We start from the raw sequence: 71,922 nt of genomic DNA on the forward strand, positions 1-71,922 counted from the left end.
ACATTAAACTGCTCAATACCTGGAAAGTGCACATTATTTGTGGAATGTTATTTGTTCATCTGATTTTAAGACCACTTCAACATTAAAACTTTTTCCATCTTTATTCACTAATTTATTTCAAAACTGGTTTTTGGAGTAATATTTCCTACCAAAACAAATTTGTGAAATAGCTGAGGACCTCCATGAGCATTTTTAGGGAATTTTCTCCTAGAAAAAAAAAAGTGGAGGCATTAAGGGCCAAGACTCGGGATCTCTTTCCCATTGCTCAACTCTGGCATCACCAGAACCTTAGCCTGGGAGATAGAATCGTCTCTGTGACATATTTTTAAAGCCCCCAGGTGAAAACACGCTAAACTGAAAGTATCTCCATTTTGTTGCTCTCAACCCTCATTCAGTTGACTACTGAAACACACACCTGATCATGGCACATATTTAAGCCGTGAAATATTTACAGCGCAAGGCCTAAGGCAGAGAAAGTACAGTTAATTCATCCTACAGCTCAGTAAATTCTGAATCCAGAGACTCCAACTGATCCTCCCAAGTGATTGTGTCAGTGCAAAAAAGGTCTCCTTAAAAACACACTTCTTCATCTCCAGAATTTGATTTTTATTATGAAAGATGCCCTCCAGGTATGCCTGAGATGACATAAGTAAACCGAGGCTATAGCTCTTTCCTACAGCCATCAAGCACATTCTACCCAGTGACTGACCCATTTCTGAGCAGGTGACTCTTCCTGCTGGTCCTGACACGTTACAGCTGCCACATAAAAGGCTACACCTAGGTACATATTTGCTAAATGGAATAAAGAATCTCAGCTGAATTTCCCAGAGCTCTGACCAACTCCCCACAGCCGTTCTGATGTCTCAGAGAAAGTGCTGGCTACATCAGCAAGTCTGTAATCCTGGGGAACCACGAGCGCCTGGCAGTAGACGTGATTTGAGGTGTGACATGCCAGGAGCCTTTCTTTGGTGGAGACTGAGAAACTGTTTCACCCACTTGTATAGTTTATTCATTTGCTTCTTTAAATCATGTTACCTCTGAAACTTTCCTTTCTCCGGTGATTCTACAACCATCATCTTCCGGGCTCTTTTTCCCCTTTCTCACACTGTACAGTAGTCACTAGAATCAGTTCATGAGCACTCAATAAATATTTGTTGAGTGAACAGAAAGTTATTTGTGACACTTTGTTACTACGTGTGAGGTATTGTGCTAGGTGTTAGAGATGACATCATGAGAACAAATGTGGCCTCTTAGACCATCGAGTCCACAGTCTACTAGAGAAGACAGACCATCAGTCAATCAGTACAAAATAAATGTTGGCTTACAGATGCGATAGATACCATGTAAAACCAGCATGACACCTTCTGCAAAGATCAAGAAAGCACCTCACTCTAGGTAAGGTATGTGAATTATATCTCAAGGAAGCTCCAATTTAAAAAAGTGTCACATATTAGAAATGTGATCAAGTGTGAACCAAAGGCATTCAAGAATTGATCTTTAGTAGGTCAAAATATACCGTTATCATGAAGCCACATTACAAATATAACCTGAGGACTAGCCGTGCGATCTTGCTTCCTCCTGCATGGCAAGTTGGAATCAACAATCCTTGAGAGAAAAGAACAGAGGAGGGTGGTGGAGAGCTGGCAAGATTGTTATTCAGCACTCTGACAGTTTAGGCTCAACCTACCAGTAAAATTTTCTCTGCTGCCACCCTGGTTCTGAACTGTAAATATAGGTTAGTTCATTTCATTTCCTGCTCCGCTGGTTGGAGAAAGTAACAGACACTGCCAACCACACTTTGGTGAAGGGCCAAACTGTGATTCTATTACTCATCTTTGAAAGCCATCCAAATCGAAGGAATGGTTTAAGATTTAATGAGGCTAGTTTTAAAAAGGAACATAGCCATACAGTGGAATAGTCTACAGTCGTTAAAAAGAATTAGATCTATATGCACCAGTATGGAAAAATAACCTAGTTATATTGCCAAATTAAAAAAGCAAATTGCATATTACAGAACGACCCAATTTTTGTACAAGGGATGTATGTCTATATTCTTTTATACTTACACACACTCTGTATGTTACTGAGTACAAAGAAACTGGCAAAAATATACAGCATACATTAAATATAATATATATTTATATATTAAATATATAGCATATACAGGGTGTCCCAAAAATATACATACACACTATAAAGGCAGTGTCTATTAAAATACATTTTATTTTCAAAAAGCAATAGAATCTACAGCTATCAGCTATTAAAGTGTATATACAATTTCTGGGACACCCTATATTTTAAATAATTTATAGTATATAATTAGTGGTTGAGGGTCCATCTTAGGTTGGGTCCTAAAGAAGCACAACCTAAAACAAGGATGTGCATGTAAATAGTTTAGTGGGGGATGGCCCCAGAAACAACAGTGGGCGAAAGAAACGTGAGACACAGAAAGGAAGAAAATAAAGGGTGACCGTAGGGGCAACTAGGACTCAGTCCCAGGGGAAAACCGCAGGAGACAGTGTGCACCACAACGCAGGCATCCCGGCCAAGGGGTGAGGCAGTCGGTTTCCCCACCCCCCAGCCATGACGGTCTGAGGTCGAAGGGACATTAGCCCTGCCGGGCCCGCGGGTCTGCCCCACGTGTGCAAGTCAAGAGAAACCCCGTTGTCTACAAGTAGTAAGACCACGAGAGCTGCGGTGCTACGGGGGAGGCACCCGCCACGTCTAAGAGGCGAGGCGAGGAGCTGACACGAGGCGAGGCTCCGAGTCTGTGAGGCTCCGAGGCTTTTGGACATTATGATTTTTTTGTTATTTTCTGCATACCAATGACATTTTAAAATCAGGGGAAAAAAACCTAATAAAAGTACTCACCAAAATATTAGGTTTTTCTAAAGACAAAGAGGCTTACCATTAAGCCAGGCAATATGCAGGGAGGCCAGGGATCTCACCTCAAAGGGGCCTCCCACCTAGACGCCGCCTGCCCCAGAGGCCACCAGCCCTGGAGATGAGCCCGCCTGACACGCAGGGTGGCCAGTGCCGTGAGGAAAGAGACAGCTGAGACAAAGCACCTGTGGACACTTTATTCACTGGTCATAAATACCATCCCGTGAGCATCAAGGTGATCATGAATAATGTACTAGCACCTGGAACTTGACCGTCGCAAAGCACTCGCTGCTCCCCCATCACCGGCCAGAGAGAACTCACTGCGGCTGCCCAGGGTGTCTCCCCAGGATGCTCGGCCTTGAGGGGACCCTGCCTCTGCTGCAGCATATTTATTCTTGGCTCGTTCTCGACAATTTTTTAAAAAATCATAAAAGATCAAGTGTTTGCAAGAAAATATCAAAGAGGGTAAGAAGATTTTCAGCTCTTCTTAAGAGTCTAAAAGTAAAAAGGGGAGGTAAGAAAGGAGGGGAAGGGGGGAAGGTGTCAGGAGTCTGCCAGGTTTCTTCTTTCTCCAGAGCATTTTACAAAAACAAAAACCAGGAGGTATTAATGTTGTTTGGAGATGGGCTGCGTCTCTCTCATGAGCCACTCGAGAGCTTCCTGGCGGCCCTGTTTCTGCAGCTCCTTCCCAATCACATCCCTGCAGGTCTGGTGGTAGTTGTTGAGCCAGTCGCACTACGTGAGAGAGAAAGACAAACGGATGCAGTGTGTTCACCGTCACCCTTACCGAAGGCTACACAGGCAGACAGTGAAGGGCCCATGCGCTGAGCTCACCCTGCTCATGGACTAGTGACTTCCCTGTGTTCCAGTTCCCTGGAAATAGACGGGACAAGGCCACATCGCTTATGGCAGAAAATGCTCCGGGAATAATCTACTACATGTGGCCTGGCTATGACTACTGAGGGGACCGTAAATACCTAATGGCAGGCCCTGGCTGTAGGCTTCCCTTGAGCACAGAGTAACCCTTAACCAGGTGTTCTCCTTGACAGGACCTTGGAAACCATACCCACAGGCCATTAGGAGGGGGCAGGGAGTCTGTAGCTCCTGCGATGGCCAGAGTCGTCTCATTCCCCTACACCTGAGCCATCTTAGGGTGCTGAGGGGAGAAAGAGGGCCTGAAAACAATCCCTGGACCACTATGAAGACTCCTACTAAGAGATACACCTGAGGCTGGCCTGCCTGCACGCTGAGTTTCTATCCTGTACCCACTGACAAAGCTGAATTAACCAGGATGGGCGTCTTCTGAGTGTGGCCAAGGTCCGTGGGACTGCAGGGGGGGCAGGGAGTGAGCGTCACTGCCAGACTCTCAGCTGAATGCGCCACCACATCAGGAGATACAGGAGCTAAGAAAGGAGGCAGGACTTGGTGCCTGGGGGAGGGCTGAGGCTGGGTCTGAGAGTGTAAGTCCTTCAGCTATAAAAGGGTGAGGTTGCCCCCCTGTGGTGGGTAGGGTTTGGGGGGGATGAAGGCTGGAATGAAGTAAGTTTCCACCTTGAGGACAACCACCTGCTGCTTTCACTGTCCCTGAAGTGGGCCTGACTGGACACCCAGCTGCAGGGAGGCTGGCAAGCTGCCACCACCATGGGTGTGGTTGCTGTAATGAGCCAAATGCCATTTGGGGAGGCAGTGTTGTTACAAAATTATGGGCTTTGAAGACTACAGTCTGGACCAGGTACCGATGCCCAGCTAAGGAGTCAAGGTGGGCACACGAGTCCTCAAGGCACGAGGGCAAACAGATGGGGTGATGATGCCAACTGGCTTTGGCCCACTAGGGCTCTATTCTCCACTGTTAAAGAGCCTACTAGCCCCTGCTGGGAGTTGGGGAAGGGGGTAGAGTCCAAAGGAACCAAGTGCTGTGTCTGCAACAAGGGGCAAGCCAGGCTACAAGGCAGCCTGCTGTCCAAAGCAGCTCAACAGCGAAGGCCACAGCAGGAGCCAACCATGGACCACAGCGGAACTCCCAAGGCCCTGCTGGAGGGGGGAGGGCAAGGAAGAACGTAATCGAGGGCAGACTCAGGGCACCTGAGCAACCTCCCAAAGACCCAGACAGTTTGCAGCTGCTCATGTTCACGTCCAACCAAAGTCCTCTGCTGCCATCTGGTGACAATTGATGAGAATGCTGACCCTACACCCAACCTGCCAAAAGTGACAGCTAAGACTGTCTAGACTGTTTGGGAGATAGTAGATAAAAGGCCACAAGCAGGTATTTTAATAGCCCAGTGAACAGACTCTTGTTGTGGGGTATTACTGTGCCTTCAAACAGAATGAAGTCCCAGATTTACCGAGTGGTAAATGAGAAAGGGACCCTTTTGCTAAAAGAGATCATGTACTCTGCTTGGTATGTTGAATACTGTTGTCTACGGTTATTTGTGGGAAATGCTTATGGTCCCAGGGTAAGCTGATATCTGTCCTATACAAACTAACTGGACAGAAGAACAGTCCAGTGATCTGGATGTTCAAGGTACAGTCATGAACCTGGGTGAGATAGAGCTATCTGGCTGGTCTATGTCCAATGTCATGGGGCAGACTGAGTCACAGGTTAACAAACCCTCCTTCAAGAAAAATGGCCTCATTTAACCTTCCTGGTGCACTGTCTGCCTGGAAGAAGTAGAATGTCACATGGGAGAAATGCCTCCTGATTAGTCACTTCACGTGGATAGCAAACACTGCAGGACCTAGAATTACTTGGTAGGAAGCCACAACCTTGGGCTCCAACAGAACACATGACTTATTCCTGTAGAGTCCCCAGCTGAGACCCTGGAATCTGTGCCTAAGGGTGACTACAAGAGATTGCTTCCTATGGTGCAGAAGCCTCTAAGCAGGGTGGCTCCTGGGACCACTATGTGTTCTTGTCCCCTTTTATCTAAGTCATCCCAATGGGGGCTGGAGAAAAGCCCCTGGACCGTGGCAAGGACTCTTCCAGCTGAAGAGACACAAGTGACCCTGTGCTGCTCACAGGTGGTTTCCTGTTCTGCATCCATCTACAAGCTGAATAAGCCAGCTTCAGCATGGCCTATTTAGGTCCCGTGAGTGGGAATGTTTGGTTGAACCAAGGCACTGATGGTCCAGCAGAGGTGACCAGGCATAGAGGAAGGCTCAGCAAAAAGGGGGTGACCTTCCTCTGTCACCGTCTGTGAGCCACACAAGGCAGAAAGGATCCATGCCACAGGCCTACAGGAGGCCAAGCACCAGGCCCAGGTAGGCCCCGCTGAGGATACGTTCCAACCTCAAGAGGCGCTCCAAGGCCCCTGGGATGAGGCCGGTGGCTACCTCAGGTAACAAAAATGTCTTATTTCTCCAGGAACCACTATGCTTGTCCTGCCTTTGGCTCCTGCCAATCACTTGCTTTTTAACAGCATTTCTGACCACCTGCTTTGTTCTAGAATTTGTGTCCTGGCTTCTGTCTCCCTGGCTTGGGAACTATTTTGTCTGTCCAGCGCTGGGCTGCCCCCGCCCCATCTTTCACCCTTGTCTCCGCTCTGACCTTGATCACCTGCCTGATCCCTCAAGCCTTACTCCAGAGTCCTGGGCCTGCCACCTCCCGGCCTCGTGAGCCTGGGGAGCTAGCCTGGGATTTGAAGGGGTTTCAAGATCTGTGGCACTCTGAGCTTGATAGGTGAGCATCACGGGGTTCCTGCCCTGTGAAGGGCGCCACAGCCCAGAGTGACCAGAAGAGCAGGCATCGCCTCTCTCCGTGTGAACGTTAGGCGTATGATCACAGCTTTGCTTCTCATTTCCTTAACGTTTCATGCAGCACAAGGAAACAACCTGCTGTGTGCAACAGCCAACAGCCCCCCCACTGCCGGGCTTTCTGTAGGGAAGACACATGGCCCACGTCTGCTAAACATGCCTCGTGGCAGCTATGGCTCCTGCCCTCCTGGCCAACGGCACAAGGCTTCCACCCATGAAACCCCACCACCCACAATGGTGGGGGAGGAGGGCTTCTCTACCTAGAGGCCCGACCAGTACAGGAAAAGCACCCCTAGTGCTCAGGAGGCCTAGATGATCAGCCTCAGCTGGCCTAGGCCCCTGGTTAATAAGTGAGACTGCAATAAAGAGCACAGAGCTCTCCACCCCGCCCCCACGTCTGCTCTCCCCCAAGGCTCCCGCATTACCTCTTTGTCTGTAAGAGAATCCACATCTATCATTTTGGTCTGTATCGGTACCAAAGTTAGAGGTTCAAAGGTCAGGCTTCCCCGGTTACTGAAGTTATACTGTGGGGTAAGGAAGGAAACAGAAGTTTTGACTCCTCTAACACAGTGAACCACCATAAGGCCAGTCCCGCCAGCCGCGGCCAGTCCTCCCAGCCAGGTGTAACTGGCTATCAAGGCTGACGAGCTGGTCAGGACCTCTGACAGGCACAGGACACAGCTGAGGTCACTCTCCGGGAGCTGCCCAGAGGAGCAAACAAAGCCTGTTGCATCAGGAAAAGCCAAACAGAGGGTGCTGCGGGGCTCCCAGCAGCAGGGCCACAGACTGTCCACTGTGACAGCAGGGAAGTGGGGGCAGGGGCCTCTCTGGTTTTGGTCCTCAAGACTTCGCTAGAGTATAATTCCCAAAATCACTTTTAAACAGTCAAATATGTGACCAGCCTTGACCTAGCTAGACCCAAGACAACAGGTGTGTCCAACAGCCAGGACACACACAGCACACTGGGTCTCTGACCCCACAGGGTCTTTGAGAGGGAGAAGAGGGGCCACTTTCAAGAACAGTGACTTCCACGTGGAAGCAGAGAGCAGACTCCTGCGGTCAGCCTGACTGGAGGCCCAGGAAGCCACGTCCCTCCATCTGCTCACTCTCTGTACTCACCAATAGAGGGGGAGCCATTGGGTCTTTTAGGTAAAGCTCAGCACCTGAAGCCCATGACCTCTTGGCAATATTGATGGCAAGAAGGTGCAACATCTGTCTTCCAGAGAGCAACACACCTGTCCCACTGCCTGCCGTGAGGCCTGACCCACGTGTGCCTCGGCTCTACCTGAGAAAAATCACCTAGGGCTTTCTTGAAAATAGTTTCCAGGCCTGGAAACATATTCAGGGTCTGAGAAGCAAGCGCGCACACACCCCAGCAGAGGAGACTTCCTGGCAAACGCTGCCTCTAGTAAACTCCAAGCAGGGGCCTGCCTGAGGCTCCACGCATCCCATTCCTGGGTCCCATTTCACTAAGGATTTTCTTCCCAGCTTTGCAGAGGAGAGTGAATCCCAGGAAAGTCCCTCATGTCAGGGAAAGGAAGCTCTATTTGGGCCCCAGAATGGCACAGACTTGACTCCAAACATAAAAGTCTTCATCTTCCCCCATCAAGGAATAAGGAAATTTTAAAAATAAATACATCAATTACTCACCTTGGTCTTCACAGGAACCACCAGGACAACATTCTCAATGCGGATTCCAAAAGCCCCGTCTTCATAGTACCCTGGCTCTAAACAAACCAAAGCCCAGGATGAGCAGCAGTCCCCGGGGAGAGGTACACAGCTTTCCCTCCCAGCGGGGGGGGGGGGGGCAGCCCCGCCCCAAAGAGGGGGCAAAACAGTTGAAGGGCCCACTCAACCCGATGCAAGAGCCTGGAGATGCCCCTTCTCCCATATGGCCACGAAAGGTTCTGAGGTTCCTGAAAACGGGCTGCAGGGTAGGGAGGACAGTAACAGGGACCCACCAAGCAAACAAATCACGATGCGTATCCAAAAGGCATAATGATACAGGTGTTAAAATATATTCACAAAAACTTGGTGATGATATAGGAAAAGGCAATATATTAAGAAAGCAGAATACAGATAATATGTACAATTAAAGAAGATATATACATACCCAAGAGACCAAAAGCTAAATATTAAATCATTTTTCCTTTGGGTAGTTAGATTGCAAATGACTCTTTTCCCCCCATACTATTCCAATGTCTCACTTTTTCTACAATGAACACGTATCACTTTTATAATCATAAAAAGTTGTTTAATTCAAGGTGACAGGAAGGGGAAATTATTCCCAGTTAACTTTAAAATAATTAAAATAGCCCGGCTGGCGTGGCTCAGCAGTTGAGCATCAACCTTTGATCCAGGAGATTGCAGTTCAATTCCTGGTCAGGGCACATGCCCAGGTTGCGGGCTCGATCCCCAGTGGGGGGCGTGCAGGAGGCAGCTGATCAATAAACTCTCTCATCATTGATGTTTCTATCTCCCACTTTCCCTCTCCCTTCCTCTCTCTGAAATCAATAAAAATACATCTTAAAATAATTAAGATATAATAAACAACAAAGCTTTCAAAGAGGACCCATGTATTCCTACTATGTGAGGGCCACCTACCGTCAGTGACAATCATGCCGGCCTCGAGGGGCTCGTCGGAAAACGTTTTATAACTGATACCACAAGGACCTTCATGAACGTTCAAAAAAGACCCAACCCCGTGTCCCGTTCCGTGCAGGTAATCCAGGCCTGAATCCCACAACGCTGAGCGGGCAAAGGAGTCAAGAAGGTGGCCTGGAAGACATATAAAGGACCACTTGATGACATGTGCACAGCACTTTTCAATTCGCAAAGCACTTCAGAGATTAGACGTCTTATGTTTGGCTCCAGACAGTGAAACAGAAACCAGGGGTAAAAGTTACTAGAGGATTCAGATTTCAGCCCAGCACAAGGAAGAGCTTTCTAATAATCAGAGTTCCTGAGGAGGGCAGCTCCCCAGCCAGGCAGCTCAGTCTGAAGCTGGAGGATCATTTGTCGGGACTCTGGTAGGGGGATGGCAGCCTGCAGCAGGTAAGTAAGGGCTACATTAGATAACACGGGCATTCTCTACCCAGCCCTGGGACCCTGAGGTTTCAGAATTACACAGATGAGAGTCTAACCAGACTACAAGCAAGCAGGCAGGCAGGACAGATGAGGAAACTGACACCCAGGGGGCCGAATGCAGGCCCAACAGAAGCAGATTCAAGGCCCAGGTCTCATCCACTCCCCATCCAATGCCCCGCCCACCAGTCCTCAAGCAAGAAAGTATATGTCTGAAGTCAGGGGCCCAGTAAAATAAACCCCAACAAGTGTCCTGAAAGAACGCAATGGCCAGCACTGAAGGGCAGACAGGAGGCTACACTGACGTCCACTGGAACCCTGAAGCCCTCATGTCCTGCTGCCCTCTCCTAGAAGCCACCAGCCAGTGTCACCCAACACCATCCGTGGCCAGGAGTGAGGCACACAGCTGACACCAGGCCAGATACTATGCCTAGCTCCCTGGGAGGCCTCTGAGCTCAATGGGTGGGCCCAGGAGACTCACTCAGTGCAGCACCCACCCTATGCCCTGGCTGGGCCTGAGCGGGCTGGGGGCTGACACAGAGAGGGAAGGACATAGTCTTCCACTCAGACTGACATGTTTGATGCACGGACAATAAAAAGCATGCCATGTGACAGAAGGAGCCACCTACCTTTGGTTCCGGCTGGGAAAACGGCTGCGCTCACAGCTATGTGGCCCTTGAGGACATATGTGAAGCATTCCTGCCAAAGAGAACACAGGGGCATGTTGCAGAACAGCCACAGGACCTTGATCCTGTGGTTTTCTGGTAACTCAGAAAGCCTTGCCTCTGAAGATTTTTCAGCAACACCACACAGAAATCAAAGTAATAATTTAAAAAGCTGGTAGAAAAATGTTGGCCTTGGACCCAATTTTCCAGAAAATCTTGAAATTAAATTCAGTAAAAGAAAACTAGCAGAGAGATGGCCCCAGAGGCCTTTCCCTTACAATGAGAACCCTGACACGCTATGTCATCTGAGCCTTAGGAAGACTAGAAAAGTAATGAGGACACTGGCTAACATCACCAAGCTATTCCTCAGAGTCAGGCAAAATGCTAAACACTGTACATCTCATCCCACACTTCATGACTGCGCACGACTGTCATCCACACTCCACCGAGAAGTGGGGTAGCAGGCTGGGCCATGCAAGTGGCATCATCTGGCCTCAGAGCCAGGCAATCCTGCTTCAACTCTGGGCTCCCTACCACCTGCTATACTCAGGGGTTATCCCAGACAAGAAGAGTGCTGTTTGGGAAGTTAGTGGCTTGCCATTAAGGTGCAGAGTCACGCCTAAACCCCACACTCCTCAATCTGGTCTGGGGCTCTTTCCACAGCACAAAAAGGGTCATACCAAAGGTATCTGGACACAGGGTCAAACTCTTCTAAGGTGCAGGTGCCTACAAAGCGCAAGGGACCAAAACTATGAAATCTGCTCCAGTGCATCACTAAAGCCCTCCTCCCCTAGATGAGCTTTCTGAAGAAGCTCCCCTCCGAGATTCAGACGCTCAGCCAACATTCATTGGGCAGTGACTAACAGGCAACCTGCTGGGCTCATGGAATCTTCCCAAGCAGCCTTGGATGTGGGGCCTTTTATCCCTGTTGTTATGGCCTAAGTGCATCATTCAAGGTCATGGAGCCAACAGACAGCAGAGAAGAGCTGAAGTTCAGTCTCCAGACTCCTAGTAAACCTCTCTCTACCTCACAGCTGTTTACTCCTTTCCTGACAGGCCAGCAACTGAGCAGTGGATATCATTGCAGAGGGTTCCTAGAGAGATGAGGCCATAAATAGAAAGGCTGAACTTGAAAAAAAAATCTAGACACTGTTTATAATAGCATGTATTTCAGTAACCAACTCTCCTCCCCAAAGAGATTTCCTGACTCCAGAGAAGGCCAAAGCTATTTAAACTTGAGTCTGAGCTGCTCTGACCTTAGCAGACAGAATGCTTTTAAAAGTTCTCCAAGAATTAATTAAATGGATGTCATAAAGCAGATAAGCCTGACTCCCCAGTAACGAGCTATTTTACTATCCCACACATAATTTTTACTTATTCATACAGTCCCTTTTCATAAAAACAATGCCCTTCTTAAGAAACTAGAGAGCTCTCGAGTTCTCTGCTCCACCCCTCACCTTCTCATAGGCTGTAGGGGTCCCAAAATGCATGGTCCGGGTCACATCTGTGGTTCCGTCCCTTTCCAAAAAAAAAGGCAAGTTAGTTTTCAGTCAAAACAAGCTTTTGCTCAAGGATGTGGAGAAGTTAGAACCCTCTTATATCACTGGTGAACTTGTAAAATGGTGCAGCCACTAGAGAACAGTTTCCAGCTCTCTGAAAGGTTAAACGTAGAGCTCCCCTATGACCCAGCAACACCACACACGCAAACACCCAAGAGAACTGAAAGCACACGTCCACACATCGCCCTGTACACAAACGTTCACAGCAACACTACTCACAATACCCAAAAGGTAGAAACAACCCAAATGCTCAACTGATAAACAGATAAACAAAATGTGGTGTATCCATACAACAGAATATTATTCAGCAATTAAAAGGAATGAAGTACGGATACATGCTACAACATGGATGAACCTCAAAGACATTATGTTCGGTGATAGAAGCCAGACACAGAAGTCCGTATAATTCCATTTATATGAAATGTCCAGAATATAATATGATCATCCAAGTCCATTTATATGAAATGTCCAGAACAGGCAAATTGATAGAGACAGAAAGCACAGCCATGGTTCCCTGGGGAGGGGGAAATGGGAAGGGACTGGTAATAGGAATAGGGTTTCTTTTGGGGGGTGGTGAAAATGTTCTAAAATTGACCGAGGTGAGGGTCGCACAACTCTGTGAATATACTAAAAACCATGAGTTGTATACTGTAAGTGAGTAAACTGTATGGTGTGTGAATTACATCTCAATAAAGTTGTCACAAAATAAAATGAGACAATGTGTGAATGCAAGGATGGCCCAATGCAGTGGGAGTGAGCTCAGCCCGGCCCCGACTCACACACTCATGTGAGAGTCGATTTACAGGAGACACCGCTGCTGGGATGTGGAAGAAAAGGCAGGAAAACAAAGCAAACAGGAGCCTATTTCTAGCAAAAGAGACCCGAACCCCAATTCCTCCTATCAGGAAAGCAAGGAGTTTACTGGACCCTGAAAACACCCAAATGCATCTCTCTGAACACCCTAATCCACACCCCTGACACAGAAAAGATAACTTCCTGAATCCTGCTAAAATGTAAAAGTGAACCAGGGTTTACACCATGACCCAAGCAAGCCCAATACCCTAAGCTCTGGGCCACTATGAACACTCAGGGCTAAGTTGTGGTCTCCACGTAGCTGGCTGAGCTTATTCAATCATCAGGTTCTCCACCAGCCACAGTCCCAGAAGCAGAGGGCAATGGACCATGAAAAGGCCTCGCCCGTGCTCTCTCAGTGCAGACAACACCTATTTCAGCTCCTTCTCATGGGCTCCACATCAAGACCCAACCAAAGTTTGGGTTCTCTTCTGAGAAACTATTCTAGGAGATGACTATGAAAGCAGCAAGACATGAAGAAGGAAATTCAGAAATTCAGGGGCAACCTTCGTTTCTCATTCATTCATTCAAAGTTATGCCCCTCATTTCATAAGCCCCTGGACCACTGCAAGGCCAGGGAGACAGCAGGCAGCTCATGATCGGGGACAGAAGACTTCCCAATGGTTCTGAAAACTTGCTTTCAGCTATTTATTTAGTATTTAACAACTTCCGGTCAAGGACTTAATGTTTCTGTCAAATAGTCTCCTGTGGGAAAAGAGTCACAACTGGGCTATTTCAACTAGGGGTGAAAAACAGGACAAGACATGGGAATGAATTCATCAATGGGGGGTGCAGAACGGATTCCCAGCTGAGTGCTCTCGGCGGCGGCTGGGCTGGGCTGGTCCCCCTACTCAGCTGCCTTCCCTCCACAGAGTTCGGTTCTACAGTAGCCCCAGTTCACTTACTTGTATTGAGCACCCGAGTCAATGAGATACACCTCATCCAGCGACAAGGTCCTACTCGTCTCAGGGACCGGCCTGCAAAAGTCAATCAAAAATTAATTACTCCACAAATGTAAATGCTTGCTAAGTGCAGGAGGAGGGCACACTTAATATTATTCTTACAACTTATGTAAGTCAGAAATCATACCAAAATAAAAAGTTACCCAGTAAGTTAATTATTCCAACTAATATTAAACTTCCACTCTTTAAAGACCCAGTCAATCTATCTCCCCAACTAACATATTTCTTTATACCCATCTCTATTTGTGTCTGGAACAAAATAGGTATTCATGAGATAATTGTAAAAACTACAAAAACAATTATCAACAGACACAGTAGGACCAAACTAGAGTCTTGAAAACTAGGCAGAGAGCAGCCTGTAGTCACCAGTCTCTGGGTGTGGGGTCCCAAGGCCCTGCCTCAGCCTCCATGACCCTCCCTCAGTCCTGACCCCAGAAGGTGCCTCCCCACTTGCTTCTCAGGCCACCAGACAGGCTGGTAAATGTCTCAATTTGGGATAAAAACTACAAGAGGTTTTTGCTGGGAAAAGGTGTGGATCATGATGCTCTTACGCCAGAGCACTTTTTTCAAATGAACGTGAGGCATTTTTTAAAAGGTGATCACATTTCCCTGTGCCTTTTTCACAATATCAGGGCACTGGGGAATGCTGAAGGGAGGAGAGCGGTCCAAGTCTCCGCCCTGTGGCTGAGAGAGGTGCTCCTCCGTTTCCAGGCACCACCTCCTCCTTCAACAACAAAGGCGTCAGCAGCTACTCCAGGCAGACATGGAACCAGATGCAGGCCCCTGCCCTCAACAGGCTGCCAACAGCCTGCCAGGAAGAAATGCAGGAGAAGCAAATTCTCCCCCTTGCTCTGAAATGTTTTAATTATCTGGAAATTCTAGGATAGTATCCAGCTGGGAAACTCATCACCTAAGTGAAACGCAAGACGAAAGCTGAAGCCCTTCTGACATTTAATGCTGGAACAGAAGCATGAATGGGAGAGAACTGTGCAGTCACACCTGTGACTGTCTCCCACGCGCAGCTTCGGAATTTGCCCCAAGACTGAAGACTCAAAAAGCAAGTATCAAAAAGGGGGTGGGGAACCTGTGCCCAGCTACAGCACAGTGAGACAGACCAAGTGCTTTCATTGACTGTTCATGTCCCAGATGGGGAGCAAGGGGCTCAAAATGCCCAACACAGGACATGGCACAACCATCTGACTGGGGAAAGCAGAAGCTGGAGCCCAAGGGCCAAGGGCCAAGGGCCAAGCGAGTTGTTTCCGACCATCTCCACAGGCAGAGCCACCCGTCCTGAACCTAGCAGCACCCCTCTTGTCTCCCAGGGCGGGGATGCTGGGCTCTTGGTCCATGGGCTCTTGCAGGTCATGGTGGTAAACAATCCCCATAAGCTGGGTGCCAGGCTTCAAGCCCACAGGGAGGGAAGAGAAGGAGCTGGTTAGCCCCCTGCCCGTAACAGGTGTTTCAAAACATAGTAATAAGTTTTTTTAGTATGGAGTTTTTTAGAACTAGTGCATCAAGAAAACTGCTGTTATCGGGGGGAAAAAGCACACTGAAAAATTGTAATCATCAAGATTCAAGGGCTATGAATACAGCTTCTGCAAAGGAGGGTGGAACAACCATCTGACTACATGGTGGAGAACATCAGTGCCATACATCTGAGCCTAAGAGGAGGCCCCCGAAGGCAGAGACTTAGGATTTGGAGAAAATGAGGCGTTAAGGGTCTTATTTTCCACGTTAAGAACAGTGTCAGCAGACACGTGGAGGTGGGCACCGGGCCTCCGGTAAATACTGTGTCCCCGGCTCAGGCTCCTGGCGGAAGCAGCCGCCGAGCCAGGCAGCATGCTCCGGACGGGCCTTACGCATAGTGAATGATGGCACCGTTGGGTCCCGTACTGGAAATCGTCGGAAAGCTCAGGTCCACAAAGTCAGCCTGCTGCCTGAAACAGAAGGACACACAGAACAGAGTGACTTAGCAGTTTTTTGTTGTGCTAAGAATCAGGGCCCTCCCAGCCTCATTTAACTCGCCAAGGAAATGGGTACAGGCTCACGGGACCCCCAGGCAGACCCTTACCTGCGAAACTCCTCAGCTTTGTCAGCAGCTGAGATCTCCGTCACGCCACCTTTGGGCACCTAACAAGGAAGTTGCTTATAAACCATCTGGTGCATAATTCACGTGTCTCCTGCATACCAAAGGGGGTACACTGAAAGCTTATTTTTCCCTCATTCCCCATGTCCCAACTATCCGATGTACAGGACACAGCTTATGTCTCATCGTTAACAAGAAGGGACCTCCCCAGGGCTCTCACCAAAGCTACTGAGGGTGAAGGGTTCCTATCTAGCCCTTCCACTCCCTATTTCATACCTCAGTATAACATCCTGCAACTTTCCAGAACGTCATACATCTAAGTTTAAAAACTCAAAAGCAGCACCCCAAGAAAGTCATCCAAAATAAATAACAAAGACAAATGTGATGATATTATTACAGGGTTACTGACAATAGCAAAAAAATGAAAAACCTAAGAATCTGAGAATAGGAGAAATGGGTAAATAAGTCAGTCTAACCCTTAAATGCAGTCTCCACGTAAATCATTTCTTAAACGCCTCAAAGCACATGGAAAATGCACACACTATGATACCAAGCAAATAAACAAAACAAAATCATATTTGTACACTGACAGACGTGTACAAATGATTCACACAGATGAACAATAGTCAGAGGGGGGAATAGAGTTACACTGGTGGCAGTAAGGGTGCTATTTTCTTTTTCCAATTTAAGCAACTTTTAAAGAGTTGCTTATTTAATATTTAAAGGGAACCTGATATTATGGAATACTTGCACAAAGAAACCACCCCCCTATCAACCACAGGGAGTGAAAGGGCAGGAATTAATATAAAAAAGGTTAATGGCTTAAACTGATGTTCAAAATGTACACAAAGATGTTTTGCTCTTAATACAGTCAGTATACTTATATTATCATGAGAGTCATTCTTCCTTGTAATGAAATTCCACTTAGTTACAAAACAATTTCTTAACCCCAAAAGGATCGATTCTGGTAAGGAATTTCTTTCTTTATCCTTGCTTCTATTTTCTACAATTAAAGAATTTTAAATAGACACAACAAATTTCCAGAAAAAAACACACACAACTATTAAAAGAGAGTACTAAAATCAGATCCAGATGTTAGACACCATGGTCACCAGAACACAGAAGGTGCCTCGGTTAGAACCACACGTATTAATTTCTGGACAATCTGTACCCATATATTAAACAAAGACTAAAGAACCAACCTCTTTCTCCAGCCAGTTAAAGAGTTCACAGAGGGCGACAGCATCTTTAATCTGTGCCAACAATAGAGACATTTTTTAAGTTATTACTGGAAATCAGATGATTAGATTCAGAGCCTAGGCCTAATGTGATACTGAGAGGGCCGCACCTGCAGGGCACAAGCCATCAGCAGTTGGGGCTCAACATGCATTTCCTGGGACAAGTCTGCAGCAATTCCCCATCAGGGACGGGGCTACCCTGCTGTTGAGCAGTTCAGGCACCGTGAGGAAGGGGCCCACCTCAGAGCACATGCAGCTCCCTCAGAAGGCTCACTCCTGACCTACAGGGGCCAGGAAAGACAGGCCATTGTCAAAAGCCGTCTTTGGGCCCCAAATCTTTCTAGACCCTCCGTTGGCTCTGAAACACAATCAGGGCCCTTTAAGAGGCTTCACCTCCATTTTCATCTTCGTCATCATCACCATCATTTATACTATCACCATCAATATCTCTTTTTGTGTTGTATGTTATAGGTCGTCAAGATCTAGCCCATCAAGTACTTTATTTCATTCTCTCATGAACTCCAGAAGGCTCGGAGAGGTTCCAACCTTGTGCCAAGCTCAAGGCCACAGAGCAGATGAGGAGCTGGGCCTTCTGACCACCATGCATCCCCTCTTCTGCACAGGCCGCCTTACTCACATGAGCTCGCCTCATGCCTTCTGATTCGGCAGAATTCTTCACAGCTTTGGCAATGCAGATGGGGGTGTAAGGCATACAGCAGCGATGATCCTAGGGAGAGGGCAACAGGATGGGAAATCGAGGCTGGCTCCCCTCTCCCGAGACCAAGACAACCACCTCTTCACCGGGCACACCACACTTAAGACAAATCACCCAAGCTGGCCGAACCATGGGGCCCGAAGACCCACTTCTTTTGGTTGATGACTCAGCATAACGAAAGGTGCTTGAGCTCATCAAAAAAGATAAAGTACATCAAACAAGGTATTTCTTTTCTATCCCCTACCCCGTTAGTTCTTTGAGACTTCTGGCTGCCAGATCAGCAAAATATTGCTTTACAAGCCTCCAGAGTTGTGGTCAGAGTTCCCTAAGGGATCAACGCTTGACCGAAATAACCCCTTTATTGCTGCACAAAGGATTGGGGGGGTGAGTTATATTCCCCAAATTTCAAGCTTTCTCATAACACCTGCATAGCTCTTACCCTAGTTGTCTATCCCCTAGACTCTTATTTACTTAACACTTTTCTTTAAACTATCTTTAAATCAACTTAGTTTATTATTTTTTATGTTTTTAACATGTTTTTATTGATTTTAGAGAAAGAGGGATAGACAGAAACACCAATGATGAGAGAGTCACTGATCAGCTGTCTCCTGCACGCCCTCTACTGGGGATCAAGCCCACAACCCAGGCATGACCGGAAATCAAACTGTGACCTCCTGGGTCATGGGTCTGACACTCAATCACTGAGTTACACCAGCTTGGCAAATCAACTTAGTTTAACTCAAATTTGCCTTAAGAAATAATTTTTATATCATGGTATCAGATGTTAGTTATATTTTTTCTAGTATATACTAAAACACTTTTAAAACAGAATGTTTAAATAAACCAAAGTATTAATGTGTACCACCCAAGATTGCTTCTCATGCCATACTCTGGAAAACACAGGACTCAATGGGTTCTAAGGACCCAGACTCTCAATAAGGCTCCAGCCAGAAGCACTTATCCAGGGAGACACCTCTGACCTGAGAGCCAGTCCTGGAGGTCTGCCTGCTTCCAAGTCAAAGCTACACAGTGCCAGAACTGGGGGGAGGAGGGGAGGAGGGGGCTGGCAGTGGAGTAGGGCCGGGTTTAGATGGGCTTCAGTGGGGCTACCAACCTTGGGGATGGCCTCGCTCACGGCATAGCTGGCCTTGTCGCTGACCCAAACCTTCTCCTTCGGGGAAAGGTTGGCACACAGACCTTTGAGCTCGCTCAGGATGGACTTGTAAGGAAGCACCTGGATTCTGTATTCAGCTTCCAGGCTCAAGTCAAGAAGCAGGTGCTCCTTCACACTAGGGGCATCTATGCGGTCACCGTCAATGAAGAGCCTGGAGAGGGGCCACAGGTGAGGCCACAGAGAAAGGAGGGCTCATGAGCGAGAGCACAGACCCACACATACAACAGGCTCGATCCTCTGGAAGTCAACACCAGGCAGCGACTCCTTCTTCCCTGCTCCTTTCCCAAATCCTGCTCACAGACTGTGTACACTGTCCCAGTGCATACCGTGACCATCCACCCAATTCCCCAAGTCAGGACCTTGGCACTGTCCTCCCTGACGCCCCTCCTTCCCTCCTTAAGATCTGCAGACCAACAGCCTAAATGTCTATCCAATCTGCCCAGCTTTAGCTACAGCCTGGTCAGCCGGTCACTGCCCTAGTCAGGTCACTGCATCTCTCAGCCTCCTACCTGGCCTCCCTGCTTCCAGCCTTCCCTGCCCATCCTGTTTTCATAGCCAGAATGCCCTATGATTTGCAAGGCTGATGTGGTTCCCTGTGAAAAACTCATTCAATAGCTCCCTAGTGTCCTCAGGGTAAGAGTCAAAGCTCCTGAATGTGGCTCACAAGGCCTCGATGTGGCCTCTGCTCACCTTTTGGCCTCGACTGTTATGTTCGAACCATACTGACCCAATGCGGGTCCTCCACACGCACTGTGCTCTCTCCTGCCCAGAGCCTCTGAAATGCTGTTCCCTATGCTTAGATCACCATTCCCCTCACCCACCCACCCCTCACCTAGCCAACTCACATGTACCCTTAATCTCTGCTTCAGTACTGTTTTCCCCAAGAGTCTCCTCTGACCCCAAGTCTAGCTCAGGCCCCTCCTGTACCCGCCTGTACCCACCCCACTGACTAGTTGGTGCCCACTTATGCACCCGAATCCCCCAAGGAGACACTCATCTCCCCAACTCTAACCTGGAACCCTGTCTGTTCCATTCACCCCAGCACCCACTAGAGACCCTGGCACATAACAGGCACTCAATAAATCTGTTGCCTGAATGCAAAAAGCACTCCAAATAGAAGAACAATGGCAGAAAGGCCACAGACAACACCCTAAAAGATAAACTATGATTTGACAAGGTGTGACTCAGGGGGTCTTCCTGTGTCATTCTGACCTTCCAAGTGACTGGGTTTATTTGCACTGTGAACCCAGCATTGGGTAACTGAGCCTATACACCCCCTGGCACTGGTTGCTAGAAAACCTACAATCAAATGTGTGGCCTCAACGAGACTTTGCACTAGCCTCACTTGGTTTTGTCCTGATGTCCTTGCCTACTTAATCTTTTACCCCACAGTACTATAGAGACTTTCAGATTTCAAATCATTTGGGATAGAGGCAGGATATAAAAAAACACCTGCTGTTAACCAGAGAGGAAGGGAGAGGGAAAAGAAGGCAGGAAGGGGAGAAGCGGGAGAAAACGGCGCATCGGCAGAATATCGGGCAGTGACTGGGAGGCCGAGACCAGAGCGGAGACACTGGGGCTCTGAGGTGCTGTGGGGCAGGACTTTCAGGGGTGGGGCCAACTCACTTGATTGTCTCTAGTCCTAGGATTGCGTAGGAGAAAAATACCGGATTGTGCTCCACATCTGATCCTCGGAGATTGAACAGCCCTAAAAAATAAAAAATAGAGTCCCTGTCACCTGCCTGGCTTGAGATCTGAAGGGGTGGCTTGCAGGGGAGGTGAGAGCTTCGCTGGCTGTGGAAGGAGGAGTGGCACCTCAGAAAGGCCGGCACCTCGCTTCCTGCTTCCACCCGAGCTGCAGTTGCCTACGGCCGCCAAACGAGGGCACCAGAACGGTTTCTCAGGCCGCCACCTCGCCGGCCCAAGAAGGGACTGGAAGAGTTATTAGCCAGAAAACACAAGAAATGCCCTTCAAACAAAGAGTTGAACTGGCCCGCCCGGTGGTGACCTGCCAGGCCTCGCTGCAGAAAGACCTCTGGCACTCCCAGTAAAGGGGACGGAGCCAAGCACTGTCTCCCTTGTCAGGCGAGGCAAACAACTGAGGGCAGAAAAACTGAGACCCACCCAGGACAGGCCACAAGAGGCCCTCCCTGGAGGGGCCCAGGAGCCCCGCGGGGGCGGAGCTTCCCGGCAGAGGAACAAAAGCAGTGAGTCAGAGGGGCCCAGATGCAACCCGACCCGCGGCCCACCCAGGGGTTAGCACAGCCGGCCTAGAGGACCCGCCCACGGCCAGCGTCAGGGGGTCTGGTGAGGTCACTGCCTGTCTGAGAAACCAGAGGGACCAGCGAGGGCACAGCTCTGGCCACGGGCTTCCAGTTGCCTAATGCTCTCTCTCTCCTAAGGCTCAGAGTCCCTAAAAGACCCTAAAGTAAAAAGTACTGCCTCTATTTTTAAATAATGGCCTCTCAAAGTAAAGCAATGAGGCAACATTTCTTGCCCATCAGGCTAAACTAGTACTTAAAAAAAAAAAAGATAGTACCTGAGACAGGGAAGGCTGTGGCACGAGGGGCCCATTCGCACACCCCTGCACAACCTTTCTGGCAGGTAGATGGCAAGATAGGTCAAAACCCAACCACACAAAAATTCTCTAACCTGTAATACCATCACTAAAAGCCAATGGAAACAGGAAGAAAATCATCAGAAACTAAGACACAAATTGTGATGCACCAAGCCTCTGATGGCATCATAATAAAATCGTGGGAATATTGGAAATAACCAAAGGTCATCCTTAGAGGAATGGTTAAGTAAATTATGGTATAACCGTATGACAGGATATCTAATAATCACTTAAAATCGTGCTTTTGCATGCTTAGAGTATACTGATCATTGAAAAAATCAAGCTACAAAATTATATACGCACAGAATGTTAAAAGTGATTACACCTCTGGGTAAACAAGACTATTGGTGGGTTTTTCTTCTTCCTACTTCCACTGCATTTTCTAGGTTTTCCACAGTGGGCATGTGTTTTTGTAGTAACCAAGGGGAGAAATCAGCTTTATCTGTTACTTTCTCAGGTGCTGAGGTTATTAAGTTAATTAGGGATGTGAATCGCTGACAAAGTCTGGGGCTGGGGACTGGAGAGATAGGACACTATCGGGTCTTTCACTAGTGAGAAAATAGAAAGCGCCTCTTCTCAGTTACCCTGTGTCCAATCTAGTCAGAAAGTTGCAGACAGAAGGCTCGACCAGATCCCTTCAGTTCTAGAAGACAACAAGGCACTGAATAATTACATGCAGCTCATTTAAAAGTTGGGAAACTGCTGTTGTATCAAAAGGCTTCACAAAGAAGTTTCTGTTCCTAAGCTTTCTCAGGTAGAAGTATTTCTATAATAGTCTCACTGTAAAGAACTTAGGGAACCCCAGGAAAAGTATATAAAGAAAAAAATGTTTCCTATGACAGCACTTGTTTACCTATAGACAGACACAAATGCGGACAAGTACAGGATGTTGGGAGAAAATGTCCTTCCTCACAGGTGTCACAGTCCTGAAGAGACTGGCCAGAGGCAGACACCACCACAGATTCGACATCAGCCTCGGCTGTGACCCTGCGCGGGGCCAGGCTAACCACCCCCCACTCTGGGTAACTCCTTCATCCTACTTGGCATACATGTAACCGTTTGGTGACACGGTGTCTCCAGTATAGGCAGAGATGTGGTAAAATGCCCAAACAGTGGAACCCAAGCACTCACACGCAATCTCGTCCAGGGCGGTGACCACAAACCATACGACGTTCCTCTCGGCCATTTTCAACCGCAGATCCGCAACCTTGTCCTTCCAGGAGATGCCTGCAAAAAACAAACGTGCTTGCAACCCCCACCCTGGTCCAGGGACCTGGGTCCCAAACATTCTTAACTCACGCTGCATCCTAGGGAACGTGCCACGTGAGCCGATGGAAACCTGCCATCGAACCCTACTCGAGAGGTGTGACTGTCCCAGCCAGTTGACTGTCGAGAGCCCTGATGACCTCACCAGCAAAATGGATTCATTTGTTCACCCAGCAAATGTCTACGGAGCACCTAGACCTCCCAGGCACAGACAGTGCTTAGACCTGCGGGGCACTGTGCTGCTGGGCACTGCCGTTACAGCTCTGAGCTCTACCCAGTCCCTGCCCTTGTGGGGCTAACAAATCTAGAAGGGAAGACAAGATATTAAACCAGCAATTAGTTACTCTGTTGTGTAAAAATTAATGCAACGGAGGAAGCACGGGGAGCTTGAAAACACACTACCCTGTAGAGAGAACTCATCCAATCTTAAAGGTCAGGGGAGCATCACCCACCAGTTTACATTCCTGGAGCAGCAAGACTTGCTTTTCAGTGCTAAGACCATGGGAATTCCCTGTGGTCTGACTCACTGTGATTATCACTTCCAATCACACTTGCCCCCCTGCTGCTCCCCAGGATGAAATTGTGGCCCTAAAGGAGCTCACCCCACCACCACCTGCCATCAAGCAGCATTTGTAACTGGTTACAGCCACCTGTAAACAGAGCAGGCGTCTTTCCTATTCCACCCAGCACCTCACACAGTATCCTGAACTCAAATGTTTGCTGAACATTTGATCTCTCCTCTCCTACAAGCAATAGGTAAGAGCCTCTGCTTCAGTTTTTTAAAAAAATTCAAAACACACTGATGGAAAATGTTTAGCTGACCTAGGCGACTCAGCGGACCCATCCCCCCGCGATCTGTGATACCCTCGGCAAGGGTGTCACAAGGAGAGTGAGCTAGGGCTGCCCCCACGACCAAACACTGCTTTGAAGCTCAGCACAGGAATGCTATTTAAAACTTGGCTGAGAGTCTGGGCTGTAATGCTTTCTTCCCAGGACCCCTCTGGGCAATCTGCCTACATTCCAGACATCCCCCATCCACCTCTCCCCTTTTGTGTCTACAGCAAGGCTCCCTCCCCTGCAGCCCCACCTCCCAGGCCTTTCCCCCTGCACCCCTCACTGTCCCATAAATCCACACTTTCATCTCCCACAAACTGTTCACAGAACCTGCTCCTCCCCACCACTATTACACAGGCCAAAGAAACCTACCCCACTCCAAAACCTCCGAAAGCAGAAGGTACAAGAAGGCAGGGGGCCCGGGAAAGTGAGCCCACAAAATGCCAGCAGAAGAAAAGAAAATGGCAACTAGAAGCCTCTAGGCTCTGTTTCCAATCAGGCACCTTAAGAGGCAGTGAGCAACTGAATGGAAAATTGTGTGTGTGCGTGTGCCTGTGTATGTGCATGCGTGCGTGAGTGTGCATGCATGTGTGTGTGTGTGTGTGTGTATCACAGCAGCACCCAAAGTCTGCCCAGAGAGCTTTGCAAAAATAAACTCCTGCAAAGTTAAGGGGCATGTAGGTAGCAACAGTGAAAACAAATAAAGCTCCTGCTTTCATCAAATGCCCCCCTGGCCCAGGGTGGGGTCAAAAAACTCCCATCAGCTCAAGCTTGACTTCGATTCGGAGGACCAGAATGGAACAACGGTGACAGGTGGAGGGGACAGTGGCGGGAGGCCCTGTTGGGTACAGCTGCAGTTCTGACCTGTGTAATCCAGGCCCAGAGTAAGGAGGGGCTTGCATGGGCGCTCAGGACGGTCTGTCCAGATCTTGTCCACCAGGTTCTCTTTGACAGGAACGAGGTGATGGCCAGCGCTTCTCAGAACCTTGGCCATCTTCTTCCAGTAATCTGAGGAGAAACACACGTGGTCTGGCCATGAACTGATGCCCGGAACAGGCAGCAGGGCCTTGAGAGCCTGGCACCTTCTGAAAGGTGGTCCTTCCGTGGCCCAGCGCTGGGTGTGTGGGAAGATAAATGGTAAAAGGACATCTTCACCACCAATGGCCTTCCTTGGCCTCTATGCCAGAATTCACCTCCTCATCTTGCCCTGTACTGTGGTATCGAGCCATGCTGAGCCCACAAATGTTCCGCAACCCACATGCAAACACGGAGGGTGGCGAGGCACCTAGAACCCACTTCCTCACCCAGGCTGCAAGGGCCCCAGCTCACGTACCTGTGGGAATGATCAGTGGGTCCACACCAACCCTGGATCCTTCAGGAAGCACACTCACCAGCCAGTCTTCCTGAGTTGGTGTGTCCTTCAGACCTACAGAGGGAAGAACTGATGAGAAACAATTCCATTGCCCAGAGGATGCAATTCACCAACAGCATGAGAGCAGGGTCGTCACTGAGCACCTTCTTAAGGTGGACTAGCGGGATCTGGAAAATGTGACCCTCCCTTAGCTCTGGAAGGCTGCAGGAGGTGGAAGGTGGTAGGTAAGGGAAGCATAAGATAAAGGTGAGAGAGAAAGCAAAAAGCAGGATCTTCATCAGAGCCCTGGTAAAAATGGCCTCCTGGGAATCACCGCATCACAGGTGCATTGTGTCATCGTGACGATCATCTCATCAGCCTTTGGTCACTTGGTGATAATGTGGGTGGTGATACGGTGAAGGCTGGGAGCTGGGAGCTCCCCTTACATCCCACACCAGGTAAGCGGAGCACATGCCCCAGGGCCCCCCGTCATCTGAAGGCAGCATGGAAGAGAGAAGACCCCTGGCCCACAACCAGGCCTGGCCAGAGGGCTAAGCACAAGTCTCGGCAGCAAAAAAATCTTTCCTAGAGATTCCAAGAGGGGACACACAAGGCTCCATCACCATCTTTAACATGGCTCCCTGGGCTTCCCAAGTCCAAGAGAAAGCAGCCCTTTCTCTTTCTAAGGGACTAGACATAGGACGCCAAACAAGCTTCAAGAAAGGAACTGAAGTTATTTTTGATATTCCAGTTTTTCTTTAATCCAAGTCATCTATGTTTGGGATGTATAGTTTTTCAATCAGATTTCTGCTAAACAATTAACATCTTCGTGAAATACACACAATCTGGAGTGAAAGTTCACATATTCTAAAACAGTACTTATCTTTACGATTTTCTCTCCTAAGTACTGATAACCTCATAGCCACAGAAGGGAAGTTCAAAGGTTTAAAAGGAAATGAGCTCATGAATCTCAGTTTTAAAAAACTGCCTCGAAGCTGGAACTGAGCTATTATTTTGCTGTTCGAGTCCTTCCTATTTTTTTCCAAACCGCTAAACAAGCCACTTGTTAATGAAGTTTCTTTAATGTCCCCAATATAACTTTCACAGGATGAAGTCATGTCACCTCCTAGCAGACAGATATCTGGCAAAGACCAGGGATGAAACACTCACCAACCAAACCCACCAGAATCTCCCGACATGGGAGGGCCGCCTGAGGAAAGGCGGGCTTGGGGAAGGGAAGTCTCAGAGAAGAAACTAGAGAGGGGCTTGTAGGAGCAAGGACTCATCCCTCGGGGCCACCACCCCCCCGTTAAGCAGCAGGCAGGCAGTATCACTCCTGACACCTGGCCCTGACCACACTGGCACCCTGACCTCAGACTTCCAGCCTCCAGACTGAGAAAATAAATTTCTGCTGTTGAAGCCACCCAGTCTATGGCATTTTGTACGGCAGCCCAGACAGACTAACACACCTTGGATTCTAAAAAGGGTCCGTGACCCCATCAAAGGGTTAAGACCCACGAGGCCTGGGGAGCTCTCGGGTCCCTTCCCAGAGCTGGCCAACTAAGGCTGGGATTGCCATGCCTCTACGCACCCATTTTCATGAGCGTCCAGTTGCTGTCCATCTGCTTGGCCGCCTGGAGAAAGTAGCGCCCATCGGTCCACATAGCTGCATGGTCTTCTGTGACGATGGCTGTGCCTGGAGCAAGGGTGCAAAGAAATGACAAAGGCTCCTGACAGCCACCCATAAAGCTGCACAAAATAAGAGCAGATGGGCATGCCCGGTGAGAGCACCAGCCCCTGTGAGGCCCAGCCACCCTCTACCACTCTGGTGGTGCAGCCGGCCTCTGACTCCAGGGCAGCCTCCAGGTAAGAGAAGGCAAAGCCCTGAGAACCAGCTGTGGGCCAGGCTCTGAAGGAAACAGTCCTGAGGCAGCCCAGGCTGCCTGGACACTGGTCCCTGAACAGAAAGGAGCCAACCTCTGAAGCATGAGTCAAAGCCAACAGAACAGAGACTGTGGACCTAAGGCCAAAATGGCCTCATAACCCACAAGCGAGACGTAGAAAGGGTTCCTGCCCAGTGATCACAGCGATCTGCTCCACCAGACACCCAAAGGAGTGTGTCACCTTTCCTGAGAGAGACCAACCGGCGGCCCCTGTGAGAGCTCGTGATGCCTCAGTGGGAGTTTGTGCCTCTTGCCTCTACCTGCCCTCAGTTCCCACAGACCTGGCAGAGCTCAGGGCTTTCAGGAGAGGTGCCAGCCAAAACCAATCCTAAGTGCCAACCAACACAAGCACTTACATCAAAGGAAGCATCAGGCTGACTATGAGGAGAGAGGGGCTCTCGCCAAATCCAGGTAGCTTAAGGGATGCAAGTCTCAAGTGGGAAACATACCCTAAAACTCAAGGGCACATCAGCTTTGGGAAAGTGAGGGCAGGGCACCCATGTAGCTCAACATTAACCTTTGTCATTTAAGCTGAAAGTGAAAAGAGAGAAACCAAGAGCCAACCACTTGCAGAATTAGGCAAGACCAGCAGTAAGCTAAGGTGGGGGTGCTGGGAGATATTAGAGTCCCATTAGTTACCTGCAGTGCTAGTTGCACAGGTATATTCAGTTTAATTGATATGAATCTCCATATTTGTTATATTCAACAGAAAGTTAGAAAGTTCAAAAACACTTTTTAAATAAAGAACTTTTTAAAACTTTAAAAGCCAAGGGATAGAGAAAGGGGTCACTCAAAGGGGACCTTGGGAGCTGGAGGATGCTGGGAATTCACTCTTCTGCAGGGGCTCGACGGGGAACGTCTGGTTTGCATTTTCTTTTTGGTGCTTTATCGCAGGCTGAAACTCGGTCCAGTTATTTTTGGGAGGCGAACAAAAGTACAGAAAGAACAGAGAGAATTCAGCAACTCACCCGCAGAGCCATCGAATCCGGAGACGAAGGCCCGCCGACAGTCACACGGAGCTATGTACTCGCTCTGGACAACGAAAGGAAGAGGAATTGGACCCGAGTCAGTCACATGCTGGTGCCGCCGTGCTCAGCCCTGTGCGGCATCCAGCAGAGACGACACAGGCTGGCGAATCCTTGGCACCTGCCTTCAGGGGACAGACAGTCTAGCTTAAAAGGCCAGCTGAACATTAAGCGAACAATGGGAAGACCCTAATTTATTAAGGGCTCAAAGAGCTTTTCCTTCTAGCCTTTTTTCCCCATCGGGAGAACAAAACAAGTCGAGAGAAATGATCAAAACTGCTCTTTCCTCACTGAGATCTTACTCAAAAAACAAACCAACAGCCTCCCCTCTCCCCTGCCCCTCGCCACCGACATTTAGGCATCTGTTATTTTTCTGAAAAGTAAGGCTGAATTCTGCTTTAAGTGCCGATAATTCACTAACTTAAATCTCTCTAGGTATTTGCTTGTGTCTGAACTTCCCTTTTCCCAGGTAGTATCACCACTCGCCCCCTCGCTGACAGACCCTGTCCCTTCCTATTAGGGAAAGAGGGAAAACGCTTCCTGCAGCCCAGGAGGCTTCAGCAAAATAAAATGTCACGTCGGAATCCAGGTCCTTCCCAGATGACAATCCCCCTGCCTCTGAATGGAGGGGGGTCAGGGACTGAAAAAAGTAAAAGGTTCTCATTCCTGGGCGGAGAGTACGAAGTCACAGTGTGCCACTTCTGGGAACAATCAATGAGGCACAGGGAGTTACGAAGTCACGCAGCCAGTAAGTAGCAGAGGCAGGATCTGAATCTGGGCTGTCAGTTCCAGAACCTGGACTCTGTAGCCTTCTGCCACGCTGCCCCATATGACACATCATCTCATCTTCATAACAACTCTCCAGGATAAGACCAACAACTAACGAGAAGATGGAGGCTCAGACAGGGAATCTTCAAGCAACTTGCCCACTGCCAAGCCAGCAACAGGGCCCCGACCCGCTGCAGACCAGAGCCGCCGCTCCTTTTCCCACTAGCAGTTTCTCCCGAGCTAAAGTACCTGGCAGGGTTAAGAATGGTAAGGATAGAAAATGGGGCTTCTGGCTGCACCCCAAGGCATTTTAGGGGTCCACGTGATGTAGGGGGGGAAGGTACCAGTGTTCCACTCCTGTTGTGTGGGTGAGAACTTCCTTTTTCACCAAGGCAGCTACAATCCCATCCTCAGACCAGCCACAAGACCACTACCCATGGAGATGCTAGGAAAGCCAGCAGAGAGAATCGTAATGACAGGATAAGGGGCTCCGAGCCACCCTGCTCCCTACTGGCCCAGCTATGTGGTCTGCAATGAGTCTCACCACCTCTCAGCCTCAGTTCCTCATTTCTAAAATGGTCACTTCAGATTGCCAAGTGCAACAACAGGCACAGGTTTTATCCCCAAAACATAAAGTAACATTTCATAGACAGCACTAAGGACACAGAAAGAAATAGTGCTCACAGTATGAACTGTACAATCCTCATTTCTTTATTAGCCCAGTAATCATTGGTGCAAGACTAAAAAAAAAGCAAAAATGGGTGGAGAGAAGGGTCGCACCCTTCTCCTAGGACTGTTGTGAGGAACAGTAAGTTAATGTTTAAAACAACACACCTGAAACCTGAGAGGGCTGTATATTTGCAGTGGGAGAGGTATTATTAGTTTCTGCTTCCTAGATGGTGAAAAGGCATCTAAAAGGCTGGGCAAACTACGTTAACAAAAATAACTTACACTAGAAATCACAGTGTACAATGCAGAAGACACAGAGAGGACACTCTCGACCTGGCTTGGGGCTCTTCCACCTGAGACACTCAGTGAGGACACTGACGAAAGTCAGTGAAGGTACTGCTGACCTTGGCCCAGCTGGACTCTTCCACACAGGGGCACAGTTCTGGAGGATGCCCTCCCCTCTCTGGGCCAGCCTCAGAGGAGGCACAGGGCACCCATAGGGTTTACCTAGAGGTGCCCATCTGAAAAGGCAGGAGGAAGGTTTCTCCAAAGGAAGGTGATATAGTCACAGCAGGTGGACACGTTTGATTTGGGATCAAGATGAGGTCTGGGGCAAGAACGTCTAGACATGACCTAAGTGGTCGACCCGCCAGAAAGACGTCGCTTACCAAAGCTGTCACCTCCACACCAACAGGCTAGAGGCCAGACAAGCACTGGGCCCAGGCCTCCTACTCTTCCCCCAGCCACAAAGCTGGCAAAGCCCAGGAACATTCTCCCCTGAGGGCAGCAAAAGGTCTAAAATAAGCCAAAGTCGTAGCACGCAAGGAGAAAGGCACAGCAGCACAGCCGTTGGCTTCTCCTCCAAACCATCCAGTTCTCTCCATCTCTAATGTCAGTACTCAGTCCAGGCCTCCATCACCTCTGCGGGGACCACTGCCCCTACCACCCACCCATCACGCACACTGGGAGTGAGCTTTTCAAAGTGCTGACCCACTTCTGACTCCAGACCTCCAGGTTAGATTGTGAATGGAGACAAGGGCTACCTGTCCCCAAATACTAAGGTAACTTCCAGTCTTTGGCGTTTTCTCCCTTAAATGAAACCAAGTCAAAGTATGCGGGAAAAACAACTGCCCAGGTTCATGCCCTTTCCTTAGTGTACAATTGCTAAAAGGAGGCTTCCCATCCAGGACTTCATGTCCCAGGGCCCCCTGCATTTGGAGGGGGGGGTCACATGACTAGTTCTCACCAATGAAATGTGGGTGGAAGTGATGTCAGGGCAGAGAAAATGGGTGTGTCTTCACCATATTCTTTCCCCTTCCGCCAGCTAGGATGGTGGTGTCATAGGATGAAAAGAGCCTAGATCCCTAAGTCACTCTTCTTCCTGGTGGAAGAAAGTCGCCCACCAACCAGGAACAGCCACTCTGGACTGGACTGCCACATACACAAGAAATAAGGCTCCACAGAACCAGGCCACTGACACTTCAAGATGTGTCACCACAGCTGGCATTGCTCTAATCAACAGAGTGGATAACATCACGCTGGGATAAAACTCGCCACCCCCACCCCAGGAGAGAGTCTGTTTAAAAAATACAAAATAAAACAGGAAGCCAACTCCAGGAGGAATGGGGCTAGGATCCAAGGAGCTAAGGAAAATCTGATTCATGTCTTCCAGAAGGAGGAACCAAAAACACAGCCAAAAACTCAGCTGGCAGAGGCGCCCCTGACAGAACGTGACCCTCTGACTAAGCTGATCCCAAGAGGAGACAATGGGGCCTTACGGATGGGGGGGGGATGAAGAATTCGGGTTTCTAAAAAGCATGCTGGCACACCTCCAGCCCCAACCAACGCTTCTCCTGGTCTGGGGCCAGTGGTGCCCACCCATCTCAACGTTTGACTTAGATGGTCCATGAAAGCATTTGGATTACCAGAGAGAAGGAACAATCCCTCACTATAAAAGTCCCCCTGGGCCCAAATGCTTTAATACCACACCCTTGTTCAGAGTTTACACAGAAAAAAAAACCCTTCAAGATGCAGAGAAGCAGGCCCCTGGAGTGCCAAGTCCTTGCGTAATTATGCAGTTGGGGTACATTTTCTGTCTAACACAGAACAGTGTGTGGGTGTCTGTATTTGTGTTTTGGAAAATACACAAAAGACAGAATTCAAGATTCCCCTTCATTCTCCAACACCCTCCCTTCCCCACCCATAGGAGAAATCCCATCAACCCCGAACCCAGCCTGAAACAATACAATGAGAACAAGAGCCACAAAGAACAGCAGCCTCCCTATTACTGAGGCTGCTGTGGCAGGTCACATACAAGCCAACCCTTCCTACTTGTCCTCACAGTCCTGACAGGGGCCCAGAATCCCACTTAACAGTCACCCCCCTATGCCCACCTCTCCACAGAAACCAAAACAAGGAACTCAGGACTTCTCATTTCTTTCTGTGGATGGCACAAGAAACACTGGGCTTCCAAACTTCCCAAAGCCCTCTTCCATCTGCCTGTAAGGACCACACTCAATCTCTGTTCTCCTTCTCCAAACCCTTCCCCTCTTCTCTGGTCCTAAAGCCAGCACCCAAGTTCAAGCCCTCTGTACCCCACCTCTGGGTACAATAGCGTCCTAACAGGTTTCTTAGTTCCCAGTGTTTCCCTTCTCCAGTCCACACTAAACACTGCTCTCTCTCATAGATTATGTCACTCCCTTGTTCAAAGACCATCAATGGGTCCCTACTATCTAGCAAAAACCTAAACTCCTGACTCTGGCGGTCAAGGACACCCATGACCAGTCATGGGTGGCTCATGAGTGGCCTTGACCAGGCCCTTATTTTTCTTCCTTTTTCAAGGTTATCATTATTCATGTTCTCCTACTTCCATGGATTTGCTCATGGTATTTCTCGTATATACCTATCTCCAAGCAATTCTACTTCTTCACATTGCAATTAAATGTGCTTTCTTCATGAAGCCTTCCTTGATCTTGCCAGCTTAACATCTTCCCCCTCAGCTATGAATTCAGTCCACACTTTATCTAAATCTGTGCTGTATCCAGGACCAAGAATATCAAGATAAATTTGCCTTGACTACAAGAACCTCCCCTACTAGTAAGCATAACTCCTTGCACATAAGCAAAAGCTATAAAAAATATATAAGTAGCACTGGTGTGAATCACTCTTTGAGTATCAACCTATGAACCAGGAGGTCACAGTTTGATTCCTGGTCAGGGCACATGCCCAGGTTGCTGGATAAATCCCCAGTGGGGGTGTGCAGGAGACAGCCAATCAATGACTCTCATCATTGATGTTTCTATCTCTTTCTCCCTCTCCCTTCCTCTCTGAAATCAATAAAGGCATATTAAAACATATATATGTGTGTGTGTGTGTGTGTAGATGACTCTATGGAAGAACAGCACTTTGTATATTGTCTTATCTCTCTACTAAAATGTAAGCACAGTGAGGGCAGTAATTCAATCTTAAATTCATCTTTGTAACCCTATAGTAGTACCATGACCACAAAAAGGCATCAAACATTTGCTGACTCAATGACCTAAAGGAGTAGATCCAAGAACCCTTTCATCCTTCTGCCTTTCAGCCCCATAACATGAGGTCCCCACCTCTCCAAACCCAACTCTCCACACTTAAATCATTAGTGCTGTCAGAGGTAAAGGGCAGTTATTGAGCTGCTTTCATTAAAGACGGAGGTTGGAGGAAAGGAAGGGGTGACATTCAGAATCATCCCTAAAACATGCTGGGTGGAGATCAATAACGACTTTATAGATGCTCTTCTGGCTGTGCCAGAGGATGGGACAATCTGGATGGAGAGAAAGGAGGAAGGACAGACAATTCTGCTAGACACAGAGTGTAGCAAAGGAGATGGGGTAAAGTGTGTCAGCAACAGAAAGGTCCAGACTTCTGCCCCTTTGTTTGTCCACTGATTTTCCCGCCATTTATTGAAAGCTGGCTATATTCAATGGAAACAGGGATGCCAGAACCAAGTCAACAGGAATTCAGTGGAACCCTACTGGACACAGGTCCCCACGCCAAGCCCTGGAGGACATACTTAGTTGTGGGCTGACAACTAGAATCTGATCTGGGATGGGGATCTGGTCTGGTCCAGCACCACCAGCCCATCTCCACACAGTACCTGGTGGGCATCTCCCGACGGGATGATGTAGGCCTGGATCGGTTCTGTCACATACTCCAAGTTCCTCATGGCTTGTCTCAGCTGCCGAAGCAGCTCGGAAGTCACCTTTGGAGGCATCCTGCAGTCTGCAACAACAGGAGAGTTTTTCAACACCAGCCTGCCCCGTGCAACTCAATGGCTACTCAAGCGGAGCCCTAGAGAAGCACCCGCTGTGTTCTGCCCCACTCCCAGATAGTCTCAAACTGACCACCCCACCATTACACCGAAACCAAAGCTGCCCAAAACTCTACAGTTTACAGTTCTTAAATACCACTTTCAAACAGCCATTTGCAGCAAGAAAACCTGAGCTACTAATACTGATTTGCAAACTGATTAGTTACCCCTTTCATTTCTAGGATTTTATGCTAAGGAGACAATTAAACAAGTACACAAAGGCGTAGGTGTTTATCTTTGTTTACAGTTGTAAAAATATGGAAGGAAAATACATGATTGGTTAAATAAATTACCACATGTACAACAATACACAATGAAACAATGAAAAATTACATAGTTTTAGTCATTGTGAATAAAGCTACCATAAATATCCACATGTAGGTTTTTGTATGGACATAAGTCTTCAACTCCTCTGGGTAAGTGCCAAGGAGCATGGTTGCTGTAAAGAGTATATTTGGTTTTAGTTTTATAAGAAGCTATCAAACTGTCTTCCAACAGGGCTGTACCATTTTGCATTCCCACCATTAATAAATAAAAATTCCTGCTGCTCCACATCCTTGCCAGTATTTGGTTCTGTCAAAGTTTTGGATTTTTCCAACCCATTTTTTTAACAAACAAACAACGTTTTACTCAACTAAAAATGTCTGTTGCACAATACTCCAAATAAAGGGGTTACATTGAGGCAACTATACTACAGGTCATCCTGACTCGCTGTGGCTTGTACCCTGCTAGGTATGGATCCTATTTTGGTTCTTTAACTTTTCCATCTGCTTCTTTCTCTTTCAGCGCCAGTACCTTGGGCTTCCATGTATCAGTAGATGTGATTTTCTCTCCTATGTGGTACCAGATTGATCTTGGGACTCATTGAAAAAGTGCCCCATTCGTCATCTGCAGCAAGCGCAGCTTCAGCCACAGGCCTCAGGGCTCCACCTCAGGAGTCTCCGAAGGACAACCGTACTCAGAGTCACCTGCAACCGTCCTGTTCACAATTCAATGTTCCTTGCATTACAGCTGCTTCTGAATGCTTTCAGAGGGGCATCCTTTCCTTGTATCTGATGTACAGAGCCTATAATGTCTCACCTATCTGAAAAAAAGGGAGCAGAAGTATCTGGGCAAAACCTCCCCTGAGTTCAAAATGAAGCCTGTTGCGACCTCATAAGCTTGCCAACACCTGAAAAGTTTATTATGACACCTTTCAGGAGCTTCCAAATAGACTTAACGTGTTTCCTAGCCATATGTCTGAGTAACTTAATTCTTAGACTCAAGAAAAAATGTAGACTTCCTTTGGAACAGTACTTCAATCTTGACTGCGTATTAGATCTACCTGGGGAACTCCGGACTTAATTAGTCTGGAGTACAGCCTGGGCATCTGGAATTTTAAAAAGCAAATATATGACAGAAGCCAACACCTTTTCTTTCAAGACCATTAATTTTTTTATAAAATCTGGCTTCTATCTGGGCACATTCTGACTTAAGGACTTTGATGGCACTCACTGGGTGTTCATAGCATTGACTGTAGTATGCGTCAACATGATCAGCCACTAATCTCATCAATAAAGTCAACAGAACCAATGGCAAGCACAAAATCCTCAATTACAAACTGCAAACCATCAAAGGCAAAATGGAGCCAGTCAGAGGCACCCCCTGCTTTCCGGTGCCACAGCCCATCTCCTCACCACCTCCTGACCCTCACCACCACCTCCTGCCTCATTACCATCCTCCCCAAGTTGACTGGCCTCGTCAAAATCATCAGTACTAGTGGCATTTTCACACTTCCCTCCACGATGCCACCTGCCCCCATCACCACTCGTAACGCTTCCCCTGCTCCTTCTCCCCATCCTCACGTCCTTCACATCTGCCTGGTGTCCTTGGCGAGATACGGCCGCTTCTTTATCACCTATCTCAGGCACAATGGAACACCTCCCAATACTGCAGCCAACAGTCAGGATGCAGCAGCAACAGCAGCATGCGGTGCGGGGCAGTGCGCCGGGGCACTGGGAGCAGCTACCGCTCAGGCGGATGCAACGAGCAAGGCGTTGAGACAGCTGTGGCCACAAGGACAACAGGCCCTGGAAATAACTGAGTGGATGAGCAGCCACAGCTAGGGAGAAGACAAAGCTGGTACCATTGTAAGACCAAGCCACTGAGGGGGCGGCAGGTAAAAAGGCACTCAAGGTGGAGGTGATGAAAGGCATGGCTGGCGATCCTCACAGGGTAGTTTTTATAGGGATTAAATGGGTTACTATACATAAAACACTTAGAAACAGTGCCTGGCCTATGATAAACGTCATGTGCTTGCAATTTTTAGAGTTAAATGCACAATTAACTGTGACAGCAATGTGATAAATGGTGCAAGAGGTGTACCTTCTGCTTCTCCTAGAGGCAGGGGCCATGTCATCTTCATCTCCGAATCCATTATCTAGCCCAGCACCTGACCCACACACGTGTGTGTGTGTGTGTGTGTGTGTGTGTGTGTGTGTGTGTGTATGCTCACTCAAAGGTGGCTGAATGTATATCACAAGCTTATATCTATAATCTCAATGTAATAAACGGTAATGAACCTTCAGTGAAAGAAAGCTAGGATCTTAGAAGATGCCGTCTTATAGCATCTGTTCATTCCACATCCCGTTACTTTTCAGAAATGTCAGAAGCAGCCAAGAGCTAATCAGGGTGTGCAGGGAAGTAGAAAGCCAAGAGCAACAAACCTAGTCCATGATGTAACATTAGTCCATACTCTGCCAGGTATTTTTAAATCATGCTTTAAAATTAATGACTCATTTAAAAGTCTCTTGCGTATGTGGGTCTGCTTTTAGAAATAAGTTCCTAAACCTTTAGTCTTTATCACAAATAAGACTTTTCACTCCTTGGAAATACATGAAAAGCACACCACATTTCCCTAGTTGGGTGGTTAGAAGAATTCAACATGACAACATGTGGGAAAGCAACATGCACAGCATATGGTACCATTGTAGAACCTCAAGAAATATGATTTGAATCTGGGTCTGAATCACCAGCTGAGATTCCTACATGCTTGTTATGAGAATAGAAGGGGATGCTCACTTGCTCTCCCTCCCAGGAGCATGCCCAAGCCTTTCCCTGCCCCCTCTTCTTCCCCCACGGCGTGCATCTCCTAAACTCCACGAGACTTGCAACCAGGGGAGCAATGGGTGGCAGCAGCTCGTCCTAGGTTAACCCCCTGAACCTGTCTTCTCTGACTTTCCAGTAAGCCAAAGCAGCCCCACCTAGGCTCATTTTTTTCCTATAATATTTCTAGAGAGCCAAAGCAGCCCCGCCTAGGCTCTCTCCTGTTTTTCTCCTATCCTAAGCCCTTCCTTGTTTCACTGTCCCCAGCTTTAATAAACACACTCTCAAAATAAAAAATAAAAAAGAATAGAAGGGGCTGGTTTTCTCCAATTTCAGCTTCTAAACACGTGCACAGATGCAAAGCTGCCCTTCCAGCATCAATAGCTTCAAAAGTGGTGGTTTGTTTCTGTCCCACTGCTGAGCAAAGGCCAAGGGCTTTACATACACTAGTGATTCATTCTCACAGTAATCCTCCAAGGGAGGTTTCACTATGCCCATTTTTCAGATAAAGATACAGGAGTTAAATACCTGCCCAAGTCAACTGGATCATCATGAACCAGGACCCAGGTCTATCTAATTCCCAAGTCCACGTTCTATTACACCATATCATCTAGGGGACTATTTGAGAGGCTCTCTCAAATACACATTCTAAGACCAATGGCATCAAAACAAGCGGCTTCCAGTTTCCAACTGGGATCTGCGTCCTCAGACTACTGACCTCCCTGAACTTCTAATTCTTCATATATAATAAAAATTAAGAGTTCTCTTCAACCTCTAAAATTGATGGTTCTATCGCTTTTTCCCTTTCTTTACTTCCCTTTTCCCATTCCTTCCTTCTTCTTCCTCTCCTCCCTCCCAACATGGCCCAAAATGTGTTGCATACATCTATACTTTTAAAGAAAAGGGGTCAGTGCAATTAGAGCACTGATCTTCCAAAGAGAGATTAGTCATGGTATCTTGCGTGCTTTAAGGATCAATTTTTCACTCAGCTAAAAGGAAACACTGTGGTTCTCCTGGGTAGTCCGCAGAAAAGCACTGGCTTACATGGGCTAAAAATGCAGAAACGCATCACTTTGCAGAGCTCAGGTTTCTGGCAACGGAACAACACAACTAACCAGTTCTGGGGAGAAGGTATAGTTCCAGAAATTTTTCCCAAAAAGATTTTCCTGAATGCACATTCAATTTATAAAGCACAATTATGTGCATATTACAGACTTTTCTCAGTTCATAATCATCTGATGAAAACTGAAGGGTAACCTCTAAGACAGTCAATACAGGATTATACTAGAGATTAGAAAAACTAGACTAGGACTTTTTCTATAGTAACCTATCACCACAACAATGACCCCCCGGAATGGGAAATGCCATAACTTTAGTTCTCTAACTTACTACCCTAAGAAAAGTAGCAAATACTTAGAAACTGTAACCAACTAACCAGGAAGGGGAGAAACAAAATGGTTTTTAATTTCCAGATAGCTGTCCTCCCACCCCCAGCCGCGATCAATTATTAACCCCTTACCTTCTCTTTTCTCCCACCTTGGGGCTGAGGCAGGGGTACCTAAAAATCCTTTTGAGATGGTCCATCTAATAATAGGCAAAATTATTACCTGTTACCATACCTGGGTCTCCTGAGTGGATCACCTCGTAAGGTTCAATGATTCTTAAGTTTTTCAGCTGAAAATCCCGGTGGCTCGCCCTTAAGAAGAGAAAGAACAGGAATGTTGCAGACTTTGACCGCAGTAAACGTGGCAAGGCTTAGTCAGAAAGGCCATCATCTTGACTGAGCAATTTTCCTTCGTGAGTCCAAAGAACTCTTACCCCAGTATCAGTGGCGAAATAAATTAAAACCTCAGATGAAACATCACCATGACAGGTAAGCCTTCTCAGGCCTAGCTTACAGTTCATGAATTCTCTTCAGCTGTGTCTAACCTCTTGTTTAACTAGGATAAAAAGACTTTATTTGCAATGACTTCGTCACATGGACAAGCTCTTGGTTCTTTTCAATTTGCCTGTTCTTTCTTCATGGTGTCCTATTTTTTTATATATATCCTTACCCAAGGATATGTTTATTAATTTAAGAGAGAGAGAGAGGTGAGAGAGAAACATTAATCAGTTGCCTCTAGCACTCACAGGGGATCAAACCCACAACCTAGGTATGTGCCCGGACTGGGAATCGAACCCATACACCATGCTCCAACCAACTGAGCCTGCCAGCCAGGGCCATGGTGCCCTATTCTTTCACTATGGTTTCTATTCCCTCTCTTAGCTTTAATTATTTGGGGTCCTTACTTTACAGTAATTCATTTCAGACTTTCCACTAGAAGGTCTGGGGATAGTAATCCTCAAGTTTGCTGTGTCTACTGGCTCCCCGCTGGTGGGTCATTCCTTGTGGGCTTTAGGAATGAGCCTTTAGGAAGAGCTTATCTTCAGTAGAGACTATTTTATCTATGAGAACGAGATGTGTCCTGATGGTACAAGCATTACTGTCTCTGTCATTTGCTTCTGAGACTAATTTTCATTTTAACTTCTTGGCTAGGAGATTTGCACACAAGTCTCCTGCCCCATATGAGGGTAGTCTGACACCCTGGACTCCTGGTATGAAACCTGGTCTGATAACCTCCCCAAGACTCAGCTTACCAGCTAAATTCCTCAAAAATTCTGGCTTCAAGTTCCACTAAACTTCTGGTACCTAAGGATTTCTCTTTCGAGCCCATTCTGTCAACAAATATTTACTGAGCATCTTCTATAATCTGGACACAACAGTGTGTCAAAACACAGAAATCTCTGACCTCAAGAGGTTTACATGGGGGGGGGGGATTACTGGGAGGGATGGATAGGAGAGGCAAGGCAACAGACACAAAACAGTAATACAGTATGTCAGGTAGTGAGTATGTGTTCTATGAAACAAAGTAAAGTGGAGCAAGGAGAACAGACGGTCAGAGAGGTAAGGGGAAAGGTTGTTTGAAATGGGGTTGCCTAAGATCAGAAACAAGACAGACGTGTCCACTCTTGCCCCTTCTAGTCAACACTGTACTAGAGATTCTATCCAGGGGAGTCAGGCAAGAAACTGAAATAAAAGGCACTCATAATAGGCCCAGCCAGGCGTGGCTCAGCGGTTGAGCATCGACCTAGGATCCAGGAGATCGCGGTTCAAGTCCCGGTCAGGGCACATGCCTGGGTTGCGGGCTCAATCCCCAGTCGTGGGCTTGCAGGAGGCAGCCGATCAATGACTCCCTCATCATTGATGTTTCTCTCTCTCTCTCCCCCTCTCTCTGAAGTCAATAAAGATATATTTAAAAAAAAAAAAAAAAAGCACTCATATAAGAATGAAAACTATCGCTTTGCAAATGGCATTATCTTGAATATAGAAAGTCCTAAAGAATCCACACACAAAATTAGAGTTAATAAGCTCATGAAGAATGCAGGCTACAAAACCAATATATAAAAATCAATTGTATTTATAAATATTTGAAATAAACAATGCAAAAATGAAATTAACAATAATTCATTTACAGTAGAATCAAAACAATAAATACCTAGGAATAAATTTAACAAAAGATGTGCAAAACTTAAACTCCGAAAACTACAACACAATGTTGAAAGAAATTAAAGAAGACCTAAATAAATGAAAAGCCATTGTATGATCATGGATGTGCAGATTGGAAGACTTAACGTTGTTAAAACGGAAATACTCCACAAAATAATCTCCACAAAATGAAGGCAATGCAATACCATCAATTCCAGCTTGCTTCTATGCAAAAATTGACAAGTAGACCCTAAAATTCATATGGAAATACAAGGAACCCAGGATAGCCAAAACAATCTTGAAAAAGAACAAATGTGGAGGAGTCACCCTTCCTGATTTCAAAGCTAATAAAACTACAGTAATCAAGAAAGTGTGGTACTAACATAGACTTCTAGAGCAATGAAGCGGAATTCAGAGTTCAGATATAAACCCTCACATTTACTGTCAATTAATTTTCAACAAGGGTGCCAAAACCATTCAATGAAGAAAAACAGTCCTTTCAACAAGTGATGCTGGACAACTGGACATCCACATGCAAAAAAATAAAGCTTAACCTCTACCCTCACACCTATGCAAATGTTAACTCAAAACAGATCATAGACATAAATGTTTTTTTAGAAGAAAACAGTCATAAACTTGCCTGACCTTGGATTAAGCAGTAATTTCTTAGATATGACATCAAAAGTACAAGCAATAAAAGAAAACAGATATGCTGGGCATCATTTAATGAAAGACTTCTGTGTGTCAAAAGATACCATCAAGAAAGTGAAAAGACAATCCATAAAATGAGAAAAAGATATCTGCAACTCATATATCTGGTAAGAGTCTAGTATACAGTGTCTATAAAGAACTATTATAACTCGACAAAAAAAAAGACAAATACCCAATTTTTAAATGGTTGAAGGGTCTAAATAGACATTTAAGTGTCTAAGATATATGAATGGTCAAAAAGCACATGAAGATTTTCAACATCATTTGGAAAATGCAAATCAAAACCACAATGGGATACCACTTCACATCCACTAGGAAGATTATAATTTAAAAAACAAACAGGCAATATCAAGTAAGGGCAAGGATTCGAAAAACCTGGAGCCCCCAGACACTGCTGGTGGGAATGTGGCTTTGGAAAACAGCCCAGAGTTCCTCAAACAGTTAAATATAGAGTCACCCTATGACCCAGCAAGTCCACTCTTAGGTGTAGAAATTGAAAACATAAGTCCACATAAAAACTTGTTCACAACTATTCGTAACAATAGTGTTCATAACATCCAAAATGTAGATCAAACAACTTGCTCAAGGCCTCGCAGCTATTTGGTGACAGAGATAGTCTGGACTTAAGAGTCCAGGGCTCCCAACTGGGCTCAGTGCTCTTCCCCTTCCCAGGGCTCCTTCAGCCTACACCTTCTCAGCATCATGAAATGCCACGGGGTGGGTAAGGGAAAAGAAGCGTGCGGAGAACTTCCTGTTCAATCTTTGCATAAGACAGTTACAGCGCGTTTTTCTCCCTCTCTCTTTTTAACGAAATCCCAGCAAGGTTCTTGTTACCTTCCCTCCTCCCCCAGCCCATGATGAGACTCTATCGCTCAGCATGGGACAAAACAAGGACCACCAAGATCCTCAATCATACCTTGTGAGGTGAGGCAAGGGTAGAATGGAACAAGCTCAAGGGTGGAGATGTGGGTAATGTTGTCTTAGCCTACCCAGGATCCATCTCTTCTTGTTTTGATGACAGCACCTAGGTTTCCCTTTTGAGAAGGTCTTTTCTCAGTTTCAGTCCACAGATGAGTCCACCCACCAAGTTCTGGGACCCAGGTCTGGACAATCCATCCCTCCAGCCACAATGACTGGTTCAGGGGTGATCAAAAGGATCAAATCAGCCCAGGGAGACTCAGATCTGAGATTTCTGCTCCAACCATTAAGAAAGGAGGTTCTATTTCTGCTGGGGCTGTCAGCCTAGAACTCTCAATACCTGGCCTATCAATGAATCCAACTGGAAGAATCAGAGCCAAGAGATGTGAAAGAGAGGGAAGCCTGATGCCTGTGGTGGTCTACTGGAATCAGCTGCACTAGAAGCCAGCTCAACCCCTTTTTACCCCAGCCAATTTGAGTTCAATTTCCATTCCGTAAACTGAGTCATTTTTACACTGAGTGGCACTCAAATTCTGCCTAGGGGAGGTGCCTAGGGCAAATGGTCTCCCTTCTCTCAGCCCCTCGGTGACCTCTTGTATAAGGTAAAGGGGTTCTATCAGCTGGAGCTGAAGGGCCCTTCCGCCCCTAAAATGTTATAATTCTATGAACCCAGCAAAAATCCACCTTGGTCCTCAAAGGTTCTCCACCTAGGACCTAACCCATCCTTAGGAGCTTGCCTGAGCCGGTTTTCAGCATTACGATGCAGGCAGCTCCTCCCACGTGCAGGGTTGCCTCACCTCACCTCACCCTTCCACAGGGCAGGCATGCTTCTCCCCCCTAACATACAGGGCCAAGGCCACGCCAAGGGCGGCTTGTGATGGGGCCACTAACACACACAAGCACAAGCCATGGTATGTGCTCAGCAAGTGAGCCCGGCCAAGCTGTCCAGCCTGTTCATTCAAATTTCACCTGGTGGGAGGATGGCCGACCCCATGCGGTTCTCCAAGGAGTTGGGCATCTGGGCCTTGGGAACACTGAACATCTCTCCAAGTCTCCTGCTCTGTCAGCAGCTGAGATAAGCCCGCCCTGGCTTGGGCGGGAGGGGTTGTGAACAGGCCGACGTGTATTTAATGTGAGACGGGGGCTGTCCCTGGCACAGCTGAACCCGGGGGCAGGGGGGCAGAGGGGCAGGTTCCTGAGAGCACTGCCCCGCACAGCCTTCTGCAACGCTTTGGGCAGGGAGGGCCCGCGTCTGCCCGTCTTTGTCCTGGTGACAGGTCGGAAGGTGAACTGCAGAGTCAGTGTCCTCGGGGCTGTAACTGGAGGATAAGCGCCCCCGGGTCCAGGCGCAGGGGCGGGGACTGGCCAGAGGAGCCAGGGGGCGTCAACTTCCAGCCCCGGGGGCCTTCCTGCTCGGCCGGGACCGCGAGAGTCACCGCCTCCTCCGGCCAAACGCGCAGCTCGGCGACACACTCCTCCGGGGACCGGGCTCGCGCAGCCCGGGGTGCCCGCGGCCCCGCCGGGCACAAGCCGGAACTTGCCCGCCGCGCGGCGCCCTCCCCCAGCTCTCGCTCCGGGGGCTCCGGCCGGCGCGGGCCTCCGCCCGACCGCAGCGGGCCCGGGGCCGGCCCGCCGCCCGCCGCCCGCCCGGCCCGGTCTCGGGGCCGCCACGCGCGCACCGGGGCCCGGGGAGCCGCGCGCCCCGCGGACGCCGGCTCCCGGGCAGGCTGCTCACCTGACTCGCGGTGCCTTTCTGCAGGCTGCCATCCGGCGGTGACGTGCCCCAATCCACGGAAGGGGTGCACGGACCAGCTGATGCGCCGCGGAGCGGGCGGAGCGAGGGGGGCCGGCGGCTGCGCCAGGGGCCGGGCGCGCGCGCGCCGGCCGGCCACGCCCCCGGCTGTGGCGCACCCGGGCGCCGCGGCCCCGCCCCTGGCCCCGCCCCTGGCCCCGCCCCCCGCCAGGTCGGGGCCGCGTGGTTTCCGCGCCCGTCTTCCTCGCCCGCCGCGCGTTAGAGCGCTCGGGCCGCGCCGCCGCGGGGCGTTTCCGTTCGTTTTTCTCGCCAGGCCCCGAAGGGGAAGAGACGGGCGCTGTTGGCTGAAACGACGGTGGCACCAAGAAGAGGAGGGACGCATGGCCAGTTCTGGAGGTATCTCAGCGGGGTCTCACTTCCTGAGGCTTTAGAGTGGCCCCCAAGTCACTCCTCTAGATAGCCTCCCAGTCCAGCTGCCCGCTCCCCTTGGATAGCTCCTGGGCGCCCCAAACGTAACATCTCTGAGTGGCGCTCCTGGCCCCGCGCACCGAATCCAAAAGGGGCGCCGCCAAGCAGCCTTCGCCATCTCCGCAGTGGCTACTCCATTCTTAGGGGGCTCAAGCCAAAACCTTAGCGCCGTCCCTACCTCCTCTTGCGCAGCCCACGTCAAGTCCGTCGGAAACTCGTGCTGGCCGCGTCTGCAGAGCGGATCCCTAACCCCACCCCTGCCCACCACCCCCGCTGCACCGCCTCCTCGGGGCTGTGTCCTCGCAGCCTCGCCCGGTGACTGCCGACTGTGGCCTCCCTGCGCCCGCGGGCACCTGCAGTGCAGCCTGCGCGGCAGCCGGGTCGGTCCTCTGCGGCCCGGGTCGGCCCTCTGCGGCCCGGGTCAGCCCTCTGCAGCCCGAGAGCAAGTCCCTACGCTGCTCGGCGCTTACCGAGGGTTCCCCATTTCACTGGGGCTAAAAGCTCTGCTTGATCTGCCCCTAGCTTCCGTCCTCACCGTGTTCACTCTGCTCCAGCTAACCCCGCCGACTTGCTTGTCCTTGAAAAGGCTGGGCACACACATGCCACAGGGCCTTTGGACTTCTCTTCCCCCAAATACCTGGGCTCCCTTCCTCACCAAGTCTTCGCTCAAGTATCACCTTTTCAACCAGACCTACCCTGACCACCCTATTTAAAATTGCAAAACCCTCCCCAACGTTCCTAATCCCATTACTCTGCTCTATTTTTTTCATAGCACTTACTGCCTTTTTACCTGATAAAAACATTTATTTATATGTATTGTATTCTGTCCTACCTTGAGCGTGCGCAGACACACACACACACACCATAACTTTCAGTGCAGGAATCGTTTGTTTTGTTTAATGATGGGCAATAACTGATATGCAGCAAGTTCTCATATATTTTCCATATGAATGAATGTCCCCAGGACATGAAGTCCTCAAGGGTAGGGACAGTAGCTCTCTTGTTCATTGCAATGGCCCTGGTGCTTAGAACAGCACCTGGCACAGAGTCAGCACGTAAGAAATATTTGCTAAATGAAAGTGATCACGTTTTTTGCTTTGACCTTGGTGAAGGCCTGTAATCAAATATGTTCTGCTGCCTTCAAGAGCTCGAAGTTCTAATTGTTATTCAACAAGCATCTCCACGAGCTAAATTCAGCCCCTGTAGACAAAGTATGAAAAAAAAACACAAAAAAAACCTATGTGGTGCCTTGGAAAGCAGCAGACGTCTGTTCCATTTCCTCAAATTTATGGAGCCAAAAAGAGAGAGCTTGTAAATAAAATGACTGGTTCCAGCCCACAGCTGAGAGATGGTGGGAAAGATCAAGTTGTACTAGGAAAAAGGAGACAGCAGAGAGATAGATAACCGGGACCTAAAGGGAACAGGTATTTCATAATCACGTTGCCTAGACAAGTCAGCTCAGAATTTATAGCATCTGGCTTTAGGGGAGAAAAAGAGAAATACTTTGTGTTCTCTGAAACATATTTGTGGTCCTGTTTGCAGGATAACAAAGCATCCTCCCCCTGACCCCGAACTTCTTTCAGCAGAACTTTCGGGAGATATTGAGCCGAAGTATCACTAAAGGCTGAGACCCCTAGGCTCTTCTCGTGGCTCTGCAGTCCCCACATGTCTGAAGAGGTGGAACAGTCGCACTAACATTTACTGAGTTGCTCTGTGCCTGGGCCGCAATGAACCAATGAGCAAAGGACTGGGATCCTCATTTACTGGTTGAGGAGACAGGTTTTTAGAGATTGTCATTTGCCCAGAGTCTGAAAGCTCGTATGTGATGGGGCTGTGGTGTTCCTTCAGCAGTGGGATGGATTCCTAGCCCCTAAACACTCAATCACTAAATTGTATGGAAGGAAGACTAGAGGTCACATCACCCAACCTAGCCCACACAGTGGAAGGAGGGAGGTAACCCGATCCACCCTTCATCACTCAAACTCAGGCTGGATGGATTTTCAATGTGGCCAGAAACATTAAGTGTGTGGATGCATGGGTTGAATTGCATCTTCCCAAATTCAATAAGTTCATATGCTGCAGCCCAGGCTCCCAGTACCTCAAAATGCGATCTTGTTTGGCTATAGGCTCGTTTCAGATGGAATTAGTTAAGATAGCGATCTTCATTTTTCATCTCCTGGCACGCATAAACTAATTACTAAAATTCTGCAGCACACCAAAAATTTTATTACATTTTTTGCCCATCTGTCAAAAACATAGATATAATTTTGATTCATTCCCACCCACTGGCGATTGTTGTGTTGGCTGTTGTCACTTTTTTATTTGACAGTCTGAGGGAAAAGAGGTCAGTGCCCCTGACTAAATAGTCAGGTATTGCATGTTTTAAATTTTTTGTGGCACCATGGTTGAAAGTCACTGAGTTAAGATGAGGTCATACTAGAGTATTACCTTCACGCAGTATGACTGGTGTCCTTACTCTGTGTCCAAATTTCCCCTTCTTAAGAACACCAAGTAAAGATGAAAGCAAAAGTCAGGGTGATGCATCTACAAGCCAAGGAACACCAAACATTGCCCACAAACCGCTAGGAAGCTAGGAGAGAAGCGTGGAAACAGTTTCTTCCGTGGCCCTCAGAAAGAACCAACCCTGTGGATGCCTTGATCTTGGACTTCCAGCCTCCAGAACTGCAAGACAGTAAATTTCTGTTTAAACCACCCAATCGATGGTACTTCGTTCCGAAAGTTCTAAGAAACAATACAAAATTAGTTTTCAAAGCCCAAGTGTATGAGCTGTGAGACTGTTATTTTGGCCACGCAGCATTCGTCCCTTATCCTTCTGGTTACCATCCTGTTTCCCTCTGAGGATCCATCCTTTCCTCCCTCCCTCCCTCATTCTCAGTCTGTGTTCTCTTATCAAAACACTTGGATTCCACGAGTCCATTGTGACCCAGTGATAAGCCGCAGGGACGGGCCTAGAGATTGCAGCGGTCCCCGGGCAATGGAATGTCCCTGGTGAGTGCTGGAGCAGAGCCTTGCTCTCCTCTTCCAGGCAGGAACCTGGATGCTTACATCTGAAACTCTTGCCTCCACGAGCAGGATGGGAATAGCACCAAAGCAGCCGAGGGCAGAGCAGGGAGGAAGAGCAGAAGCCTCGTTACATTGTTTGAGCCCCGAATCCTGCCATGCGTGAGACTAGATCTCCCACTGGACTTTTCAGATGTCAGCCAAAAATTTCCTTTTGTGTTTATGTCAGTGTGGCATGGATTTTTCTGTTACTTGCAATAAAAAGAGTCCTCATTGAATCGTTTTAACTATGTTTCATCTGTAAAACTGAATCTTATACATGAAGGAGATACAATGTTTTTAATATCGATCATTAGCTATGAACTTAAAAATGGAAAAAGTAATTATAAAACAATGCAACATCCCATTTTATAATTATATATGTAGTTTATAATTTTATAAATATGAGGATAAGGTACGGTTTTAGAATAAAAGGAAAATTATCCACAAAAATATTAACAGTGCTTTTCTTGGGTTGGCAGATTTGGGGGTCATCTTAATTTTGCTATGCTTTTATTGGGTTGGGATTTTTTGAGATTTTTTTTCTTTAATTTAAAGAAACTCGAAGTACTAATCATCTCTCTGACTGTTTCTTCTTTGAAGACGGAATGAGGACCTGTAACATTCTTCAAATCTGAGCACCACCAGCAATAATAGTCCCCTAGTGTTCAATCTGATAACCTGCTGATGGCCTGACCATTGACTGAAGAAGGGAGCAGCATCTCTTTTGATAAACGCCCAGATGAAAGGACTGAAAAGTAGAAATTCTTATAGGATAGCAAACAAAATTACACTGCAGAGGAGGGTTTTAACCTTTTCAAACATTTCAATTTGTTTCAATAAACTTAATAGTTACAGGAACAGTGACGAGTGAGGCTCTCCTAAATTGTTATAACATGGCCTTACTTTTTTTTATAACGTTTACTGAAAGATAGGCTTGTGGTTACACCCTAGAAAGGAATGGGAGAAAAAAGGCCAAGTTTCGGGATTGTAGAATCTGCCAGAACAATGTACTGTAAATTAAGGGTGAGAGAATGCATTTGGCTCAGTTCAGAACTCACTCACCCTTCGCATTCAGTGAAAACTGAACTCAGACCTTTTGATATCTGAGTTCCATTTACTCTTGGCAAAGTTCACTTCTCTGGTTCACATTTTAAAAAATGGCCTGGAGGGTTTCTTGGACAACGAGTGGTTCTTGCACAAACAACATGTTGATGAGCTAAGTGTAAATGAATCAGAAACATACAGAGTAAGTGACTCGAACACACAGAAACCTCCCCCCCCACAGGAAAAAGGAGCTCAGGGAAGCACTGCCTGCCTCCCCCTTTAAGGAACATTCCTTCCTTTCTTCTGTTCTTCATTCCTTTCTCAGGAAGTCTCTGAGAGACCTTTGTAAAATGTGGGAAAGGGACTTCTCGCAATCCCTTCCTAGCTATGCCTTAAGAGCTGGGCCTCCGATAGAGGCGGCATGGCCTGGAGGTTAAGGTCAAGAGGCAAGTTCTGGCCCTGGCCCTGCCACTAAACAGGCCTGCGACTTTGGAAGCAGCAGATCACCCTCTTCTTAGGAAATCACCCTCTCCTGATTTCCTAAGAATGCATGTTTGACCAGCCCCTTCCAGGCCTGCTATGCATTTAATCAAGTCCTAATCAGAGGACTAGAAGGTGACAGCCTGGCATAAATGTTTTATGTGACCCTCACTGTATTCTTTATTTAGTTTTTTTGTAACAACTTTATATAATTCACATACGGTACAATCCATCCATTTAAAGCAGCGATTTTCAGCCAGTGTGCTGCAACAATTTTTAAAACATGCAATACCTGACTTGTCAGGGGCACTGACTTCTATTCCCATAGATTGTCAAATAAAAATTTTAAAAAATGACAACAGCCAATACAACAATATCCAGCAGGTGTAAATGAACCAAAATTATACCTATTTTTTTTTGGTCAGATTAGCAAAAAATATATTTTTTGGTGTGCCGCAGAATTTTAGTAATTAGTTTATGTGTGCCATGAGATGAAAAAGGTTGAAAATAGCTCATTTAAAGTATGCAGTTCAGCCCTGGCTGAGTAGCTCAGTTAGTTGGAGCATTGTCCCGATATGCCAAGGTTGCAGGTTCGACCCCCAGTTAGGGCACATATAAGAATCAACCAATGAGTGCATAAATAAGTGGAACAACAAATTGATATTTATCTCTCTCCCTCTCAAAATCAGTAAATAAAAAGTTTTAAAAGTATGCAGGCCGGCCAGGTGTAGCTCAGCGGTTGAGCGTCGACCTAGGACCCAGGAGATCGGAGTTCGATTCCCAGTCAGGGCTGCAGGCTCGGTCCCCAGTCGGGGCGTGCAGGAGGCAGCCGATAAATGACTCTCTCATCATTGATGTTTCTATCTCTACCCCTCCCTTCCTCTCTCTGAAATCAATAAAGATATGAAAACATAAATAAATAAAGTATGCAATTCAACATTTTTTCGTATACTCACAGAGCTGTGCAACCATCACCACAATTAATCTTAGAGCATTTTCATCACACCAGAAAGAAACCTGCACCCTTTAGCAGTGGCTGCATTTCCCTCCACCCTTCCCTCTCTAATCTGATATCTCTACAGATTTGCCTTTTCTGGACATGCCATGTCAATGGGCTCTTATGTGGTCTTGTGTGACTGGCCTCTTTCACTTACCATTGTTTTCCAGGTTTATCCAGGCCGTAGCATGTATCAGTACTTGATTTATTTTTATTGCCAAATAATATTCACATAATGTTTATCCATTCCTGACTTGATGGACATTTGGGTTGTCTCCTCTTTTTGAATATCGTGAATAATGCCGCTATAAACATTTGTGTAGACATGTTTTCTCTTCACTTGAGTATATATATACCTACATATGGAAATGTTGAGTCATATGGTCACGCTATGCTTAACCTTTCGAGGAACTGCTGAAGTGTTTTCCAAAGTGGCTGCACCATTTCACATTCCCACCAGCAGGTAGGAGGGTTCCAATGTCTCCAAGCCCTCACCAACACTTCTCTTTCTTTTTGATTCTAGCCATCCTAGTGGATATAAAACAGCATCTCACTGTGGTTTTGATTTGCATTTCCCTGATAGCGAATGATGTTGAGCTTCATTTTATGTGCTTGTTGGCTATATGTATGTCTTCATTGGAGAAATGTCTATTCAGATTCTTTGCCTATTTTAAAAATTTTTATTATTGAGTTATATTCTTTAAATATTCTAGATGCAAGTCCCTCATCAGATATGTAATTTATAAATATTTTCTCCCATTCTGCATTTAAAAAAAAAAAAAAGTTATTGATTTTTAGACCCAAGGATCGAACCCACAACCTAGGCATGTGCCCTGACCAAGAATCGAGCCCGCCACCGTTTGGTATATGGGAGGACGCTCCAATCAACTGAGCCACACTGGCTAGGGCTCCCATTATGCAACATTTAAAAAGAAAAGGTTTGCTATTTTTAAAATCCGTATCTTCAGCTTCTTTTGGAAAATCAGAAGGTTGGTTTGGCAACACTGGTCCTTCCTTCTATGCAGCAACAAGCAGCATGACCAGAGCATGGGCTGCTCCCTTGAAACGGGCCAGGGCGCCCTCCATCTGACCACGTAGCGCTTCTGTTTTACCTGGCAGGCGCTTGTAGGCATCCCGGCCTGTGACTCCCTCTAGAGAATTTGACAAAGCATGGCCTGGATTTCAACTCCACTGAAACTGCCCTTGCAGTTGAGTTAAATCAACTACTTCTTGCCAAAATCTTTTCACCTTTGGCACTTACACACAGAGTCCCCCAGACTTAGCACCGTGAACTATCAAGTCCCCCACTCTTCCTGTTTTGCGATTTGTATTTTGCGATTTGTATTTTGCAAGGGGGTCATTCACTGGGGCTTGGCAAGGCCTCCAGAATTTTGGCAGCCTTGTGGGTACTGATGTCACGAGTGTCCCTTGCCATGATGCATCTTTATTGCTAACTCAAATCAGCCAAACTCGAACAAATGGAGTTTGAAAAAAATAAAACAGTAACAGGCTGCCTGAGCTTCAAAACACTACATAAAAATACCAGAAAAACAATTTCATGTTTAGGACCATAACCAAGGGTGAAAATCATAATTTCCGATCGTTAATCATCCTTTGCTCTAACTGTAATTTGCCTGCTAAGCTTCTCATGATAAAATGAGGATCTCTGAAAAGACATTAGTAACTTAACCTAGTCACATAACATTCTTTTCACCTGTTTCTCTTTAATTTTTGTATAACTTTCATTCACCTCTTTATTTAAATACTTTTTATTCTTTTTTGTTTTTTAATCCTCACGAGACAGGCTTAGAGAAAGGAAGGGAGGGGGGAAAGAAGGGAGAGAGAGAGAGAGAGAAAGAGAGAGAGAGAGAAACATCGATCGGTTGCTTTCTGTACATGCCCCAAGTGGATCTCGAACCCGAAACCCAAGTATGTGCCCAGACCAGGAATCCAACTGGCAACCTTTGGGCTCACAGGACGACACTCAGCCAACTGACCATAAATACTTTTTTTTCTTACTATTCTTTTTTAAATAGTTCTATTGAGATATAATTAACATACTATACAACTCATCCATTTTAAAGTGTACAACTAATGGTTTTTAGTATATTCACAGAGAATTGTACAATCCAATTTCAGAGCATTTTAATCACCCAAAGAGTAACCTCATGTCTTTTAGCACCGCTCCCCATTTCCCCCATCATTCCCAGCCCTAGGAAACCTCTAATCTGTTTTATGTCTCTGTAGAGTTGCCTCTTCTGAGCATTTCATAGAAATAAAATCATCATCAACTTTGTGTATGGCTTTTTTCATTTAGCACAATGTTTTTAAGGTTTATTCATATTGTAGCATGTATCAGTGCTTTATTCCTTTTGATTGAAGAATATTCCATTGTACGGATATACCACATTTTACTCATCCATTAAAGTGGACATTTGGGATATATTAAAAAAAGTAATAGCAAAATAATAATAATAATAATCACCTAATTACAAAATGGACAAAGGACCTGAATAGAGATTTTTCCAAAGAAGATATACAAATGGCAAGCAGGTGTAAGAAAAGGTACTTGGCATCACTAATCATCAGGGAAGTACTAAACGACTATAATAAGAGGTCACCTCACACCTGTTAAGATGGACATTAAAACCATGCTAATAATGTCTAAAAGAAGGGAAGATAACAAGTGTTGGCAAAGATGTGGAGAAAGGGAACCCTTTTGCACTCATGGTGGGAATGTACATTGGCACAGCCACTTTGAAAATAATATGGAAGCTCTTCAAAAATTAAAAATACAACTACCGTATGATCCAGCAATCCCGCTTCTGGGTATATATCCAAAGGAAATAAAATCACCATCTTGAGAGACTGTCTTCTGCACTCCCATGTTTATTACAACCTAAGTGCCTACCGATGGATGAATGGATAAAGTGTGGTATATGTACACAATGGAATATCATTCGGCCTTAAAAAAAAAGGAAAGACAATCCTCCCATTTCAGACAACATGGATGAACCTGAAGGACATCGTGCTAAGTAAAATAAGCCCAACACAGAAAGACAATTGTTACATGATCTCACTTATATGTGGACTCTCAAAAAAAAAAAAAAAAAAGTCAAATCATAACAACAAAGTAGAATGATGGTTACCAGAGGCTGGGGTAGGGAGGAAAGAAGAGCTGTTGATCAAAGAGTACAGACTTCTAGTTGTAAGTCGAATGGGTTCTGGAGGCCTAATGTGCAGCCTGGTGACTACAGCAAGTAATAATGTATCATGTACTTGAAACTTATGTTCTTACCACACAAAAAAGCAACTGTAGGAGGTGATGGTTTGTTAATTTGATTATGGTAATCATTTCACAATGTATCCCTGTATCAAAACATCACATTGCATACCTTAAATATATACACTTTTATTTGTTATAAGGAAATAAACAAAATTTAAGTAAACTAAAGTTACTATGAATATTCATGTATAAATTTTTTGTAGGTATGTGTTTTCATTTCTCTTGAACATATAACTAGAAGTGGAATTGGTGGGTCATATGGTCACTTTGTGATTGATATTTTGAGGAACTTCCAAACTGTTTTCTAAAATGACTGTATTATTTTATATGCCCACCCGCAACGAGCAAAGGTTCCAGTTTCTGCACATTCTTGTCTGTTCTTACCATTCTTTAGCAATATATTTGTTCTTTCTCCATCAGCTCTCCTCAGACTTTAAATGAAATTCCTAGTGACTTTTTCCACTGGAGAAGTGAGGTGGCACTTCATTTTAGAGTGAACCCCTTACTTAGCCTCTCTTTTTATGGAAGCCACTGGAAAAAAATATACTTCAAAGGTCCCTCTTACTCTAGTAAATCAGATTTGTTTCCTTAATGCAGCGTTAGCCTGAGTCTCTAAGCACCTAGTCTGGATATTTTAGATACAAGCAAAAGAAAGTAATTCAGTCACTTAAATTAAAGCCAGAGATTTATGGAATTTTGAAACTGGAAGGGCCCTAAGGATCCCTTCACCAAAGCTTTCACTTTATCAGTGCAGATGCTCAGACCAAGAGATTCACGTGAGCAAGGCCACACAGCTGGTTTATTGCAGAATAGGACTAGAACCCAGGTCTTCTGATTCCCTCTATCACTGTGTCAGTTCACCCCAGTCTCGGTCAGCTGTGCAAACCAGCTTAGCAAACACTGGGGCACTTACAGTTGCAGGAGCAAAGGCTCCATCCATACACACCCCCAACAAAGTGAAGAATTAGATGATCCCCAGGATAATTCCTACCACAAGCCCATTCAAGTGAAAAGTCAATCAAAGGTTGTGAATTGGGTGCCCGAGGCTTATCCTACATGGTATTTTAAGATGTTTTCTAAAGTTACCAACTCATAAAAATGAAGTGATTTCACCCCCAAAAATCTATTAACATTGGACCTGTGGTTCCTGATTAAACTTTCCAGCAAGCAGGCTGGGGCTGAGCGGCACCACCCAGTGCCCACCCAGCGCCCACCCAGCGCCCACCTAGTGGGTCCCACTCATCATGCTACCTGCCTAGTTCTTGAAAGTATTTGAAAAGGACTCTTACCCAGATCATAGAGAATTAGAAGATGTGTTGATGCATTTATCGTCTACAGGTGTACATGCCCTGGTTAAAAGAGAGAAAGATGGAGAAGAAGAGACATCTGTAATATTCTGAACAAAAATTTAAAAATTTTAAAAAGAGAGAGAGACAGCAGACAGACAGACAAATCCTGGTAAGCAACTGAGATCTTTGCAGGCTTGGAGGGCTTGGGGTGGGGAGGGGAGGGGATCAAAACAGCAGAGTGCTGCGAGGAGGAGCCCAGCGAGGAGGCTGTGGGGCCTCCTTTTGGCCTAAGTTCACAAAATGAGCAGCAGATGCTGCGAGGCCCCTGCAGGTTTCAAAGAGAAATAAAGACAGTGTGATGCCTCGGAGCACAAGTCCCCGCAAAGAAAGTCAGAACAGCATGCAGTGCCGTGAGCAGCGGCCCTTCGCCTCCCCTGGTGCGAGGAGCTGGGCTTGTTTCCAGAAAGTGCCACCTAGTTTGCTCTGCTGTGCGGCACACCACGCTCTTCTAATCAATGGCTAATTGGAGATCCGGGGGAGGAAAAAGGCACCTGATTTTACGGGCTGTTCTGAAGACTAAACAAAAGGACACAAGGAAAGCACTTTCCACCGTGCCTGGAGCCCAGAAAGGACCCAAGAAGTGTTGGCTCTGTTATTACTGTTGAGCTCCCGCCGTGCGTTTTTAAAATCTGATATCTATGCATCTTCATGAAAGCAGGACTGTCAAAACCGGAGGAGTCCTTGGAGAGCATCGAGTTCACTAAACTTATGAGAAAAGCAGTTTTCTCCTGCCGAAGATGAGGTGGTGGCCTTGACCAGTGTGTGGTCCCGTCCGTCTAGGGTTTTGTCAATGCCCTTATTGTGTCGAGCAAGGCACACCTGTAGACACCAGGGTCAATCTGCCCATGGGGAGGCCTTGCTGCTAAGGGGAAGAGTCACCTTTCCCCGCAGCTTTGGCTCACTACCTAATAGTCAGAACCTAAGAGGCCCCTGGTGAGGCTCGAGACAAACGAGCTGGGGACCGCCGGGGGGGGGGGGGAGGGGGGGGGGGGGGCGGCATGATTTACATCCCTTCCCTCCCTGGAGCTGCCCGAGCCTGCGGGCTACGAGGAGTGGCACGGAAGGCGCTCTCTTGGGTCGGAGTTCAGCACAGCTGTGCAAACAGCCTGTCCCCATGGCTCTCCCCAGCTCTTTGGCACAAAGAAGCAGTGGGGTGGCTGAAGGAGGTCAGAGCAAAGGAAGAACTGCTTCTAAATGCAGAGAGAGTAAAAACAAAGCAGTAGTCTATATTGTATGACCTCATCACCAAACAGGTCTCTCTTCCTTTCTTTGAAGTTAGGTGGAGTTGGAATCATGTGGGTGTTAAGTAATAAATTTTTTTTTTTAAGTAATAGATTCAAATCACTAAAGAAGATTTTGTGGTATGCCACGATTACCAGCTCCCAGGGCTTGTCAACTGCAAAGGCCTTTGTCCAACCTTCCCCCTCATTATTTCTTTGTGCCTCAGGACCTTTGCATGTTGTAAATGCCCTAAGGGGCTGCAGGTTTCCCAGAACAGCAACGATGCTCCCAAGTTGGGAGTAGAAGGATCACAGAGCATAAAGCAAAGGGGATCCAAACTGGAAAGAGAAGGGGTCCTGGCTCTTAGGAGACCCGGGTCTGCCTAGTGCTGAGCTGTGTGGTTTGACCCCAGGGAGCACTGTCCCCACCTGGCCGCAATCCCCTTATCTGTCATACAGAAGCCTGGATGTGCTTCAAGGCCTGCTCTTGCTCTAGCATTTGGTGACTCTAACATTAAGTAAAAAATGGCAAAGATATTTCTCTCCTAGGTCTGCGTACCCAACATACACACATACATACGTTCACCAAAAGGCACGTACATTGCAGCACCATTCATTGCAGCCCCAAATCCGAAAGCACTCAAATGTCCATGGACGGGAGAGTGGATACACTGTGGTATGTCCATGTAACTGAAGAGTGTAGAGCCACGAGACTGAGCAAACACACAACCTAAATGACTCTCACAAACAAGGCCCCGACACCTAAGCGTACATGCTGCACATCCTTGAATGTCCTTACCATTCTTTATCGATATAGTTATTATCCTTCCCCCATCAACTCTCCCCAGACTTGAAATGAAATATTACAAGTTAGGTTAGTGGTTACACGATCAAAGTTCTTGGACCCGCACACTTATAACTTAAGCACTTTCTTGTAAGTATGTTAGATTTCAGTTACAGTCAGAACTCTCTCCCCCCCCATGGGGTAATAAGTGTGCGGATGGGATATGGGATTGGGAACTGAGAAGAGGAAGGGCTTCTCCCTCTCTTCTTTTTTTAAAATTTTTATTGATTTCAGAGAGAGGAATGGACTCCTACTAAAATCAACTGTTGCTCAGGATGGGCAGAGACAGACTGCAGGCTTGGAGCACTTGGAAGCCGAAGTAGCTGATGCTCCAGTATGGAAGGGAGGTGATAGGTGGGGCGTGATTCTGGGGAAGAGGCTAATAGCTCCCCCGATAAAGATGCCAGCGCTTAGTGTGCCCAGATGAAGGCAGCTTTAGCCCTGGCCGAGTGCTTCCACCCCTCTCAGGCCTCCTGCATTTCCTGGAATCCTCCTCTTGCGCCTCAGAAGTGGCGCCCACTTCCAGTAAACGCCCAGGTCTGGGGCAGAGTGCAGAGATGATTGCATGCAGCAGGCTGGAAGGAGCAGAGTGCCCCTGGATGCTAATTAGAGGCATTATCTGTAGCTTTGCTGTGAAGCCCGGTCCCTCCCTTCCCTTCTCCAGCCTCAGAAACACCCTCATGGAGATTTTCTTTCTGAAGTGCTGACTGATCAGCAGAGGCTGAAAGAGAAGCTGGGCTGGGGGCACCTTGGCACAGGCCCAGTCTCCACGGCTTGTCCTTAGGCTCTGCCCACCCGTCTAGGGTGTTTTCCATGGGGACAGGAAGAAAGCCAGCTGGGGCACTCTCAGCAATAGACAGAAAGGAGAAGGGCTGTGAGTCATTGGGCAGGAAGATGAAAGACACAAAGGGGTTAAAGCCTAATAAAAAATGTTCATCGGATCCTCCCAAGGCACAGACACTCCCACGGGTCAAACAGGGATTTTGAAACAAAAACAGATGAAGGTTGTGCTGCAAGATGAAGACAGGAGTGAAAGGGGAAGGATTTGGGGAGCCTGGACGTTGGGGCGAGTAGTCTACACATTAGGGATTCTGGGAGGTCCTTGTATGGAGTTTGAGGGGTCCTCATACCTTCCTTTGGGGTGAGGTGGGAGGTCGAGAGGAGGAGAGATACTGAGTTTCACTCAAGATGCCCGAGCAACCAAAGGAAGATGCCCCTGGGCTAGCCTGGGGCAGGAGGGGGTGGAGAGCAGGAAGGTACCTGTGTACCTGAGCACAGCCCTGGGGTGATACTAGTTTTTACCTAGGCTAGGAGGAACTCTTTGGGCCTATATGCTCTGGTCCACCCTCTGCAGTAGACCTGAGCCCTCACCTCCTGTGCCCACACCTGCCCTCCCTGTCCAGAGAGAGGAATACCAATAGGTTAAATGACCTGATACGAAAAGTATTTAACCTCTTTCAGATCCCATCAGGAAAAAGATACTCTGTCTCTCTTCCCTTGACGTTCAGAGACAGGCTCTGCAAGGTGAGGTCCCCTGTCACTTCCTCCATGACTCTCCTCGACCCATCACGTCCCTGTGCGGGGGCCACCCATGACCTCCCAGATGCCAAACCGAACAGACACTGCTGAGGCCTGACTTGGCCTGAACAGGCACCACCTTGGCCTCTGAGATGACCCCTCCCTCCTTCAGGCACTATTCCTCCCCCAAGCCTTCTCAATAGGGCGTTTCCCTCACTTTCTCCAGCCCCCTGGGTCGCCCTTTTCCCACCCTTGTAGGTGTCAGGACTCCTCCTCACGCCGGCCCTGCGCTGCCCCTGGGTGCCTGGCCTCCACCGTCACATCTGTTAAGTATCACGCCCACATCTCCAGCCCAAACCTGGTTTTCTGACTAGTGGGTCCTTAGTCCTAACTTTCTACTCAACTGTATTGCCCAAATACTCTGCAGGCACTCGAAACTCAGTGTGTCTAGAATTAAAATTATCTTCTCTCCTTGATATTTGACTCTTTCACTGTGTTTACAGACATTCAATACCATCCTACTCATTCATTTAAAAGCCAGCACTGAATGAGATGCCTATTTGCCATTATTCCCTTTCCTTCTGTTGACAGAACGTGGGTTTTCTTTAACTCAGACACGACTGCTGGCCCTCTCCCCTCCCCACCCCCAGCCTAGGTGCACCTGGGAAAGATGCTGCAGGCATAGTCCTTCTTTACCAGCGTATCCCATCCTTCTGGCCACAAAGTACCGTTTAGGAATAGGCAATACATGGTCCAGTTGGAACTAGTGAGATGTGAGGAGATATCCTCGGGGCACGGGGGGATGCTTCACTCCATAAACTCCTTGGACAACTGCTTTTCTCCCGATGGATGTAAATAAGGAAGCAGGTAGATCTCAGAACATTCTGGCAGCCATCCTGTTATCATAAGGCAGCCCCTGAAGCAGATAGCCTGGAAGTCTCAGAAGAAAGAGAGGAGAAACTGGGACTTTGGTGAACTTCTGGATCAAGCTTCCCCTGAAGGCCACCTTACCACTGGGCTAGTTAATAAATTCCTTTTATATTTTAAGACTGTTGGAACCAGATTTTCTATTACTTGCAACCAAAAGCACCCTGAGAGATACAACTAGTACTAAATCTTCAATAACTATTGGTTGAATTAAATTGACCCCTAAAATTGCATTAATTATGCTTTGGCCTCCAAGCAATGTAATGCATTGATTCAGTTAAACTACACACATCTCATTAAGAAAGCACTTTAATAGACACTTCTCCAAAGAGGACATACAGGTGGCCAATAGGCATCTGAAAAGATGTTCAATGTCACTAGTCATCAGAGAAATGCTAATTAAAACCACAGTGAGATATCACCTCACACCTATCAGAATGACTGCCATCAATAAGTCCACAAATGACAAGTGTTGGTGAGGGTGTGGAGAAAAGGAACCTTCACGCACTGTTGGTGGGAATGCAGATTGGTGCAGCCACTATGGGAAACAGTACGGAGTTTCCTCAAAAAACTAAAAATAGAGCTGGCTTATGACCCTGAAATTCCACTTCTGGGGATTTATCCTAAGAACTCCCCAAAAACACTAATTTGAAAGAATATATGCACACTTATGCTCATTGCAGGGTTGTTTACAATAGCAAAGAGAAGCAACCCATGTGCCCATCAATAGATGACTGGATAAAAAAAAGCTGTGGTACATTTATACAATGGAATATTACTCAGCCATAAAAAAGAAGGAAATTTCACCATTTGCAACAGCATGGATGGACCTAGAGGATATTATGCTCAGTGAAATAACTCAGTTAGAGAAAAACAAATACCATATGATTTCACTTATATGTGGAATCTAAAGAAAAAAATAAATGAGCAAACAAAACTGAAACAGACTCATAGACACAGAGAGTAGACTGGTGGTTGCCAGACAGGAGAGGGTTTGAGGGACTGGGTAAAAGAGGTGAAGGGATTAAGAAGTACAGATTGGGCCTGGTTGGCATGGCTCAGCGGTTGAGCATCCACCTACCATCCAGGAGACTGAGGTTCAATTCCTGGTCAGGGCACATGCCCGGGTTTTGGGCTTGATCCCCCGTGGGGGGCGTGCAGGAGGCAGCTAATCAATGACTCTCTCCTCACTGATGTTTCTATCTCTCTCTCCCTCTCCCTTCCTCTCTCTAAAATCAATAAAGACATTTAAAAAAATAAAAACATATAAAATTAAAAAAAGAAGTACAAATTGGTAATTATAAAATAGTCAAGGGAATGTAAAGTACAGCATAGGGAATATAGTTAATAATATTGTCATAACTATGTAGGGTGCGAGGTGAGTACTGGAAATAGTCAACCTTTTGACATGCTTCAAGTCATACCACGGTGGTATTGAGCCTGGTTTTCTCTATTTCAGTTTCCTTGTCTCTAAATCCAGGTGATAAAACTCTACTTCCTTCTACTGCCATTGGGTCATGAAAAAAGTTGGGAAACCAGAGGTATTAAATTCTGTAAGGTGTTTTGTTTTTCCCCACAGCAAGGAGTATGGATGCTCCCTGTATAAAATAGGCCGTAGTAATCTCTTCCTCCCTTTTGGAGGGGCAGTTTCTTTCTTGGAAAACTCAGGAGAAGACCCCTTAGGTTGGCTCCTTACACTGAGAAAACCTCTAATGAGGTATCAAAATCACAAACAAAAACTTCACTCATTATTCCCAAAATTAAACTTATCAAACTCCAAGAAAATCTGGAAAATGACAGAATTAATTAGGTCAGAGGTTTTCAATAACCCTGCTCTCACACACTGGTAAATCACAACCCATTTGTAATGTGTCTGTAAGTCATTTCTTACCAATACTGGCCTAAGTATCATGTTTACTGTAGTGAACATCTGTTGGGTTTGCCCATCCAGCTCCTGCTCTCCTAGTTTCTGGTAATCTCCCCTCAATTTTCTTTGGGGAATACCCCACACCCAGTGTTAGTCTATATGTTTCTATAGACTATGCCCTATGCCCATATAGGAGAGAGAGAAAGAGACAGAGAGACAAAGAGACAGAGAAACAGAGAGGGAGAACACATTTCTATCCAATCAGCAGATCCCATGACCTGAGACCAGTGGCCAATGCAAGGACAGGGGATAGTGTTTCCAAGTCAGACCAATAAATCTTAATTTTAGGACTTACACTGAAACTATTGGGGGGCAAGGGGAAGCTCTTTTTTCACGGAGGGTGCTGAGCTTTGAGGATACAAGCCTAAGGCTTCCAGTAGCCATTTACCACTCATGAAGAGACTCTGACCAAGTCAATGCAAAGAAGAGCAGAACCTAGACATGGATAAATAGCTGAAGTCCTGATGAATCCACTGAGCCCCTGGGTCCAGCCATGACTGAAGCGTCTACTCCTGGGTAATTTTTTATTATACAAGTCAATAAATTTGACCTTTTGCTTAAGTCAGTTTGGGTCAGGGTTCTGTCACATATGAGAATCCTGAGTTTGCATTTTTGGAAACTAGACTGAATAAAAATAACTTGTGGGAAATCAAGGTTACCCTCATAGTAACAGCTCCCCTTTGCATTCCACTGTGTTTTCTTGAGTGCGAGAGCAGGGGGTGAAGAATGGCCATGGCATTCGGCCTGCAGTTGAGGTGTCTCTTGAAGTGAGACACCAAAGTACTGTGTCCTGGGCATGACCACAACTCATCTGTGGTCTTCACAAGATGAAGGTTGAAAACCTCTTTACTATGTTAATTCTTAAATTTATTTCTCAGGTTCCTTCCAGAGTGTGTACATGACTTATCATCACAGCGCATTTCTGTCTATAGTTTTTTGGATTTCCCCGCTCAACTCCCAGGCACACTGGCACGTATACACCCCTAAGCTCCCTACAGCAATCACGATACCACTTTACAGATGGAGACACTGAACCTGAGAAAGGTGGAGCCACTTGCCCAGCCCCACAGCAGGAGAAACTCAGGTTTGCTCATCCTAACCAGCTCCCTTTCCTCCTCCCGTGAAGGCAAATGAGATCATAAGTAGGAAAGCACTTTGGAAAGAAAGAAACTCTATTGATGCCAGATGTATTATTATAAAGCCAAACCTAAGTACAGAATGACCTTGTTATCACCCCTGGAGTGGGGGTGCTTACAGATCAGGCCTGTTTAATCTCCTGGTACCCTGGAGAGAGCAGCTGGGGCTTTCTCCAGCAGGTCAAGCCTTGCATGTTCCTGACATCACTTTCCCCAGGGGGGAACCAACAGTAAGAAAAGAGTGACATCCCCCTTCATTTCTTAAAAAACACCGCCCCCCTCCCCCCAATTATGCCCAGCTCAGGCCAATCCAAACGTCAGAGGGTAATAGTGCAAATGTCAGGATTCAGTTTATAGATGGTGTGGACGTGTGTGATAGTTTGTTTGGAGAAATGGATTTGTCATGTTCAAGATATATGGCACCAGATAAAACATCCTGACATGCTTGGGGTGGGGGTACATGAGCAAATTATTTTGAAAGCCCGCTGTTATGACATTTTAAAAATTCCAGAGTGAATGCTGAGCAGATCCAGAGGCTAACATGATGCGGGAACACACAGCTGTGCGGGACCATAAAGCATCCATTCTGCACCTCAATGGGCATTTTTCGTTTTCTTCTCTCTCCAATCATAGAATTCGGTGCAGTTCAAGCAAATTTGATTGGGGTACATTTAAAAGTGTGTCATGTAAAAGTAAAAATAAAGACTCATTTTTGAAAATACCCATACTTTAAAAATTTGTTCAAAATTGCAAACTTTTTAGCTTGAGAGCCCAGTGAATTGGAAACTGTCTATTCTGCTGCCAGCTGGTCAACATAAGTGGCTGCCATCCCTTCCCAGGAGGAGTCTTGAGCCATGAGATTTGTTTGCTTTCTACTTACATGAGGTCCTGCAAAGTGCAGTCCTTATGTAAAATGCAGCTTCCTTATACTCAGATGCACTAAATGTTTGTAGAGGGCTTATTATGTACGGGCTTTCCCACATCTGCTATTTTGAACTTCACAGCAGCCTAAGAGGTTGATAATACCTCCTTCATTTTACAGAGGAGAAAATGGAGACAGAGGATTCCAGTAACTTGCCCAAGGTTACATAGTCAGGAGAATGCAGAGCCAGAACTCTCAGGCAGGCTTCTAACTTCTTATACCACAACTACTCGACCCAAAAGAGATGGATGACATCTGTCCATGCATCCACTGACCTCTAGGCACGTGCCAGGCACTGGATCACTGGAACCAGGAAGATGCCCAAACTGAGATCTCAGAGGGGCAGGCAGGTGACACAGGGCCTGATGGTCCAGGCTGGTTCCAGCGGGCTTCAGCATCTGCAAATTTGCCTGGCAGCAAGAGATGAGGGGAGGAGGGAGGTGTTCCTCCTACCAACTGAGTCTGTCACTTTATCTTATGGACTTCAAAGCCCTGAGATAGAACATCTGATTGGTTCACTTAATCACTATGAAACCCCTTGTGCAAAACTTTTGAGCCAACCAATTATACAGGCTGCAAGCCAGACAAATGCTCACCCCCTTAGGACAAATGCTCACCCCTGACCCAATCAGCTATGACTTCGGAGGTGGGGTGGGGCTGGGGTTCTATGGTGCTTAAGGAAAAGCTTAAGACCATTCCTTCAACAGGAACTGTAGGTGTAGGGTTGCCAAATAAAATACAAGACGTTCAGCTAGACTTGAATTTCAGATACACGAGGAATAAATTTTAGTATAAGTATGTCCTAAATATTACACAGGACTTGCAAATATTATTCATTGCTTATCTGAAATCTAACTTTAACAGGGCACCCTACATTCTTATTTGTTAAATCTGGCAACCCAACATGGGAGGGACCATTAGAAGGAGTTGTGGATGTTCTTCTAAGGTTTAGCCAGTTCAAAAGAGAGAGGAAGTAAAAGGCCACAAATGCAGAGAAGGGCATTTAAACTCATCACAGGTACCAAAATTGAAGACTGGGAAGCAGGTATGAGGGATTGTAAGTCCAGGACTCCAGAGAAGGAACCCACAGGTGGGAGAAGTAGTAGGAGGGTAGTCTTGGGTACATACCTGTATAGAAAGCTGTTGTCCTCAGCTGGCAGGTAGGAGTGAGGGTCACAGTCTGATTTGGACTTTGGTTTGGCTTTGGATCTTTGTGCACCACGATCCACATTTCATATACTGATCCAATATTCAAATAAATAACTAAAATATAATTTCACCAAACAATGTTTACCTTTATAGGTGACTAGTATGCTAATATTTTCTAATCTCTTTTATTTCATTTTTATGTTTTTTTAAAATGTGATTTGCCCTGGCTCGGTAGTTCAGTTGGTTAGACTGCCAAGTTGTAAGTTTGATCTCTGATCAAGGCCCATACAAGAATCAGCCAATGAATACATAAATAAGTGGAACAACAAATCCATGTTTCTCTCTCTCTCTTTCTCTCTCTCTCTCCCCTCTTCTTCTCTCTCAATCAATAAATAAAAATTTTAAAAGTGTGATTCAGTCAATTGATTTCAAAGCTCATTACATAGTTCACAGTTTAAAAGCACTGCTTAATCATATTTATATGTACCCTTTGACTATTTGTTTTTCCTATCACTGGCACTTGGCAATGCCAATGTCAAATTCTTCTAGTAGACACCATGTTTTGAGATGATTACCTTTCCGATACCACCACTTCCCTACGAGCTGTTTCCCCCTCCCCCCAAAAGGGATGAAACTCTGGGTTCATGTGTCTATAACATGATGTTTCAATCCAGGCATATCTGATTGGACAGGAATGGACAACTGACCCAAAATGAATGGCCATGTCTCCCAGGAATTTGAAATTAGACCATTGAGATCATAGCTAGTTGGACGGTGGGTGTCCTTGAAACAGGGCTGTAACATATGCTTGTACAGGCTATGGACTACTCAGCCCAGTGCTTACTAATCCCATAAATTATAGTGTAAAAGATGTCTCCAAGGGTTACTTGGTGTACAGCTTGTACAATGGTACATGACAACCGTGCTGGAGCTGGAAGTTAATTTAATTCCAGAGCTAAAATAGCAATATTCCATCATGTCTATATAAAACAGGGACCATTTGAGCTAAAGAACTCAGGAGGGGAAGGAATTCATAAGAACAGACGCTCCATTGGGAATTCAGCGGTATCTTGGAAAAGGTTTTGGAAACTCATAGGACAAGGAATTGAGAGTTCATTCCAGAACTCACCCAGAACTCAGGGAAAAGGGAAGCTCCAGCTAGCATCTGGGTTACACACAGAGGAGCAATGAAATCTGGTCTTCAGAGTGAGAAAGGGTTAAGCAGACACAGAGAAACCATGTTGCTTCTTGCATTAAGTAGGCTGAGGTGCAGTAACAAATACACAAAATTTTATAATTGCTCAAAAACAATAAGATTTTTTATGTTGTTGCTCACTCAACAGCCTGAAGACAGCTCTTTTCCATGCGATGATTCAGAGACTCGGCTCCTTCCAGCCTGCGGCTGCACCGTCCTCCAGGGCCTAGGTCCTCACCGCTATATATATCCAGCAGGAGGGGAATGAAGCAAGGAGGGGACGCACGACCTTCTCAGCCTGGAAATGGCCTGCAGGACTTCCACCCTCATTCTCCTCGCAGGAGCTTGCTCATCCAGCCACATCCAGCCCAGGAAGTGTGGTCTAGCTGTGCATTAAAGAAAAAGAGGAAATGGACTTTTTTGTAAACAGCTGTCAGCTTATCACTGTGCACCCCTCCGAGACACTAACTGTCCATTTGCACCCTTCTTTCCGCATAGAGCCCGCACCCATGCCCTTCTCAAAGAAGACACCCAAAGCTCCACGGAGTCACTACACCTATCTACCTCAAGGCCTGGCATTCTTAAAGACACAATGTCTTCTCAATCAGGTCTGTGTAGGGTTCCTGATGATCCAGCAATGTATTAACTAAAAGACCAGTTACCTGCCCCTCTAACACACACCCACTATACCACGGTGGAACAGGGGCTTGATAACTTGCAGTAGGAGTCCTTGGTTAATAGCACGATGGGACCCTCTAGATGGGCGTTATGAAGCCCCTCAGCCTGGTAACGGGATAAATTGCTTGCGTAATCTGCTTTCTGGGAGGAACTCAAGGTCTATTTTTCTCTAGGGTCCCTTACTCCACCCTCTGGATATCCTTTTGGCCACTTCTGAATTGCCCTCCTCAAAGACTCTACAGCCTTCATAGTCCACTTTCTGCTCATGCAAATTAGCATCAAAGGGTAAGGTTTCCCCAATCTAAGATTATTTCATCCAAGCTTGTGATTTCTTTAGCAATACAATTCCCTCAAAAAATTTAGTAAGGTTCTCATTTATTTGCTTCCAGTGTATTCTAAGTGCCAGCAGCCACACCCAAAGTTCCTTCCTGGACGCAGTAGTTACGAAGCCTACATTATTTGCGTCCTTGTATCTATAGCTTTCTCACAATTTAACGGCAGCTACCTAGAGGCCAACTGAACAACAGACTTCAGTGAAAAGGCCACACCCTTAATCTGATCTTCGCTGCAGGGGTTGAGCTGCTATATTTAACTGACAATTCTTAATAGGATTTAGTCTTTTCCGAGTCTGGGGCTTTAATTACTTTCTTCCAGTCTTATTTCTTACTGTGGGGGATCCAGAATCAACAGGTTTTTCCAAATGTGGGTGCTCTTTTCATTCCCTTTTATTTCTGCTTATAAACTGGTCATTTATTGCCAGGGATATTTTTCTAGAATTAACTTGTTATAAGTAGCAAGACACACACTAACATCCTGTCTCTTTCTAATGGCTTTCCCTAGAGCTACAGGTTCTTCTTGGTCTGCCTTCCAGATGATTGCTGGCAGCAGTTTTAACAATTATTTTGCCACTGCGTAACACAGCTCACCATTTTTGCAGCCTGTGTTGTTTTCTTGTCTCTCACTGCACAACTCCTGAGTACCACATATTCTAGGTGTTTCTTACATTAGCACTCCCTTTCTAACGCCAACTTTTGTATTACTTAATGTAGGAAAAGTGCTGTTAAAAACAGACCCAAAATGTATAATGATGTAAGCAAAGTAGAGATGTGTTTCCCACTCACATAACAGTCTAAGGCAGTTGTTCCTGATTGTTGGATGACTCCCCTCCACGTAGTGATTCAGGAACCACACTCCCTTATCCTGTGGCTCTGCCACTCCTAGAACTTCCTCATACTCTGCATCCAGTCTCAGAAGGTGAAGAGAGTGAAAGGGAGCATCCCTGCTTATTAAAAATTTGACCCCAAAATGGTCCACATAACTTTTTTTAAAAAAAATATATCTCAATTGATTTCAAATAGAGGAAAGGAGAGGGAGAGAGAGAGACAGAAACATCAATGATGAGAGAGTCATTGATCCACTGTCTAGCCTGCAACCCCGGGCATGTGCCCTGACAGGGAATCGAACCCCGATCTCCTAGATCCATGCTCCACTGCTGGGCCATGCCCAGCAGGGCCACATAACTTTAACTCCTGTTCCCTTGGCTGGAACTCAGTCACGTGGCCATACCCCATTACAAAGGAAGCTGAGAGATTAGTCCCTGGCTGGGCAGCCACTTTCTAAAACCTCTATAGTTAGTTCCAGGGATCCTCAAACTGTAGCCCACAGACCAAATCAGGCACGCTGCCAGTTTTTTAGATAAAGTTTTATTGAAACACAGCCGTGCTCATTCATTCACATATTCTCTATGGCTGTTTTTGCACTCAAACAGCAGAGCTGAGTAACAGCAACAGAAACTGTGTGGCCCACGATGCGGAAAACATCTCCTGCCTGGCACCTGGGCAGAAAGCATGCTGACCCCTGCTTCACACTGGAGGCTGGGACCATTGCAGCCGTCTTGCCACCACAAGGGGGAGTCTGGAACTGCTGGGGCCACCCCCTGACGGCTGGAAATGCAGCCAATCAAACAGAAGGCAAAGCCTAGAGATGGAGAGAAACCAAGTCCCAGTGACCTCATTTGAGCCATGAAGCCAGACACACCTGAAGCCATCCCAGCCTTGGGCTTTTTAGCTAGTGGATCCAACCCATTTGCTTCTTTCACTCAAACCTGTTTGAACTGAGTTTCTGTCTCAACAGAAAGGGCCCTAACTGATCGTCTCTCCCACCCACCCCAGCAGTGATGAGCAACGGCCCAGAGAATGATGCTTAACGTATACTTAAGAATGGTGACAGTTTCACTCTGACTTAGCACAGCAGTGAGTCAGGTCGGAACTTCTGACAAGTCCTGCTGAGGCGTAACCAACGTGTGTGACACTTCCCCCGTTTAACCCTGCAAGCTGGTGAGACGCCGATGGTTGGGAGCTTCCTCTGAATATTTCATGTCTCTGTCTGAGTCGATCAAATTTCTGAAAGCAGGTGAAGTGAAAGGCAGGGGTTCAGCCAGGCAGCCACTTAATGATCCCTCAGCCCTAGGAGACCTGGGGTGAAACCTGGCCAAGAAACAAAGCGGAGATTTTGTTCAGTCCGGCCTGTCCCGGGAAGGCCCCGTGTTATGCACACAAAGAAACATAATGAGCGGCCTCTGTTCCCCGCCGAGCCGCGGAGCTCCCCGCAGGTGCACCGGCAGGCGTGGAGGGGCTGGCAGAGGGCAGGTGGCTTTGTTCTCGCTTCTGCCTCCGCCTCAGAAGTCGCTCATTACGGAGTGAGGCGGTGGTGTTACATAACACGAACTCGGCCTGCTCCGCCGGGGTGTACGGGAGAGCAAAATATCTAAATGTCCTCAACACACAGCAAACCCAGAGGCCAAATGCAGAGCCCTTTAGACCTCGACAGATGGGCGATGCGTTGGAGTCATAATACACCCTAGACTTCCTCTGAGGTGCTCCTTACCAAGGCAAACACTTATGTGATAAGAGTCTTCTAGCGCAGGGTCAACAAGAGCAGAGCCTGTGTTTCTAATAATTCTTGGCATTGCCCTAGTAATTTCCTCCCCTGACTCTCCAAGAGCTCCTCAAACATTGGCTGCAAAATAACTTTACACACACACACACAACTATGCTTATTTTGCAAAATCTCCCTTGCAAATAAGCAAAAAGTAATTATACACACTCCCTTTGAATTAACAAACACGTCCTCCTATAACCACATTTCTCCTGTGACATGAAAAAGAAATACAACACCCAGGAGATGGAAATGAGTCCGCTTGCTTTCTAACCCTTCGTAAAATTATGGGGCTGCTGAATAAAGAGCGTGATTTCCGAGCAGAAGCATGTAGGGCAAGAATGCTGGAAGCCACTGAAGCACAGAAAGAGGAGCCCTGGAGGCCAGGAGCCTATGGACAGTCGTGCATGTACCTCGCCCAGTTTAGTCATACCTACCCAGGTCTCTTGGGGTCAGTCTGTGAGGACTCAGGGTTGGAAGCAGATCAGAGGAAGTTTTATTCAGGGAAATAAACAGCAGCTGGGCCAAAAAGGAAGTTTAAATCATGGTCACCTAGGAGAAAAATACAAGGTTGGAGCTAGAAATGTGGAGAGATGGGGTGAGGCAACTTCATGTGTAGAAAAGTAAGCCAGAAGCTGGGAAGATCAGGTAGGGAGGTCAAGTGCAAGGTAAGTCAGGGCAAAAGGTCCAGTAGGAACCTTTTGGAATACATACATATGTGTGTATGTATATATATGTGTGTGTGTGTATGTGTGTGTGAATATATATATATATATATAAGCACACACACACATATATATATGCACACACATATATATATTTTATATATATATAAAATCAAGAGAGAGACAGAAAGAAAGAGAGACTTATTTTCAAAAATTGGCTCATGCAATTGTGGGGGCTGGCAACTCTGAAATCCATAGAGAAAGCCAGCATGCTGGAAATTCAAGTAAGGGCTGGTGCTGCAGGCTTGAGTGCAAAATCTGTAGGGCAGGCCAATAGGATTTCAACTCAAGTGAGATTTTTATGTTACAGTCTTGAGGTAGAATTCCCTCTTCTCCAAGAAACCTCAGTCTTCTTTCTTAAGACCTTTAACTGGCTGGATGAGGCCCACTCTAATTATGGGGGGTAGGCTCCCTTACTTAAAGTCAGTTGATTGTAAATATTAACCACATCTACAAAGTACCTTCACAGAAACGCCTAGACTATTGTTTAACCAAACATCTGGGCACCATAGCCTGGCCAGCTGACATAAAGTCAACCATCACGTGGTGTTTGAAGGTGCCCAACAGAGCCAGATGTTTCCTGAGTTCCTTACATCATAAAGATTTAGGGCTAGAAGAGACCCTATAGATGACGAATGTAGGAGTCCGACAACAGTCAATAGAGAGGCTAGAACTTAGGTTTCCTAACCCCCAGTTCCATGCTGTTGTTTTTGTCAAACTCTGGAGCGAGGCTTCCTAAGCCCCACTGCCAAATCCCACACAGGTTCTTTCTATGATCAAACTTGGTCGAGCGTAAACACAGACACGTGCCTTTAAATTATTGCCGTCTAGATCACATCTTAATCATCCAAATACCTATTTCTTCAATAACTTCAGGAGGAAGCTGGGGGTAACAGAAGGCTAGGGACAACAAAATGCAAGTTTCCAAGAGACTGGAAAGCGTATGTGAACTTGGAGCCTCGCCCTCATGGGTTTTAATCTGAGTCAACTACCCCTCAGCAACAATTACTTTGGAAATTCTCATTTGCACCTATGTTCATTGATTTGTAAAAATGGGTTCCATCAACATCGGCCTACACATCAAGATAGGGTTGTTCACTTTTCCATTTGTTAGGGCTAAAATGGCGAAATCGGCTTGTTTCTGACTTTTTTGTGAATGAAATGACAGTGCTTGCTATGTGGAACCATCTGGTCCGTGGACTGTTTGCATCAAACCCCACCTGGCATCCCTCTGAGGTCAGCATCCTCCTGTGGCTGCGGTGCCTCCAGGAAGTGCTTAGAGCAACAAAGAACTTGGCAAAAATAATCCACAAGAGCATCTTGGATGCAAAAACTCTCCCTACAACAGAACAATTACCAGGTAAACCGGGCAATTTTCAGTGGGAACCAGGATAACCTGAAGGAATCGCCCAGAGGCCCAGGCAGAGACAGGCAGGCTGTTAGCACTCTCCTGATTTGCCTGCTTTCATTTCCCTAAACCACAGTGTGCGATGTGATGTGTGGGTGTGGCCGTGCTGTTTTTCCTCTGGCAGGAATGACAACCATGAAAAACCTCCACGAGGCATCTGAGCAAGTATTTGTCCACTTGAGTGGTATATATTGAATAATAAGAATAGTTAATTCAGAGCTTATTATGTGCCAACAAATGTTCTGAGCATTTTACACGAACCAACTCATGCAGTCCTCACAACCACCCTATGAGGCAGATACCGTGACTATATTCATTTTTTAAGTGGGCAGATGAAACAGAGAAGTTAAATCAGAGAAAGATTGAATTTCCTAAATAAGTGCCATAGTTCATCAATGCTAAGAGGGATTTTTGTCACATTTTAACATCACAAATTAGAATGTTCCCTACAATGGATGGCATAGTAGCATATGTCGGAATTTAACTGACAGCTTTTTTTCTTTCTTAGTGATGCTTAAAATAATGATGTGTTGTATAGTCAATGTTGTCTTAAATATGACGAGATACTGAAGGTGGGAGAGACAAGGTAGAACCCAGGCAGTTTGGTGCTGGAGTCTGTTCCCAGGCCGTGCAATAGAAATCCTTGCTGCCTAGTGAGAAGGGAAGGGGAAAGCAGGCTTCGACTTCAGGCCAGGGGTTCAAAAAGTGCTGCCAATAGGATTTCCAAAGAGAACACATCATTTACCTAGTTCTTAAATTGGTCATTAAAAAGCAAAACTTTACTTAGTTGGTTTTGGGGGAAAAAGCCAAGGCAGCCTAATCCAGTTGCTCTGTCGGTTTTATTTTTTTAATCCTCGATGCTTTTTGA

General features: G+C 46.7%; 1 protein-coding gene across 2 annotated transcripts; it reads right to left on the reverse strand.

Annotated features, from left to right (window-relative positions):
• Positions 1-3,389: 3,389 nt before the first annotated feature.
• On the reverse strand, positions 3,390-43,876 carry XPNPEP1 (X-prolyl aminopeptidase 1). 2 transcript variants are annotated; one of them, XM_087823935.1, is made up of 21 exons: positions 43,764-43,876; positions 38,481-38,569; positions 33,577-33,701; positions 27,948-28,011; positions 26,628-26,732; positions 25,019-25,111; positions 24,550-24,693; positions 22,717-22,812; positions 20,595-20,676; positions 18,909-19,119; positions 17,717-17,806; positions 17,044-17,094; positions 15,827-15,885; positions 15,615-15,692; positions 13,699-13,770; positions 11,840-11,900; positions 10,347-10,416; positions 9,238-9,411; positions 8,284-8,360; positions 7,059-7,157; positions 3,390-3,618 (listed from the first exon to the last, which is right to left on the reverse strand). In XM_087823935.1, the coding sequence occupies exons 1-21, from the start codon at positions 43,793-43,795 to the stop codon at positions 3,490-3,492; spliced, it is 2,001 nt and encodes a 666-aa protein (XP_087680061.1). In that variant the 5' UTR covers positions 43,796-43,876; the 3' UTR covers positions 3,390-3,489. The 2 variants fall into 2 exon arrangements, with proteins under 2 accessions (XP_087680061.1, XP_087680062.1); XM_087823936.1 differs by having other exon boundaries at positions 38,493-38,569; positions 43,764-43,874.
• Between the last annotated feature and the right edge of the window lie 28,046 nt (positions 43,877-71,922).

This window comes from Miniopterus natalensis, chromosome 14 (genome assembly GCF_054644295.1).
Source record: "Miniopterus natalensis isolate mMinNat1 chromosome 14, mMinNat1.hap1, whole genome shotgun sequence".
Lineage (NCBI taxonomy): Eukaryota > Metazoa > Chordata > Mammalia > Chiroptera > Miniopteridae > Miniopterus > Miniopterus natalensis.

Excerpts from the sequence above, each read along its gene's own strand:
- XPNPEP1 (XM_087823935.1), bottom strand. The coding sequence starts at position 43,795 with ATGGCAGCCTGCAGAAAGGCACCGCGAGTCAG. Across the intron at positions 20,677-22,716 it reads CGCCCTGGACGAGATTGCGT|GGCTGTTCAATCTCCGAGGA; the intron begins GTGAGTGCTTGG and ends TTTATTTTTTAG. Across the intron at positions 19,120-20,594 it reads CTAGGACTAGAGACAATCAA|GCTCTTCATTGACGGTGACC; the intron begins GTGAGTTGGCCC and ends GCCCCTCTCCAG.